The sequence below is a fragment of the Tubulanus polymorphus genome, chromosome 7 (genome assembly GCF_964204645.1).
Source record: "Tubulanus polymorphus chromosome 7, tnTubPoly1.2, whole genome shotgun sequence".
Lineage (NCBI taxonomy): Eukaryota > Metazoa > Nemertea > Palaeonemertea > Tubulaniformes > Tubulanidae > Tubulanus > Tubulanus polymorphus.
In genome coordinates, this window is record NC_134031.1 from 17,432,041 (window position 1) to 17,502,724 (window position 70,684).

General features: G+C 38.3%; 7 protein-coding genes across 11 annotated transcripts in view; 5 read left to right on the plus strand and 2 right to left on the minus strand.

Moving 5' to 3' along the window:
• The window catches only part of LOC141909223 (uncharacterized), a 13,140-nt gene extending 9,542 nt beyond the window's left edge, over positions 1–3,598 (plus strand). Inside the window, exon 2 of the mRNA XM_074799609.1 lies at positions 1–3,598. This exon is cut by the window's left edge and continues 7,595 nt beyond it. Within this exon, the coding sequence (XP_074655710.1) occupies positions 1–2,178 (2,178 nt within the window). The 3' untranslated portion in view covers positions 2,179–3,598.
• Positions 3,599–12,569: 8,971 nt separating this feature from the next.
• On the plus strand, positions 12,570–32,189 carry LOC141908013 (5'-3' exoribonuclease 1-like). 3 transcript variants are annotated; one of them, XM_074797780.1, is made up of 37 exons: positions 12,570–12,730; positions 12,924–13,055; positions 13,935–14,035; positions 14,141–14,238; positions 14,531–14,640; positions 14,845–14,955; positions 15,156–15,332; positions 16,618–16,854; positions 16,965–17,039; positions 17,328–17,427; positions 17,883–18,036; positions 18,130–18,219; positions 19,125–19,281; positions 19,355–19,474; positions 19,933–20,099; positions 20,626–20,752; positions 20,993–21,085; positions 21,178–21,281; positions 21,391–21,525; positions 21,615–21,777; positions 22,710–22,919; positions 23,523–23,699; positions 24,102–24,184; positions 24,827–25,046; positions 25,525–25,587; positions 25,677–25,809; positions 25,923–26,353; positions 26,974–27,045; positions 27,152–27,421; positions 27,776–28,038; positions 28,414–28,504; positions 28,605–28,721; positions 29,981–30,080; positions 30,155–30,222; positions 30,560–30,678; positions 30,940–31,035; positions 31,269–31,410. In XM_074797780.1, the coding sequence occupies exons 1-37, from the start codon at positions 12,656–12,658 to the stop codon at positions 31,270–31,272; spliced, it is 5,043 nt and encodes a 1,680-aa protein (XP_074653881.1). In that variant the 5' UTR covers positions 12,570–12,655; the 3' UTR covers positions 31,273–31,410. The 3 variants fall into 3 exon arrangements, with proteins under 3 accessions (XP_074653881.1, XP_074653879.1, XP_074653880.1); XM_074797778.1 differs by lacking the exon at positions 30,560–30,678 and having other exon boundaries at positions 31,269–32,189; XM_074797779.1 differs by lacking the exons at positions 26,974–27,045; positions 30,560–30,678 and having other exon boundaries at positions 31,269–32,189.
• On the minus strand, positions 32,165–34,669 carry LOC141908014 (phosphatidylinositol N-acetylglucosaminyltransferase subunit C-like). Its single transcript, XM_074797781.1, has 7 exons — positions 34,506–34,669; positions 34,303–34,372; positions 34,062–34,213; positions 33,559–33,727; positions 33,124–33,271; positions 32,460–32,626; positions 32,165–32,274 (listed from the first exon to the last, which is right to left on the minus strand). The coding sequence occupies exons 1-7, from the start codon at positions 34,594–34,596 to the stop codon at positions 32,232–32,234; spliced, it is 840 nt and encodes a 279-aa protein (XP_074653882.1). The 5' UTR covers positions 34,597–34,669; the 3' UTR covers positions 32,165–32,231.
• A 39-nt stretch (positions 34,670–34,708) lies between these two features.
• On the plus strand, positions 34,709–36,581 carry LOC141908751 (microtubule nucleation factor SSNA1-like). Its single transcript, XM_074798934.1, has 3 exons — positions 34,709–34,846; positions 35,003–35,202; positions 35,949–36,581. Exons 1-3 carry the CDS (start codon positions 34,795–34,797, stop codon positions 36,066–36,068), a joined length of 372 nt encoding a protein of 123 aa, XP_074655035.1. The 5' UTR covers positions 34,709–34,794; the 3' UTR covers positions 36,069–36,581.
• A 523-nt stretch (positions 36,582–37,104) lies between these two features.
• LOC141908862 (A-kinase anchor protein 7-like) lies at positions 37,105–39,377 on the plus strand. Of its 2 annotated transcripts, none has more exons than XM_074799096.1 (7): positions 37,105–37,230; positions 37,476–37,861; positions 37,965–38,039; positions 38,146–38,285; positions 38,369–38,529; positions 38,735–38,857; positions 39,001–39,377. In XM_074799096.1, the coding sequence occupies exons 2-7, from the start codon at positions 37,571–37,573 to the stop codon at positions 39,156–39,158; spliced, it is 948 nt and encodes a 315-aa protein (XP_074655197.1). In that variant the 5' UTR covers positions 37,105–37,230; positions 37,476–37,570; the 3' UTR covers positions 39,159–39,377. The 2 variants fall into 2 exon arrangements, with proteins under 2 accessions (XP_074655197.1, XP_074655198.1); XM_074799097.1 differs by lacking the exon at positions 37,105–37,230 and adding an exon at positions 37,264–37,393.
• A 461-nt stretch (positions 39,378–39,838) lies between these two features.
• Positions 39,839–42,276, plus strand: LOC141908726 (A-kinase anchor protein 7-like). Of its 2 annotated transcripts, none has more exons than XM_074798892.1 (7): positions 39,839–39,998; positions 40,249–40,309; positions 40,868–40,933; positions 41,035–41,174; positions 41,257–41,417; positions 41,699–41,821; positions 41,966–42,276. In XM_074798892.1, exons 2-7 carry the CDS (start codon positions 40,307–40,309, stop codon positions 42,136–42,138), a joined length of 666 nt encoding a protein of 221 aa, XP_074654993.1. In that variant the 5' UTR covers positions 39,839–39,998; positions 40,249–40,306; the 3' UTR covers positions 42,139–42,276. The 2 variants fall into 2 exon arrangements, with proteins under 2 accessions (XP_074654993.1, XP_074654994.1); XM_074798893.1 differs by having other exon boundaries at positions 41,714–41,821.
• A 701-nt stretch (positions 42,277–42,977) lies between these two features.
• On the minus strand, positions 42,978–49,361 carry LOC141909224 (uncharacterized). The gene is made up of 2 exons (XM_074799610.1): positions 49,243–49,361; positions 42,978–46,282 (listed from the first exon to the last, which is right to left on the minus strand). The coding sequence occupies exons 1-2, from the start codon at positions 49,312–49,314 to the stop codon at positions 43,628–43,630; spliced, it is 2,727 nt and encodes a 908-aa protein (XP_074655711.1). The 5' UTR covers positions 49,315–49,361; the 3' UTR covers positions 42,978–43,627.
• Positions 49,362–70,684: the final 21,323 nt, after the last annotated feature.

Here is a 70,684-nt window from a genome sequence, read left to right on the forward strand (position 1 = left end):
TACGAGCAGCTTCAGATGTCTCCTGGGGCACGGCGATCGTATAGATTGGGCAGAACAGGTTACCAATCTCCGATTCCAAGTCAACAAGCCTCATACGACACCCCAGCAGAAGGAACTCGTTTTAAATCTTCTACCAGCATAACCCCTCAGCCTCAAAATCGTGACAGACCGACTCCGCGTGTAAGAACAACTCCAGTTGCCCAACCGCGACGAAGTTTGACCACCCCAAATAAATCTTCAATCGAAACTGACATTGATGCTGACATCGTTGCTCCACCATATGATACCCGCAAACCTACAGCAACGGAGACTAATATAGACGGCCCAGCTGGTTACACAGAGAGATATGACGCCGAACCCAGACGATTTAGTCGAGGTAGAGGGGCTGAATTCAACAACAGGGCGTACCACAGACCGATTGAAACGAATGTAGACGATGACATACCAGTAAGTCTTAACAAACCTTCATATGTAGTTAAACCAGCCGTTCGTTCGTATGAAACAAACATCGATGATGTCATGACAAGTCAATATAGTCAAAGACCAACGCAGTCTTACGAAGTATCTTATAGCACGACTAGCCCGACTTTGATAAATGGAAGACGGTCTATGGAAACTATGATTGACGACGAATATGACTTTGACTCGCCCGCCAGTAGTATTCCTCCGACGCCAATTTTCTCATCAGGTCACGTTTATTCAACAAGCGATATCGACATGATCTACAGTACTTCACATAGTTCGGCTAATGGACCTACGCTATTGACCAGAAGTTGGAGTGACGACAAAGTGAACATAGAAACCGTAGATGACGAGGAGATTATAGTGACGAAAAAATACGATTTAACTGATGTCCAAAATCCAGATAAAATGGCTCAACAAATACACGACTTCTTTTCAATGGAATCTACCATACTAGACGATACGGACCATAATGCGAAGTCTATCGCTAACGGTCTGAACGAAAGTTCCAATAACTCAACCGATTATTGTAATGATACACCATTGGCAGAGGTTTTGGACGGTTTGTTGGCATTACCGAAGAGTCCAAGAAACGTATCGCCGAATTCTGATTCCGATGATGACAACGGCGATGAAAACGTCAGCTATGACAACCGATCCAGACGCGGAACTCTGATCAGCATTAACGAATCAAAAGAAGAGAAAGCAATCGAATCCGACGCGTTGGAAACTGGTGAACTGAGAGATTCATTCGGTGACGAACGCACTATTGACGAAGACAGAATTACGGTGAAATGTCGAAATTCGAAATGCGGTAAAACTGCGAAGTTGTCCGAAGCGAGAGAAACGTTTAAAACCTGTCATAATTGTTACACGTATTACTGCAGTAGAAACTGTCGAAAATCCCACTGGGAAAGGCATAAAAAACGGTGTTTATATTCGCGTGTGAACTCTGCATGTAAACATGCTATCCGCTACGTACACGATCATTCGGACATTTTACATTCAATATCCCGAACTGCAAAAACAGGATATCTATCGTTGGGTAGGGGCACTGTGTTGATTATGTTCGGCGACGCCAATAAGGCAGAACAATTTCTCAAAAATGGATTACTAACTTCCGATCAAGTGCCTAAGTACTGTTCGATCAAAGAGATAAACGATTCGGGCCTATTCGGTGATTATCGGAATACCGTGCTAGAGACATGTAAGGAGTATAACCCGTCTGTGAAATTTGTGCTCACCGTCGCTGTACTCGTTGGTACAGACACTCCGTCTAAACCACTACCGATTATTCACGCGGGTCCCACTATTCAAAGATGCGCCAAACTTCGTCTGTCTTCTACGAAACATTTTTCGCAACGGCATTATGATACTAGACAGGATAAGCCGGATACGTTAATTCTAACGGCCGTACCGGGCTCTTCTTCCGATGGCATGGACCCGAAACATGCCCGCGAACTGTGTTTTATGAACATTCAGCGAAAACTGCGCGATCGCGGGGTCGATCTCAAAAAACTGTACCCGTTCGTGTATCGACAGTTGATCGAATACGTGGACAGCGATAAGCATTTTAGTCCGATGACGATATACCCAGTCGATGTAAAAAACGGTAAAACATTCATGTGTTTGATAATGCCCGATTCCGATCCGGACATAGAATGGATTCAAAGCCCGGATCTCATACAAGAACTCGACCTAGCTGAGGAATATTGAAAGCTCAAAATGCTGATGTTACATTTAGGATTCAAAATTGGTTATAGATTTTGGATTTGCTACTTATTGGTTAACATATTTCGTTTCGACGTGGTATATTACATGTATAATAGCCGTACATGTAAATATAGAATATTGAGCTGATTCGGAATCATACAGATATACATATCATATTTCACATAACATTAAGCAGTATTATGTATAATCTTAAAACTGCTTTATACGCATATGTATATGTGTATGTATATATATTTTTTAGCCTGAATAATGTCGATGATAGATTTTAGTTGTAAATATTTATGATTTTGCCGGGGTGAACTGCTGAGGATTACAGCTTTGATGTTTTTTAAGCTCGATGAATATGAGAACGATATGTTGTTCCGATGTGTACTGCTGCATCCAGGGGCCAAAACGAGTGTATACATCTCCTTGAATTCGCTAGAAAACAATTTTGAAAACGTTTTTCGCGACCAATTGAATTTAATCTTGTACCCATAAAACCACTCAGGTTTTGCCCCTTGATATCAGTAAAAACAAACAGTTTAATCACTCTATAGAGTGCATGTATTTTTGCTTTTAAGAAACTGTACTTTTCATTGCATTTTGCTGAGCTGAATGATATGCATACACGAACGCGTAAAGCCTCAGAATATTTAATCTATTTTTATGAAACATCAATTTTGCAATTCCTAAAGCACTCCGCATATCATACTGTCCAGTCTCGCTACGAAGATTCTACATTCTAAATTTCACCGTGAAATAAACTGCTACGTGGAAAATGGGTTCTATATGTTTTATAGTTACATAAATGTTGATTATGTAGTGTCTTGTTTTTATATTTTGAATGATCCTTAACGATTTTTAACTAATTCTCTTTGGGAATGAGGGATTTTTTAATGATTATGTGATACTGAAAATTCGTCCAAATTTATCGTGGAATTCGTGATTTATTTTCATGGATCAAAAAGCTATTTCTTATATATCATATTTATAATGCTATTCCGCCCTTATTAATAAATACTTTTGAATCAATGCCAGTTGCCAGGTATAATTCGTGATCGATAATGACTTAATATATAATGTTGAAACATATGTTTAAAATCTCGGAGCTCAATGTCTAAAACAGATTTACGCTCGCATGTTGTTTACTTGCTGTTTCCGTTGTATGATGTTTTCAAATTTTCATTGTACGTATTCTATTCTAAAAACAAAAATTCGGGTTTTGGCTCTTCATAAAAGATCATACCGTACCGCCCTGCGTTTACCAAGATTAACGTACCGGGTATATAGGGTTATATTTATTTTTCGTCATACCTCATGTACCGAAAGATTACATTGAAATGAAAATGTGATAAAGCATGTACATACAATGCATATCTATAACCTTCATTGCATTAATGATAATACATACATACATACATACATACAGTGAAACATGTTTGTTAAACTTGTTCGTTCTTTTCTTGGCGAGGAATGCTCTTCGACATTCAAGGATAACCTATATATTCGATCATGCTCGCGAACCTTTCTTTTATCTCTATCGTACTTGCTTCGTTTTTATACGTGAACCGGTATACCGTACCGAGAACGGACGAGGTACTCTGTATGTACGTTTCCTCATTTTTACAACATTGTACATACATGTACAGACTTTCATTGCAGCGCCCAATACCCAGAGATGTTCCTTTTTTTCTAAATTGAATTGAAGTTTATTTAGACACAAAACATTACAGAGGAGAATACAAATGCATAAATTAAATCAGTTTCTAATGTACAAAAACGTGTCAAGGATTCGTCCAAAGCCAAACAAGGTTTTTCAAAAGTCTTGTAGGCAAAGTTAATCAATGGTAATTCATACTAATCCACGTACTGCGGGCCATATGGAAATCATCGATATCAAAAGATAATCGAGCGCCATCTTAAAAAATATCTGAGATTATAAGAGGTGATTTAGAAGACTGCATTTGTCATAATTTTCTTAATTGTATAACTGTAGAATTTGTACGGAAAGGACATTTTACTAATTTCAATCCTAAAACCCTGATGAATGATTGCATATGGCAATATACTGTTCTCTTGAAATATCGTATAACCATCTGGTGACGACGAAATAATGCTACCATAGAATGAATATACGAGCAATTATGAAATACATTTCTTACGCCTACTTAAATTCAAATAATTTCCATACGTGCATTTTGAACAACAATGAGTCATATTATATTTGATGGGCGTATATCTAAATGATTCAGAATATTTCACTAAATATACACATGCAAGAGGCAGCTGGAACATGAGCAAAGAACTCATTGAAATGATGTTACTCGACCGTGTCGGATTACAATTCCCAAAATGGGTGCAAGCGATGAGAGTCTTCCATTATTTACATAACATTGGTCGAAATGCGTAATGCAAAAACATGCGATAGTTCTAGAGTTATCAATATGATTGATAAACATGTCATCAAAATAAAAAGAAAATGTTGGAGTAAATTTGGACTGGTGACTGCCACCTGCTTGCATAGAGTGTGTCAAATTGATGTCTAAAAGCTCATCCTGGTTTGAATCTATTGATACGTTCATTGCGCTATTTCATATTTAAACGGTGCTTGTTTTCAGCATCGTGTTATTCATTGTACCATTCGTTTCAATAACGTCAACTCCGCGATCGCCCCCTTTCGGAAAATAGAATTTTCTCATTAATCCTTGACAGAGAGATCTCATCGCCACCGTACGGAATCATCTATGAACAATCATCACTTTTCAAATTCGATGACTGAAAATGATCCGTTATTTCGAGGTTTTTTACCGATTTTATTGCGTACAAAAGCGACTAGTCTCCCAAATGTTCCTTCGCCGAGTAGCGCCGCATCCAAACAGCGTAACAAATGAAATATCTCGGTGTAGTCAGACACGATATCGTAAGCATTCGCCATAGCGGCTATAAGAAAGTTTAACAGCAATATTTCGATTATTATTATAAACGCCGTGTAGAGAATGATAATCACATGCGGAAATTCGGATTGGTATGGTTCGATTCCGTTGATATTCAGCATTATGAGAAGCGCGCTGAAGAATCCTCTGGCGGTTGTTTGGAAACCGGTCTTTTTAGCGTAGGAATCTGACTCGCTGTGAATTACTGCCTTCAGAGTTAAAACGAATGAAGTGAAAATCACCATGGCCGTCACCATGAAACTCGCCATTTCGACTAACATGCGCTGGTAGCCGGTAACGAACACCCCGATTTTGGGTATGAATTGAAACACGCTCATTGCGCAAAATGCGCTCGAAGTCGCAGCGATGGCTAAACTGAGATAAAATGCAGACACCGTATCGTAGGTTTGTGTTATTCTTTGATCCGAAAATAACAATCCGATAATAAGGGTTATCATAATTGAAATACTTCTTATGCTGCACGTGATCGTGTAAAAATATTGCGACACGACCGTCTTTGAAGATCTTTTCGGCATGTTTAACGGGTATAATTTTGAATTTATAACCAGATACGAAACGATGACAACCAATTCAACGGAACATAATACAATCAGTATCACCATGAGTGAGTAGATAGGTGTAGGTAGCTTTTCACCTGGTTTAGCGGAATGTACTAGTGACACCGAGTACCAAAACAGGCAAGCAACGACTGCCTGGAAAATTGTCACCGGTGCGAAATGCATCCGATATCGTTTTATTTTACGATGGATCCATTTTCTGATAACCGGTTCTTTGTACAGTTCTTCAAAATCTGCCAATCGGTCATCGGTCACTTTGGTTAAAAACCGTAACGGTGATTTCCACGCTCGGGAATTGTCAGCACTGACGTCATACTCGTGCAGACGATAAGTGCTCTCTTGCATCGGGCCGTAATGGTCGCTTATGACGCGATAAGCGTCTTTAATTTGAAGAATCGCCTTCATCAGTTTGAACACACATAATTTGGCCGCTAGTTCTAATGGACGATAGCCGTGCACGTTTTCTTGCTTGAGCAGACGAATCAATGTGTCGATTGGCAACGCATTTTCAAGAAAGTCAATTATACTAAGATCAGTCACCTCTGAATCAGGGTTGAGGTGTGAATGGTGACAAAGTGCGTGTAAAATATTGTCACGACCGCGCGCACTTTGAACAAGAAAATCAAATCCTTGTAAATGAAAATAAGTCAAAACGCGCAGACTGCCGCAAGTAGCTGCTAACATGATTGGGTATCTGCATGCTTCTTGGAGTTGACAGACCTCTTTGCATTTTGTCGATTTGATCTCTACATCATCAAATCTGAAGAAAATGGTCTTGAACTGTGCAACTTGTTCGTCATCCAGTGAATTAAAAATGCCATTCAGAGCTTCTTCGTCGTCGGTTATGATCGCGTCATAATAGATGCTATTTTTGTTTAAATGTAATCCCGGTTGGTGAAGTCGGTATGCTGAGTTTACAGCCCTTGAAATATCAGATCGATGTGAAATATTATTGATCTGGATCGACGTAGTGGTGTCCATTACTTTATCTGAAATGACGTTATCTACTAATTTACACTATCAAAACATTTACTACATCAGAATGTATTGATGAATCATATCTTGGCAAGGCAGATTATACGATTGAAATTCAAATAATAACCTCCTTAAAACCCTTTCCGTGCTGACTAATTAATACCCTAAGTGCAAGAGAAAATGTGAAAATTTGGGAAAATTCCACCCTAGTGTGTTGATTAACGGGGATAGCACTATAATGCGTCTACACCGCGGCACAGTGTATCGTTAGGTACTAATATTTCACTATGTTTCACGGGTGCTGTCATCTTTGTATATAGATAAAAACTAAAGACTAATTACACCAATACACCGCAGTGCGGTGTACTAGCAAAATCCATCACCGATTCATACATCGCACTGCGGTGTAGACGCACTGAAAGGGTTTTAACAGGTTTCCTTTCACTTTGCAAACTGTTCACTTAACGCCAACATTTTTCAGAAAACAGATTTGCTCAATTTAACTCAAATTCGATGAAAATTCCATTCGTTATAACGCCAAATTATGTATAACCCCCGTGTCTTCATTGGTCTCAACGGTTGCGTTATAAAGGACTTTTACTGACACCAGAATTCATTAATCTATCTTATATTGAAAAGGCTGAGTACACGATTCAAATAGTAACCTCCTTACCAGGCTTCTTTTCACTTTGCAATCCCGCCAGCGAAATTTCCTCAGTCATTTGCTTATCAAACGTAAATCCAAAGTTTTGATTGTAAACCGTACGCTGTGCACACACATTTGAGTTTCAGGTTTCTAGTGACAGCTTGAGTTTGCTGGTTTTAATGATGTAAATACGTGATTTTTAAATGTAACAAAAGGATAATAAAATATATCAAAAAGGTGGTGAAATAGTTACCCCGATCATTTTAGAATTTGTAACAACTAAATCGCCTGTTTTGGTATAACAATACCCATCACTTCGATGCCAAAATCTTTCATTAGTAAATATTGAATGAGTAATTAGTAATCTACCGTCATCGGTTGTGCATTAGTAATATTTCATTGTCAACATTAATGATAGATAGATAGATAGACTACAACAAACAATCTATTCGCAAGAGACCTGTTATGAAAATTGAACTACGTAAATCATGCGGGTGATGATTTCAGGATATATTTCATGAAAACACAAGGGAGACCGACAAACGGAAGGCAGCCCCGGTGAACTTCGGTTATCGGAGTTAGTCGACTATAGTCGAACTACGAGTGAAATCGAATGTCAGTTAGACGGAACTCGAAATGGCTGACGACGGGATTGAGTACGGTGGCTGCAGTTCAGACCTATAGTCCCAAGATGGCCGAGAGTGTCGAATGCGTTACGACTGAACTACAGTGCGTTCGGACGTTATTAGTTCCGACTAACTAGTCGACTAGCTACGAAAAAATAAAGTTCGCCCACAATGTCACCAGCAACTGGTCATTTTGTATGCCCATCATGTGTAGCCATATGCGTGTCACGCATCGGCGCTGTCTGCTGCCTCATTTCGAAACGCACTGAACCTCAGCATACAACAACAACGTGTGGGACAGCTTGATTTTGCGGGTTATATGTTGTTTATTTTTCGATATTTCTCGTATAAGGAAAGATAAAACGGGTAAATCATAGTATCCAAAATGTTTCCCCAATTTTAGTGAATGAATATTGAATCAATGAATAGTATTTAGCGTCATTGGTTGCGCATTTCATATATTTCATTATCAACATCAATAATTGATAAATCATACAGCAAACGATCTATTCGCAAGAGACCTGTCTTAATTGGTACAAAAATACACGTGTAATGATAATAAATTCAGGCTGTAATTGACACGGATTTCATTCTATAAAACATTTCATATCAATACAATATGCGAATATATGGCAATCAGCATTGAATAAATCCCAAGGGATGAAACCAACAGTGAACATTTACTTTCACAGTTTCTCCGAGGGAGAAAGTGAACAAATTTCGATCTGTCGCGCTTAAGACGAAAATACACGGAAAACTACCAAAAAATATAAAAAATGGACAAAATGTTTATTTATTACCATTGATGTATTAAATAAGGCAGCCAACAAAATTAACCCCAATCAGCTGCTTACTGGTTAAGGCTGGTTGGAAGATATAGTTGAGTTAACCGTAACCGAACCAATTGTTTACTTCGATTTAACAAAAATTCTGTAAATTCGACCGCCGATTACACAACTATCTGTACTTCAATTTCCGATTTCTGAATCAAACCCCCTGCTTCGCTCCCGGCCGGTGTGGTGGGTTTGTAAGGGAAATAAAATCAAAACAAAAATCAAACGATATCTTATCAATTAAATAAATAGCAGGAAGAAAAGACGAAAATATGAACAAAGTATCTTCCAACCATGGACGAACGATTTTTCGCAAATGTGCGCTTGTATTTCAACGTTGCGCAAGACAATCTAAAAACTGATTAGGCCCTCTGACTGGAAAAGGACACCACAAATCAAAGTGCTGCGCTTGAAAGGTTGGATCAAAATAAAACTCTCACTATAGTGACATACGGAAGAAGTAAAAGTGCAGGTTGCACATTGAAATGCATAATTGAATAACAATGAAATTCATCTGGGTTTTTAATGCATTTTAATTATAGTAGTTATTCAGATTCTTAGAATTAATTTCCATGAATTAATATTCATGATGCATAATGAAATTCATAAGAATATCGACATATTTCGTTATAAATTGCGATTATATATACTGAAGCGTCTCAGGGATATCAAGAATAGCGTGTCGATGAATTACGAATGAATAATATACATATTTTTCATTTTTAAATACTAATCAGATTCGCTTTATGGATTAAGTAAAAATGGTTTTTGGTAGTTCAACCGATACGTCGAAAATAATTCAATTCATTCGTGATTGTGCGTGAAGTCAATGATAGATAAATCATGTTATTTCAAGAAGAGCTAAAGATTTTACCCAAAAACCAACATTTCGGTTCCTGATTAGTATCAAATCATAACTATACAGATATGTGCGTAACAGAAAAGCAGAATAACCTGTTGATGTATATACATTGAAGATAGATACACCTGCCCTATTTCATATGTAAGAACAATATTGAAACCACAGGACAATAAACTTCCTGGTCACCTTCCTTTGTGTCTAATCGACGAGAGCCCGTCACAGAAATTACTTATCAACGAGATTAGGGTTTTCGAATTCAGTTACTGTAAATGATCCGAAATTTCGAGGTTTGTGTCCGATTTTGTTACGAAAAATAACGGCCATTCTCCCGAAGGTTCGTTCGCCGAGTAACGCAGCATCCAGACAGCGTAGCGTGTGAAATATCTCGGAATAGTCAGATACGATATCGTAAGCATTTGACATGACTGCTATGAGAAAGTTTAACAGCAATATTTCGATGATTATTATAAACGCCGTGTAGAGCAAGATGATTACATGCGGAAATTTTGAATCATATGGTTCGATTCCGTTGATATTCAGCATTATGAGAAGTGCGCTGAAGAATCCTCTGGCGGTTGTTTGGAAACCAGTTTCTTTGGCGTAGGAGTCGGTTTCGCTGTGAATTGCAGCCTTCAGAGCTAAAACGAATGAAGTGAAAATCACCATGGCCGTCACCATGAAACTCGCCATTTCGACTAACATGCGCTGGTAGCCGATAACGAACACCCCGATTTTGGGTATGAATTGAAACACGCTCATTGCGCAAAATGCGCTGGAGGTCGTCGCGATGGCTAAACTGATGTAAAACAAAGATGCCGTATCGTAGGTTTGCTTGATTCTACCGTCCGAAATCAATAAGGCGATCATCAAAGTTATGATAATTGAAACACTTCTTATAATGCAAGTGATCGTGTAAAAATATTGCGACACGACCGTCTTCGAAGATCTTTTCGGCATATTTAACGGGTAGATCGCTGCATTGACGATCAAATACGTGATGATGATAACCAACTCACTAGTACACAATACGATCAGGACCATCATGATCGCGTACGTAGGTCTTGCTAATTTGTCTGTTTTACTGGCATTCACTAAAAATGGTACTTCAACTAGCGACACCGCGTACCAAAACAGACAAGCAACGACTGCCTGGAAGATTATCACCGGTGCAAAGTAAGGCTGGTATCGTTTCATTTTACGATGGATCCATTTTTTGATAACCGGTTCTTTGTACAGTTCTTCGAAATTTGCCAATCGGTCATCGGTCAGTTTAGTTAAAAACCGTAACGGTGATTTCCACGCTCGTGAATTATCAGCACTGACTTCGTACTCGTGCAGACGATAAGTGCTCTCTTGCATCGGACCGTAATGGCCGCTTATTACGCGATAAGCGTCTTTAATTTGAAGAATCGCCTTCATCAGTTTGAACACACATAATTTGGCCGCTAGTTCTAATGGACGATAGCCGTGCACGTTTTCTTGCTTGAGGAGAGGAATTAATGCATTGATTGGCAATGTATTTTCGAGAAAGTAAAGTATGCTAAGAGCAATCTCCTCTGAATCAGGGTTGAGTTGTGAATGGTGACAAAGTACGTGTAAAATATTGTCACGACCGCGCGCACTTTGAACAAGAAAATCAAATCCTTGTAAATGAAAATAAGTCAAAACGCGAAGACTGCCGCAAGTAGCGGCTAACATGATTGGATATCTGCATGCTTCTCGAAGCTGTATGGCATTTTTGCTTTCTGTCGAATCAACTTGTGTATCATCAAATATGAAGAAAATTGTTTTGAAATATGTCAATATCTGGTCGTCATCCAGTGAATTAAGAATGGACTTGACAGCCTCTTCGTCGTCGGTTGTGATCGCCTCGAAATATGTGCGAGCTTTGTCTAAATTCAATCCCGGTTGGTGAAGTCGGTAAGCCGAGTTTGTAGCTTCTATAATATCAGACCGATGTGAACTTTCATCGACCTGTATTGTAGTATCTGTATCCATTTTATCTGAAAAAAACAACGTATTATATATAAACCAGTAAATATAGCGAAAACTCTGTGAGCTGAATGGTGTTTATATTTCAGCAAAAAGGTCTCACCACTTATTTGTTCACAATTCAATCGTTTCAGCGAAATATCTTCAACCGTCGGCTCAAATTCCACATCCGATGAAGTCTTCATAGTTCTGAAGTTATGATAAATAATATGTGTCAGGTTCTAGAGCGATAACGGCGTCAGCTTGATTCTGAGATAATTGTGAAATCATGTAGATTTTTTATCAACAAAATGACGCTTAATGTGCATATATAACCTAAAATAAACATAAATAAATAAACATAAATAAGTAGTTGCCTTTTTGTCCCTTTTGCGTCTTTCAGTACCGTATTAGTATATTATGATCATCGATTTAGATACCTTCATTGATGATAGTTTAAACAAGAACAGCCATCTGTTCAAAAATCGAAATAAAAATGCAATATATAATTGATCATTGCACCATGTTCTAATGACGAAATAATAACCGCATTGGATCGAGGCGTTAACTGAATGGTGATAAAACAACTGAGGCATGAAATGTAACAAATACATAATGTATTAGCATTTATTTGAATATACATCGATATATACGTTACTTTGAAAATAATCTAAATACCAAATTTGAACTAAGTGCTTCCCTATTTACCAAGGAAATGTGACCATGAACGAAAACATTTCTAGTTACAAGGTGAAGTTCAGAATGGGATTTTAATATGGTATACATGGCATTCAAGTTATCGTTGCCATCATTTATTCAATCTAAAAAAATACACCGATAGAATTGATGTTTGGATAAATATATTTGAGTTGGATTTTATTGACTACGGTACAAATGGGATTCGAACCATTGTGCAGCGGAAGTATGACTACGGTCCATTGCAACGAACCATACATGTCACCATCCATCGAAATAAAATGGAATAAATTCAATAAAATTCATGAAAATCTTACATATTATTTTAATTTCTGCGAGCTAAACTAGGATAAAGAGATGGGTGTACCGAAGTTTTATCGATGGATGAGTGAGCGTTACCCGTGTCTTAGCGAGGTCGTCAAAGAACACCAGGTATGTGCCACAACAATTACAAAGTGAAAGTATTTCAGAAAAATGACAAATAAAATCGGCCCGATCGATGTCGATAATAAAAATTTTTTTCTTTGGGGAATGTTTCCCCTGCCATTGGACCTGGAATGACCTGGATGGATAAAACCTGATAGTGTTCACGAAATATGTTCTGCACTTGATTCTCTTTTTACAGTTACCAGAATTCGACAACCTATATCTGGATATGAACGGTATTGTTCACATATGCTCTCATCCCGAAGATGACAACCCGCATTTTCGAATCACTGAAGAGAAAATATTTGAAGATATATTTCACTATATCGAGGTAATATATGTCGTAGTAGCTGCAAAATTGATGGAAATTGAGAACTTTATTGACGTCTGGAAAATGTTGGTCCATTATGTCCCTGCCCTTTGGTTTTTGCCATATATGCCCCAAAACCTTTCTTCGGTCATCCTTATTACCGAGATGATGTATTTTACCGAGATCAACCGAGATCAACCGAGATGAAATTAAATATAACATATTTATTTATTCCATATCGATTTTAACCATTGAAATCATATCATATCAGTAATAAATGCCTGCTGGGTTCATATTTTACATATTTTGTCGGATATTTTTGGAAAAATAACTTTTAACTTTACCGAGATGAGATCGTCGATCAATCAAATTCAATGAAATTTTATTGCTAACCGAGTTTACGTTTTTGAAGTCAAAATTTTTTTAAATAAAAAAATATGTAAAATATGACTCAAGAAGGTATTTATTATTGATATAACATGATTTCAAGTGTTAAAATCGATAAGGAATAAATAAATATGTTATATTTAATTTCATCTCGGTTGATCTCGGTTCATCTCGGTAAAATACATCATCTCGGTAATAAGGATGACCCCCTTTCTTTTCCTTAAGTTTAGTAGTTCAGCAGTGATTCCATACCTCGGCCATTTTGAGCATAATCCAGGTTAGTTACTTAATCGTTGGTGGTAAGCTTTTTATAATCAGATGGGCTAATATACCAACATATATGTGGTTTATGAAAATATCCGATCGTGTAACTAAACCACAGACAGGTTACTGACTAAATCCAGGCGAGCTTGATGGAGTGGCAATCACTTTCACTCATAACTGGGCTAAATACATGTATTTTTGATAAGGGCGACATTTACGATAGCGAAATGAATGATTGTTTTCTTTCAGGTTCTGTTCCGAATGATCAAGCCGCAAAAGGTTTTCTTCATGGCTATAGATGGCGTTGCTCCACGAGCGAAAATGAACCAACAAAGAGGCCGACGTTTCAGGTAAAGCTGATGATGAATTAGCATTTGTTTTCTTAATTAATTGATATAATTTTTAGCTTATTTCTTAAATCGACTTGTTAAAATAATTTCTGCGTGGATTTTTAGATCAGCGAAGGAAGCCGACGATTTGATCAGAAAAGCTCTTCAAAAGGGCGAAGTTCTGCCGACATCGGAGAGATTTGATTCGAATTGTATCACTCCAGGTATTTCATTCATTTTTGTACCCTATCAAGGATTGGAGCAGTTCATTTGAAATGTGATAAATCCTAAAAGGATTTTAACTCAGTTTATGAGCAAAACCGCAGTCGATGATATAACAGTATATTCTGACAATACATTCATTTTCCTTTCTATGAAGTACTGAGAATAGTATCAGTCTACCAGTCATCCAGTGAATTTTCTCGGTTGGATTTTTTTAAATTTTGCCGATTTTGCAGAAATTTCATGTGCAAACAATGTAAATATTGATCCTCTATGTCATGTATTTTTGTATAGGTACGCCGTTCATGGTGCGATTGCAGGAACAATTGAAATACTTCGTCGTCAAAAAAGTCTCGACCGATCCATTGTGGCAGGGTCCGCGTATTTTCCTTTCCGGTCATCAGGTACGAATTATTTCAGGCGGAATTTGATTGAGCTTTTCCGATGCCGGTGAACCTTGCGTCCCGATTCACAAAAGTTTAATGCGGTTTATCAGGGAGAGAGCGAGAAGATTGTCTGACACGAAAAACTAATCCTAGTTTCATTTTACGCGAATGTATTTCAAAATATGAACGGTTTTCAATCGTTTGATATGTATTTTATTACAGACACCAGGCGAGGGTGAACACAAAATCATGGACTTCATCAGATACGAGAAATCTCAGCCGAATTATGATCCAAATACTCGTCACTGTCTATACGGTCTAGACGCCGATCTTGTAAGTTGTCTTCGTTTATAATGAATGGCTGAATGAATGAATTTTTTTTTCCATTTCAAAATTACATGATGTAATATAGAAATTTCTAAGGTTTCATGAAAAAATTTTTTAAAGAATTTTTTTATTTCAAATACTATTTATATCAAACGATTGTTGTATGAAAATCACCAGGAATAACCTAAAAATTCCCGTCTTTCCAGATCATGCTCGGTTTGACGAGTCACGAACCGCATTTTTCGCTGTTACGCGAAGAGGTTCGATTCGGCGGCAAAGAGAGTAAAAACAAACGATCAACTTGCCCGGAAGAGACGACGTTTCATCTGTTGCATTTATCGCTGTTTCGCGAATATCTAGATTTTGAATTCGGTCGATTAAAGGTAAAAACTTCACAAATGTTAATTGACCAGTTTCGAACCAATTCCTTTATTTTGAATATTGCTGAAAGGGATGTTGTAATTTTAATCTTCAGAGGTCATATTCAGTTTGATGTTGTGTACGCCCTGGTTGAGTGACCTATTTTTATCTCGATCTCAAACTAGCGCAATATTTGAAATACAGAAAATAACGCTGAGATATATATTGCAAATGCTCCATCAGGCCTTGAGAGATCTTGAAAATTGAATGATCAGATCAATCTTGAACTATTTAGGTACTTAAATCTCAAATATAATTAAAAAAACAATACCTCACCAAAACCTATGATAAAATCTTTTTGAACCAATTCCTTTAATTATCCGTGTAGATGGAAGTCCTTACCAAGAACTCGACGCCATAGAACCACCCTCTTCAACTAATCTATGTTATTCAAGTACCCGACATGTGGCAAAATTACCCGACACCCTCCGTAACGCAACTAGCATCTGCGCCACATTGCGCCACACATGTCCAAAAATAGTGTTTTTTGTTTTTCAAATTGTCATCTTTTGAATATTTCGACTACCAGTAATCAATTTTGTCATAGGTTCAAAAACCTGCGATGGAAAAGTTTTGAATACGGAGAAAGGATTAAGGCGATTAAAATGGCTTTCAACTGCATGAGCAGTATTACCAGTATGAAAAAAATATATTCAAAAACACCAGATGGCTCGTATATTATACGTTTAATCTCGTGTCAACATTTGCGCTTGGTATTTTTTTTTGTAACAATGTATTCGGCATTTATTTGAAGATTAAATCACCTATTGCGAACGAACTGGTGCAAAAATTTCAAATAAAAAATAACTGGTTAACTTTTTTCGTGGTTCTCTGGTTTCCATTATGAGAGCCTTATTTTCAAACTGTCTCTGCCTTTCTCTGCAGGTCTTTCAGCTACTTAGCTTCGTTAATAGTGGGTCGATCTTGATGAAACTTGGGTACAATGTTAGTATGGGGATTTGGTTGTGCAGTGCAAAGAATGGGCTCACTGCGCCGCGTAGGCAGAATTAGGCACTATTGTTTTTCAGCGACATGACCTTGAAGATAACCTGGTAACTGAGGAACGGGGTCAAAATTCAAGAAGTTGTCATGACAAAAATTAGCTCTTGGCCCTAGATACAACATACCGTGTCCAAAACGCAATGGGAACAAATGCATAGGAATTTCTGAGTTGCCTCAGTGAGTGACGGCAGATTCGAGTCTGAGCCGGTTGTCGCCTATAGCTTGTTTTTTTTGCATTCGTTTTAGAATAAACTGCCATTCGAATACAATATCGAAAATATAGTCGACGATTGGGTTTTGATGGGATTCATAGTCGGCAACGATTTCATTCCGCACGCTCCCGATATGCACATCAAAAACGATGCTCTGCCGATGATCTGGCAAACGTACGCGTCCGTATTACCGACGTTAGACGGCTATTTGAACGAAGGCGGCTCTTTGAATTTGCGACGATTTGAAAAGTTCCTCACCGTTCTGAGCGATGTGAGTACCGGCTGCTTAAAAAAAATCGACAGATTGTTTTTCGTATCGTTACGAACTGCATATTTTCAGCTGTCGTTGCGTTAAATACATGAATTTTTAATGATTTCCAGTTCGATGTTGATCAGTTCAATGAGCGTTACGCCGATTTAAAATGGTTCGCCGGCAAAACCGGCAATAAAAAAGGGGTAAGTTCACCTTGCCGATGGGGATTTATCTATTTTTTAATGAATTCCCTGTACAACGAGCTATCAAATTCCCACCAGCTGGTGGGCCTGCTAAATATGTTGCTTACATGGCTGGAAATTGGTTCATTTTGTATCACTGCTATCATTTCAATCTTTCACATGAAAATGAAAAAAGATTGGGGAGACCAACTCTCCTAGATCAACTTAGTTTTGATTTTTGGATTCTTATTTTAGCCATGAATTTACATTTTCCATACAATTACACATACATATATATCTATATTGTAGGCCAAGGGGAAAAAAGGGAAAACGAAATCATTCGCGGCAAACAAAGGTAGATTTGCCGCGTTAGACATCAGAGAAGAATACTCGGGTATACAGGATGAAGGTAAATATCTGTGAAAGGGGTTTCATAACAAATCAGGAAAAATCAGGGAATCTAGGATTTCGAATTCCGTGCAGGGAAAAAATCACTGCCATGTAGTGAAAAGCACATGTTTAAGCGCAGAAGTTGTCAATTTTGGAAATCATTTATTAAGAAGTTGTTTTCAACGACAATTATTTCCCCATGGTTCTTATAGTTCACAAAAACCATGAAACTTAATTTACTGCTGGGGAAATCAGGGAATTCTGACTCTTTTCTTGAATTTTAATTTTTGCGATCTTGTTCTTGTGTTGATGTGTGGCAAAAGAAACTAACTGAGAAGAAAAGCCTCGAACTGGGGATATCTTAATCGGGGGATTTTCAGTCAAGGTTCAGAGAACTATTGGGGAATTTCGGATTCTCGGATCCGTAAGAACCCCGTTTCCCGTAGTGATAACCGAAATTGTTTTCATCATCAGACGTTTTGTACGACGACGATGACGAAGATTTCGTCGTCGATAAAATCGTTACGGTCGAAGAAGAAAAAGACGCGAAGGAAATGTTTCAGATGGAATTTCGCCAGCACAAACGTAACTATTACATGGAGAAACTCGAATATCCCGAAGTCACTCCGTAAGTGAAATGAGCAACACCTAGAATAATATCATTCATTTGCGCATATTTTAGACAAAGAAAAAACTACGAATTTATGCATTGATTTTACAGAGAAGTTTTGCAAGAACAAGCTCACTGCTATGTTCTCGGTATTCAGTGGATATTGAACTACTACTACAACGGCGTTGTATCTTGGGGCTGGTAAGTGGTTTTCGAGTTCAATATTTTCTCCTGATGCAAGGCAATTACCGTGAAATTGTGAGTCGGCGTAATTCCGAATGTTGTGTGTCGGCTGCCGTGCTGAAGTGAATTATTAATGAATCATTTCCAATCTTTTTCGCCCTCTTCGAATAATTCATTTTGAAAAATAATATTTGTTTCATTTTGAATAATGATTCGAATATCGTTTCAGTAGATCTGCTGGTTGACCATTGATGAAACATTTTGTGACGATTATGTTGAAATCGTGCAATAACAATGAAAAAGAGAGTCCGAAAAAGTTTCCTTGAGCTTTATGTATTCCTGAAGATGATTTCTAGGATATAGTTGAAAGGTTGAAACATAATGATAGTTCAAGGAAACATTTCGGACTCTATTTCTAGCTCTGCTCTGTAGGGTTGGGTTAGCTGATATTAATCTATAAAAGAGCAGTTTAGTTCACATTTAACTTTGCACTTTTTTTTTTACTTAAAATAACCTAATTTGTGCTCAATGCCCTCTGAATTCATGTTTAACCATTGGTATCATCATCACTATTTTCATCATAACAGTGATCATTCAAATATGATCAAGATATAGCACAAATTCTTACCTTTAAACAGTGCAGTAATGAGGTATCCGACAAGGTAACACAACTACCAATATGAGCGTTAAACAGTATCAGCAGAGTTTCCCACTGAGATATGTCTCTTTAAGAGACATGCGTTATGCTGCATACTGATGTATGTACTGTACACATGAGGCAGGTCGTATATAATTTAACAAGGATAACTAAAACTTTGGGTCTTAAACAGAATAGTATTAACGAGGTTCAACTTAACCATTATTTTTACTCATTTCCGGTCAGAATTTCTTAGAAATCATTTAGAATCTAAATGATTTTTCAGGTATTATCCGCACCATTACGCTCCATTTCTCAGCGACGTCAGAAATTTCAGCCAAATGAGTTTCGAGTTCGAGTACGGAAAACCGTTCTTACCATTTCAACAATTGATGGCTGTACTGCCAGCTGCCAGTAAAAACCTATTACCCGAATGTTATCAGGTAAACGATTGATGCTAGAAATTAGATTCGTTGAAAAAGTGATATTTCATGTATTCATCATTGTTCTTTTCAGACATTGATGACCGATGAAATATCGCCAGTTATCGACTTCTATCCGGAAGCGTTCGACCAAGATTTGAACGGTAAACAACAAGCTTGGGAAGCGGTCGTTCTAATTCCGTTCATCGACGAGGTAAGATGGATGATCGCTTTGATTTTTTTCACAAAAAGGATAAGATAAGTAAATACTTGAGACAAATTGAATTTGTGAAGATATTTGATAGATTTTAGATAGCCCTGAACTCAAATTTCGACCCTTCCTGAAAATCTCTTAAAAAGCCCTGAGCTTGTTTGTGTGGTTCTAACTTCTCGAGTACGGTTCTATAAAGAGCTTAGACTGAATTTCCCAATTATCAACTTAAATTTACAAAAAATTCTGTAAACTCGACCATTGATCACACAACTATATCTGCACTTTGATTTCTGATTTCAAAATAAAACCCCCTGTTTCGCTCCCGGCAGGTGTGGTGAGTTTGTAAAGGACTCCAAATCGAAATATCAAACGAAGTCTACAAATCAAATAACAGGCCAATCCCTATTTTAAGATTAAAAAAGACCAATGTTACATATTTCTAATGACGATCTTCTTAGAATCGTTTGTTGGAAGCGATGGCGAGTGTGGAACATCGTTTAACGCCCGCCGAGCGTACACGCAATACGAACGGTTCTTGCATCATGTATCGTTTCACCGAACAGTCGCTTGGAACGTATAAATCGGCGAACCCTGCATTTCCTGATATACTCTTCAATCATGCGAAGTAAGTTTATAGATCCATTGCACCGTTCTAGTTAATCAGGGGCCGATCCAAGGGGAGGGTGTGCATCACCTTAAAATGTCCCTAAAATTTTACGGGAAAATGAAAAATATTAAACTGATACCTTAAATTTAAATTCATAAGCTTCTATGTATACCCAATGAATAGATGTTTTCCTGACAAGCTTTCTATTGGGGTATACTTGTATGATATGCCCTATTTTGAGGGTGGACCCCTTCCTTAATCAGACCCTAGATCCGCCTCTGTCAATGCGTATGTGGAGTAACCCTGGAATTTTGTGTGGTGGATACATTCAAGTCGAGACTAGACAAGCATCATACAAACATTATGTATGGCCATTGATGAATTATTAACATCTTCCCTGTCTCAACAAGCACACAATGGATTGATAAAAACGGTGTTGTAAACGTCAACCAGTGCAAAACCGCAATAGTGTTAATCTACTTGATTTACTGTTAGTGTTGCTGTTACTGTTGATATCGAGACATTTTTAAATCCTGAATTGTAGAGAAAGTGAGATCGGTGCCGAGCTTTACCGACTGAAACCGAAAGAAATCAAGAAGGGACTCTGCGAAGGTGTTAGGATGGATGTCTACTATCCCGGATTTCCGACTATGAAACATATCAAACATTCTGTGAGTACTGACAGGGCCGCCTTCGGTTATCTGAATTAGTCGACTATAGTCGAACTAAACGAAACCAAATGTCTGTTAGTCGGAACTATATGCCGGAAATCGTTCGAAAATCAAGCGCATTCGGTTATTAGTTCCGACCACTAGTCGACTAGATACGAAAACCGAATTTGGCCCTGACTGACAACACCCGATCCAGTCGACAAATGGTGATGATTGGAACCATTTTGAATTCAATTTCAGGCATACCTCGAGAAATGTAACGTGAAAGTATTTCAAATGAATAGTCGTAGCGAGAATATGATGTTGAAAATTGAAGACGGCAACAAAGATATGGTATTATTTAGTTAATCGCTGAAATACGCGAACAGGTCGCTAGTTCTTGATGTTCACGAGGGTTACCATTAAATTCTTCTTGTTTTGAATAGGATATTGATGAAGCAGCCCGCGAGCTGGTCGGCCGTTCGATGTTCGTTTCATGGCCTCACCTGATCGAAGCGAAAGTCGTGGCCATCTCGGACGGAACTATTAGGTAAGAAGTAATCGGTCTCGTTCATTTCAAGCTTAAATAAATAATTGTCGTAAAACGTTGAGAAATTTTAATTTCATTTATTTATTTTTCATTCATTTATCCGATTCAGGTACGATATCGTGGAATGTTCCTCGAAAGGCGGTAAAACGCGCGGTCGAACGAAGTGCGTCGAGATGAATAAAACCTGTTTGTCGCAAGAGGAGAGCAAACTCTGGTACAGCGAAGTCGGTCGTATCAGAGACACGTAAGCGTTATTTACAGATCGCAATACAAGAAACGAAATCGTTCGGGGGGTCGCGTCGTCATCTGAAACGGAATTTCGTTTTTTTGTAGTTATTACGAAAGAAAGGGAATCGTGATCGGTCAGACGAATATCGTCGTTTACGCGCGGCCTATGATGGGTCGTAAATACGTAAGCAGTTCGCAGGGCAGCGTCACGTTGGAGAAACAGTGGTCGACGTATGCTCTACCATTCGTCTTTCAAACCTCGGTTAAGGTAAGGGATAGTCATTTGCGTGTTCGGGGCAGACATGTTCAGAGACGGATACAGGATTTTCGGGAAGGGAGCGCTGTTTTCTTGTTAGAAAGTTGATAAGATTGTGACATCCTTGCGCAGGGTGACCACTTACCTGCAAGTCGGGTAATTTTCTTTTCTTAAAAGAAAGTCAGGAAATTTTGTAAGAAAAAAAAAGGCTAAAATTAGGCTAAACAAAAATGATACCTTGTTTCTCCGCAGCGGCCGGGTCATTTTTGTAAAATATGATAAAATTTATAAACTGTTCATTTCTATAGCGGCCGGGTCTGTTACGGTAAAATTGATCACGATTTTAAAAAAAGTAATGTATAGGGTAGATAGGCGGCCGGCCGGGTCACCATTTAAGCTCAGCAGAGCGGAGAAACAAGGAATCAATTTTTTTAGCCTTAGGGTTAGTCAGGTAGAATTCGTTGCGATTCCTAGATCGCGCATAAAAATCAACATTTTCCATCTATATTCTATGTATTTGACTGTTAATTGATTGTCAGAGAAAATTCAGGGAAAAAGTGGCCACCCTGATGCACATTAATTAAGGCCTGGGTGTTAAAAACGAGAAATGAGGTCATCCAGTCAGGAAGGTCCGATGACAGTTCAAAATAAGTGCCATATGGCATCGCTGCAACAGTCTGTTAGTATACTGCTAACGTTTACGTTCTGCACACAAAACGATATCAGAAAAATATCATCAGCAAAAAATAGGGACACCCCTTGAAACTGCCCCTGAGGTGAAATATGTCAGAGAATGTTGGTTTGAATTTGATGCTATTAAAAATGCACATCTGAAAATTCAAGCTCGCAGAAATGAGAATATTTTCCTAAGTTTTGCACTTGTATTATGAATGTTTTACAAACCTTACACGAAGCCCGATATTTATTTAATTTATCGTTTAAAGGATATAGCCTCGCACGATCCATCGTTTGCCCAGTTTAAGACGATCGACGAGCTTTTCCCGCTGAACAGCGATGTCTTTATGTTGGGTTACCCGCACTACGGATGTATGGGTAAAGTACTCGAACACGACACAAGTAACAGTGGCCGATTACGCATTGAACTTACCGTCAAAATGGAACCGAACATGATGGACGTTATCTCGAAGCAGCAGGTATTGCCAAATAATTTACAGCCCAAAATAATATCAAAACCTAGGGATTATGCTCGCTTTATAGTCAATAATTTATTGTATCCTTGGGTTAAATTGAAAGTTAAATCGATCTATGAAATAATCAATGATTAACCCCTTTCAATGCTGACTTACTGATACCCAAAAGAGATCATCTTTCCCAGAGATGTCCTTATCAATTCAAGAACATTGTATTGATTGTTCTGCCACATGCTAGTGACTCATGAGGAAAACCCATTACCATGTTTATCATCAAAATTGAACAGTGCACCATAATTTCATCCGTATCAGTTGTTAATATGTTATCCCAAATCCGAGAACAAATCGAGTTTTTGTGCTCATAAGTAAAATGTACTCGGTTGATCCAACTGGAACCATGGTCCTTGATATTTAGGATATCATGAATTATTATTTATCATAATCTTATTTATAGGCCTATGTGAAAAAAAATATAAAGTTATTAAAACCAGCCCTTGTAGACAACCTCTGGAATTTTATGATTCTCATGCATATCGAATATCTACCTGAACCTTGGAAGATGGAGTTTTGAGCGGTCAGTAATTCGCAGTTGATATTTTCTTTCAGAAATTATCATTGTCGTATATGCCGGGATATGTGGTCGCGAAACGGTTAGGGATCAGCGGTCACTTGCTGTCTCGTATCACGGGTACCGTGTTCATCGCCAAGGGCTCGAAAGACGAACCGCGAGACGGAAAGATAAACATCGGATTGAACCTGAAATTCAACAAACGCAATGAAGAGGTAAAAACTGATGATTTTGAGTGCAAAAGTCCAAAGAGGCTTCTTAACACATAAAGCAAAGTCTAAAATTCCACGTTGGAATCAAAATATTTTTCAATATGTTACACGTTTTATCATCATCGATGTCTATGTATAGATGCCGTACCTATTCGAAATTATTTTTTGGTGATTCATGCTGAAGATGCCTAGCAATCTTAAGATTCGTTTTAGTTTTAGTACTGAAATTAGCAATTCACATAGATTGTACTTCCTGTGGGAGTTATGAATTCTGAAATCTGTCGACTATTAAAACTTATGAAATCTGTTATAGTCGGCGTTTTACTATGGATGTTTTGTAGTAATGTAAATAGGTGTCATATGGTTAATGTAAACTCCTGGTAAGTTGAATATATATCATTGCAGGTACCTGGGTATACAAAGAAAACTGACGACGGCTGGCAATATTCAAATAAAGCACTGCAAGAAATCGGTTTATACATGGAAAGGTACATACACAAGACATATTAGATTAATTGCTTAAGGTTTCAATTATTTCTGGATTTCATCTTCCCAGGGTTTCAATAAATTGCGTAAAATTCATGATTTTCACTTGTAAATATTCCGCCTTCCTCAAAGCTGCCAGGGTTGTGATACCAGGCAAACGCAATGACAGTGAGGACGTATATGTCCAAAACACTCGGGTGATGGATGTTGACATGTATTCGAAATTCAGCTAATGTTACAAGACAATCATCCGAAATTCGTCTTGTTGAACCACTTTATCGAACAGAGATCTATGGTTCATGATCTTTTTCTGTCTCGTTTGTGGAATAATTTGCCAATACACATCCGTAACCTACCATCAGTGGAGTCCCTTAAACATGCTTTAAAAAAATTTTTATGCAAAGAGTTTTTAATGATTAGTAGTACCTGGTAACTGTTTAAGAAGAGGTACATATTTTGTGAAGAACTTCGAGATTGTTTTAATGTAAATTGCTTTTGAATAATAAATTATTATTATTATTATCATTATGGATGTACATAGACGTCCAAAATCCTATGAGAACCTGAATCCTGCAAGGGTTTAAGACTGTTAAATGAATTAGAAATTTAAAACATTAAGATATTCGGTGGATTTCTATACGCAGGTTTCCAGAACTGTGGGATTACCTCGTTAGTAACACGACTGAAGGCGATGTCTATTATGAAACTGATGTATACCCGGACGATACGTCCGAGCGTATCGGCGCGTTGGCTAAATTCTTGAAAGAGTTGCCGTGTCAGTCGGCGTCGCGTATGAAAATAGGATCCGATATACTCGACGAACCCGTCATCGAACTCGTCGAAAAAGAAGTCGATAAAGTCTCGGTAAGTCGTGTTACTTTTTGAATCCGCAGCCTGGATGCACCCCTCAGACATTTGACGTTTGATACACCATTGAAAAAACATTATAGGCCTATCCATGTTCAGATGATAATATGTAGAAATTCCCACAATGACGAAAAAAGTGATGATCCGAAAATGTTTCCTTTATCAATTACCTTATTCAACGGCGAATGAACTACTAGCTCAAGGAAACTTTTTTTGGGCTGTATATTATTTTTTCCTCATTATTGTGGGATTTTCTATGTATCGATCACCATTCTTTAGACTTGTCCTCACCGAAAAGTTTGGATTGAAAATGTTACAAATTGCCTACAAATACCAGACATTGAGACATTTTATCACCAAATTCAATTATTCATACAACAATGGTGAATGTCTGTGGGCGGACAGCTGGCGTAACTTTCATGATTGCTGTTAGCTGAATCGAAATTAGCTTCGAATTTCTTTTGACACAATACAGATAGAAAACAAGAAACGGAAACGTTGCGTTAAAGTTCAAGTGAGGCCTCACCTGCTCTACAAGGTATTGAAAATTGATATAATCATGCAACACGAAAAAAGACGAACAACTTCATCAAACTTCATCAAAATTTATGTTTCTTCCTTTTCTAGCCAATTACGCATCAGCTGAATTTGATACCCGACACAACTGCTCACTACCTTCTGTTCGATAGAGTGATCAACTGTCGTCTGGGTTATTCGACCCCGTTAGGTTTGAGAGGTACAGTCACTGGTATCTATTTAGGTATGTACATTCGAAGAAGATCACTGCAGCAAATTTCAAGTTAAAAACTCCAAAAGATGATATAGCTCCAATGTGTTTAAGCCCTATCTCATGTTATCGTATTTTTGTTTTAGGTGAAAAAGAGTTGGACACGATTTATGACGTCGTGTTTGACGAGCCGTTTCAAGGCGGAATTGCGTTGCGTTGTAAAGCCGGCTGTGGCTACAAACTGCCGCCGACCGCGCTGATCAACCTGTCGCACGGCGATCGCAAAGAGGAAGCGCGCAAACGCGGCGTACCGATCGACGTCATCGTGTCGGAATGGTCGACGCAAATCACGAATAAACCTCACTCGTCGTGCCGTAGCAACAACGATCAACAATCGCCTCACTCGTCGTGGCGTAGCAACAGCGATCAACAATCGCAGAACAACGGTCGAAATTATAGTTATAACTATAATCAACAGCAGCGGCAGCAGCAGTCCGGCGCGAACTCGATGAGATCGGCGAAGAATTCACCTCGTAGCGATAACGGCAAGAAGTACAACGCTCCAGACGGTTTTCAGGTAATCACTCATCAGTATTGTTGACTAGGATTACGGTATCAATTTCTTCATGGTCAACTTCAGCTAATTAACAATCTATAAGCCGCATTCACACTTTCGTTAGTTAGTGCGTCCCAATTTGGCCCGTACCTGAAATGGAACAATTTTGAACGGACGGAATAATGCCATGCATTCACACACGTTTGGATACAGCTGCTATCACTGGTCCTACGAGGCGCAACACTGATTAGGCAATCAAAGCTAAGATGAGTTTCTATTCACACGCAGAGTGAGGTTCTAAAATTCAGAACAAACCTCGATCGGTCTTTTTAGTTAGTCTGAGAACAGACTTTTTGCTAGAATGAGAGTTTGATCTTTTCTAAATCAGAACGGACTAAATCGGATTTAGAATGTTCTAAATAATGTAGTGTGAACGCGGTTATGATTATTACTGCCTGCCCATAGATAATTAACTCATGCCTGCCCATAGATAATTAACTCATTTTACGGTTACTTTTATATTCATCATCCTCTACGTTCTAATACTAAAATCTACATAAAATCTGAAGTAAGCATGGTTCGTCTAACATTTTGCACGATTCTAATATGAGGTTTTGGTTTTTAACGCATGTTCTTTTTAGAAATCCGGTGCTTATCAGTCAAATGGTGCTTATCAACACCAGAAACCAGTTAGAATAGCTCAGAGAGCTTCGGTTAGTTTTTTCTGTAGTAAATCGACCGTGTAACTCGTCCGTCCGATGAAGTCTGTCATCATTTTGAAAATGGGGAAATTCATCGAAGCGTTTTCGTTATTTTCAGGCGCGAAGCGGAGGGGATGAATTCGCGAACATGTGGAAAGAACTGAAAAGTGGCGGCAATGGTGCCACGGGCGGCAATCCGCAACCGGAGCAGCCGCGCGTTCTCGATTCGCGGCCGAAAATGCAAGAAAAACTGAGCATTATTAAACAGCCGGCCGAGAAACCGTTAGAAAACAGTGACAAACCACAGTCATCGTCAAACATAGACGACTTCATGGCAATGTTTCAATCGCTGTCACTGGTGGAAAATAAACAGCAGCAACCGAAACAGGTAGAAAAAATCAGAAAATAGTCCAGCAGACGCTACTAAATCAGGAAAATCACCGCAATCAGGATTGTTTTTAACCCAATTAGGCAGTTACCAGATTAGAAACCGAGTTTAGTAGTCTTAAGGTTAAAAGTTTGCTTACAAAACCAACGAATTACTGGTTTACATAAACAGTACCGATTTAGGAGGAGTCTTCTTAGGGGTGTAAAAGTGATGCGGATACTCCTCAGAATTAAACATTTTCTCCTTAAAAGCTCCTTATATCCGGGACGAAAGACTGATCTGTAGAGACCCTGTGTATATATATCCTCCTGTTCTAAGAGCAGTTGATTTATTGATTTACATGCGTAACTTCAGGAAGAATATCCTCAAAGCACGAACAAAAGCTACGGCCGTAAAGTGACAGTTGAAGAACTATTCAAAACAGCTGCCGAATCGACGCCACAACTTCAGACACCGAGCGATTTTAGCGCGCCTCCGCCTTCACATGCTCACCAGGTACCCGTCAGCGGACAGAAAAATACTCAAGATCACCTACAACAGCAAAGGCAAAAACAAAAGATTGGTCAGCCACCGCAACCACAGCAACAACAGCCACATTTCCAACACTATCACCCTAGGTAAACATCGTTTGACAATTATTGAAATACGGTTTGTGGATAGGGTCTTTAGAACGAAGAATCTAATGATAATTCTGTAAACCGATTAATAAGTCAATGACAGTAATCTTACTCCTGTAAATCTGAATGCTGCATAATAGTATTATGGATCTGTGGTTGTAAGTAGATTCAATGTTGTTTACTATTTCTGTACGAGAATGTAGTTCATCTCGTTTCCTATCGATGGTTCGAAACCTCGTTGGATTGAACGCATATAATCTATTCAACTTCGTTTCTGTAGTTCCCGTGTTGCATGTACCGATACCAGTATGTTATAATTATATCCAGATTTGACTTTAAAAACTAACATCATTTCTCCTTCATCGTTATTTCCAGCGGACACAGCGCACAGCAGGATCTACACAATTGGAGTCTTTCAGTTCGGCTCCAGTTGCCAAAATACGAACTTTATCAAGATATGAAAGGGGTAAGCATTATAGATTATTTTGATTTTCAAATAAATGTTTAACTTGTATGTTGTGCTGCACGTTTAACTCTAATCTTCTGCTTTATTGGTCGATTTTCAGCCCGGTTTTGTGGCTTACGTTACTTTGGGCAATGGATTGAAATTCAAGGGTTCGTTCACGCATACTGATGTTCAAGCAACAGAAAGTGCAGCGGCCATGGCAATGTTACATATAACAGTACGTATTTTTTCAACTTACGAACAATACTGGCTTGCGTTGAACTTGCGGACAAGAAGCCTCAAAATGAAAGTAATCGCGAGAAGCAGGTGGGCTCTGCTGTGCGTCCTTATACGTCCGATCTGTTGTGTCGATAACTTCACTTCATTCGATATAATCCAGAAGATAGTTAATAATAACTCTTGAGTCTACAATTGATGGACTTTCTCTTTTATTAGTACAATTAACGATTCGAGTTCGACTGTTAGACCGTCGATTCAAACTATGTGAAGCTAAAGTTGCTCCGAATTCGACCGTCGAGCCTAACTCCAACTAACTCTACCCCAAACTAAGCCCTCGAGATTTAACCCTATAATCACTATATTGATTTTCCTGAGATAAGAGGTCTATCTCAAATATGTCAGGACAGGTGTACAAATTGTGAACTCATTGCCAAATGTGATGTCACCTGTACAAACAGTCTTTAAAGATCACTCAACACCTGGCAGTGTTAAACAGATATTAAGTATGAATTATATAACACAGTAGACTCCACCTAAACCCTACACAGTTGGGACCTTCATTTTCTACCCAATTACGGGGTTACCAGTGTGAAGATTAATGAAAATGGATGGGAATTGTTGAGCCTAACCGTGGTCAAATGGCATTACTAATTTCTTTTTTTCATACAATCAGATTTGAACAAATCCCCGATGGCTTGGGTTCCTTATCGAACTAAAATATTTCTTTAGTTCTCTGATACATATGTGTCATATGTGATATATGTCATGTGTTTATAGGATTTGTTACTTCTGTTTCTGCCCATCCCACTTGATGATGTGTGTTAGTCAACAGCTGAAGCGTTGTGGTTTCGTTTTTATAGATTTTACCGTAAAAGATTCTATTGAAGGACTTTTTAATTCATCTACAGTTTTACACGGATTAGATTATGTCATTCGACTACTAACATGAAATGTCAACTCTATTGGACTTGCATTTGGTATATTATATCCAAACAATAATCATAGACCACTCAACAAAAGGCAGTGTCGGACAGATGTTAATAATGAATAATCAAACATGTCTCTCGGCAGCCCCCATAATTCAAGATACTCATTTCATAGCACTTGGGTTCATTTAGGCAAAAATATAAGATCCAAATATTTTTGAGTAACACATGTTGATAATCGTCATAATCAGAAATAGGTGCTATGAACGTCCATCTTGTGAAATATTGAGTACATTGTTTTATTCAGTGGAGACTCTCTTCTTAATTTCAGAATAACCAGCAACCGTGGATGAACCGAAATATTCCTCCAGTGTTCGGACCGCCGGGAGCGTTTGGCTCGACTAACTCGGCTTTCCGCCCTGTACATCCATGTAAGTTCGCTAACGTGTCGACTGCTACCTCGGTCAACTCATCTCGCCATTAAATGATTTCATTTTACTTTCAGTTATGGGTGCGCCGCCAAATATGGTACCTGAAGGACAATACCACTACAGTCAGAATAGACAGAATTCTGTGAGTAAATGCCAAAATCCAAATCATTTCTCCAGAAACATCAGAATTAATAAGGAAAAACCCACAGTTGATGATTAAACTATTTTCTCACAGTTTTGACTTACCGTAACTCCATCAAAGAAACCAAAATAACATAATGATATCTATATATTAATACGAAACTATGTACCAAATAGAGTCGCCGTGGAGAAGAATTGGGCCTTGAAATTTTGTGTGGTAGTCAATCATTGCATAAACTAATGCAACGGGTATAAACGAGTGTGAAAATATTTATAGGGGGGCCAAACGGAGGCAGACAAAATTTCAGCCAATCAGTAAGCAGGAATTCTAATTATAGACTCTTACTGCAACAAAACAATTCTACAGTGCTGTATCACTAAGCTGTTTCAATGGCCCAGTTAGTAGAGTACAAGACTGGCACCTGATGGGTCAGAAGTTCGAGTCCTGCGCATCACCGTACGTATTTTGTTTACCTCCGAGAGTTCCCCGGTCTCCACGGGTACTGGTCATCAAAGCTCATAGGGTCTCCACGGGCATGGACACATAGATTTTAAATGGCCCGACTTAATTCCATTGCGAATAAATTGAACAGTTCGAAGTTCTGGGCCGAAGGATATCACCCGTGGTTTCCACGGGTACTACTCTAGTACACAGTAATACAAGTATAACTTCAGAACTGCCAGATGTATTTATGTCTTTATTTTCTAATTTCTTCAGGGAAGAACGCGTTCAAATTCCCATAGAGAATCGGAATCATCAGAAAGTACATCACCGCGGAAACCTAGTACATCCAATCCTTTTATCCCACTTCAAGTAAGAGTTTTTCATTCAGATATCTACTGTATTAAGTTCATGTATTGTAAATTAGACTTTTTCACTGCGCAACTCGTTTGTACGATCTAAGTTGGAGAACAGATAGATCATCTAGCAAGACAAGGAATATATGAAATTCCATAGTCAAAGTATCAGGGTTTTATAATACATGTAATGTGGTTCAACTGCTTTCAGAGTTTGTAAGATTGATAAATGATAATTTCGTCTGGCAGGTAACTAAAAATCAGAAGACACCTCAAAAGCGGAAAGATAGCGAAACCGAAGCGTCTGCTGCCCCCGTAGTTCACGAGCAACCACACCACCTGCAGGCTAAAACTGACACTACAACTACACCACGTAAAACTTCCGCGGAAACGCCCAGAAAATCTGAGGGTGCAAAATCTCAGATAGAAGCGAAATCGACAGAATCTAGTCCAGCAGACGCTGCTAAATCAGGAAAATCACCGCGAAAACCGAGGAAAAAAACGCGATCTCGCTTGGCAGCGAATTTTGGTGACGGCACAAGTTGAACTACTTGACAACCACTCAAACTAGTAATGATGTGATGTTTGAAATGTGTGCAGCATATGATGCTGTTGTTTGTCATTTGTTGTTTCTAGCGCAGTATGGGTGAAATTGCCCTTTTGGCTTGGTTTAGACCCGACCCTGAAAAATCCTCACTGGCTACTAGTCTGATACCTTCCAGATTTGGGGTCCTGCTAAAGTACGAAATGATGAAATATAAAACGAGATTAAGAAATATGAAGCGAAATTATGAAACTACGAAATTATGATTTTCGTTTTGTATTTCGTAATTTCGTTTCATAGTTCGTAATTTCGTAGTTTCATACTTTAGAAGTTCCCCCAGATTTGATTGTTTTAGTCATCTTGTTGTCGAACATCATTTAAATCCGATCAGAGTTAAGAAATGTCATAATTAAAGAATCGCTATTCAACAAAAGGTCGCTTTTATTTCGATAAAATGAATAAGTAGAAAAATAGAAATATTACGAAAATGAAACGTCAGTGTAAATCTGTACGTGAAAATCCTGTAAATAAAAAGCAAAAAACAAATCATAGTGCAAGTTATTTTCATGCAATGTAGAAGAGGCTTTCATTTAGAGATCTTACCGTTATTTGGGGGATTGCCAAAAGCCCGATAGCAATAACTTGAGATGATATCATCATATCAGGATTCATTCTTTGATTACCGCCTCATCCCATGGACCGTGGATATTACTGAAATCATGATTCAATATGAGCTGTGTTATTGATATTCGCTTTAGTATACAGTAGATCTCTCCGCTCTGATACATTGAATTAAAATTTTCCTTTAGTAGCAAAAGCCTGAAATATTTTGCCAAAAAATCTCATTTAAACTATATTAAACAAGATTTGCTTTGCATAGTGGTTAAACGACTTACTTCTTGTAAGGCTGTAGTTTAATCAGCCAATATGGACAGATGAAAGTGATGAAAAGTACTGTTCCTAATAACAATATCGCACCCACTGGAGAAACACAGACCAGCATCGTACAAGTGACAATCACCATAACAAAAGTCATACCTAACAACCCGTGTGGTATCTTCAGCTATGAAAATGTATATATTAATGATATGATAAAGATGGTAGTGTATATTTGAATTAGTTAAGTAGACTACAGACACCTAAGACAGTCTGAATAGAACAAGTCCCTAAACAGAGAATACATGTACCCATTACTTAAAAAGGTTCCCACAGGATTTGGAAAGTATTGGAAAATGGGAAGCTATGGAATTTTGTTTTTTTTTCTCTATGGCTATAGAAAATCAGAAATCGGTCTCAAAATAAAATTGTTACTCTTTTCTGAATTTTTGGCTATATGTCTCAATAACTACACATTTGAAAATCTTAATGAAAACAAGTTGTTAATGGTATTGATAATTGGCACTTAATTACTTTGAATGAGCCTACATTGCCCGTTCTAGGTAGCCGATGTGTAACTTATGGAAAATGAAGTTGGGAAACCTGTAAGAACCCTGTTTTAAATCCTTCAGTATTTCTGGGCAAATCCGTAGGATTATTACCATTTCTCTGAACTGTGTTTACCTTGATTTTTCTACGCAGCTCCGGCCAAAGAGCGAAGATTTCCACGGCGAATGTAATCGTTGAGAAAGTATGCCACGTCGTATCAAATCGCGATGCCAAACAAACCGAGGCAAAGATGGCTGCATTGAATGAAAGTGCTCCGGACACGCTACAAGAAAATGATTGTTCATTAATTTGACTGTCGAACATTTTCCGGATTCTTTAAGATCAACATGACAGGGTGGCCACAATTATTCGACTTTATTTTCCCCTGACATACACATTGTTATTTCCCAGACTTTGATCTGCTAAGAATCCAATCGATTAACACAGTCAAATACCTAAGACATAGAGGAAAACTGTTTGGTTTTACGCGCGATCTAACAATCTCAAGAAACCCCCTAGATAAAGTTTCCAGGTATGTGGCCGCCCTGAATGATATACCATTTAACTTACACGGCAGCGGTGGCACCATAGTCATGGAAACAGATATTAGATAGCAGCATGAATGTGGTCATGGCGTATATCGTATCCGTGCTGATTGTTTCTGTTAGAGTCATTAGAATAGGTGATAAACCGAATCCAAAAACTACGAACATCACAGCCGATTTAACATCATCGTATCCTGAAAGAAATGAAACGCGGATGAGAAAGCGACCAGTGCATAGACAACAGAATAGAGCAAATTTAGATATTCCTAGTACTTTTTGGCTCATGACCATATGTATCCAAACAGGAGTACACTCAAAACAGCTTAATTTTTAAAATTCAAAATTTTAACAAGATTCAATGCCAGTCTACTATCAAAGGTATACAGGCACATACTGAAACTACAGACACAAAACTAATGAATTATCAAGCCAAAAAAAGTTGAACTCAAATTTTTGGTTTGGTTGCTGTTAGTTACTTCATGCTTTCGAGCTTTAAACTTGTCCATGAAACTGGACCCGTTAACTTACGAGTTCGGTTGTCCACACGTGGTGTAGAACTCGTCATCTGATCATAGCAAATGTAACCAATCACTGATAGAAGAGATGATGCGATGAATACTGTCCGCGGATCCAACCAATCATTGCTCATGTAGAGAAAAACGGCCACGAAAATGCATACACTGAAAAACTTGGACAAATTATAAATAAACAAACCGCCTCTCTAATAGTGAAATTAAGCTCATGCCTTAAATTAAGATTAATGTATAACCTGCAGATTTGCTGGGTGACAACACCGGATTGTAAAACCACTGTCCAATAATCGTAGGTATGAGAATTAACTGTAATTTAAAAAAAAAAGAAAAAGTACATGTATGAAGAACCCGTCGTCATCGAGCCCGATAACGAACACAATTTTGCACGTACATATCGCGGTAATTAGCACGTCAAAACTGTCACAACTGCTCGACTTACGGTTGTTTTTCATTTGATCCAGAAAACTGTCATCCACATAATTATCAGGTACATTCTGTCGGATGTATAATACCTTCTTCCAACCACTCATTGTAATCAGTTCGTCGTAGATAAAGAATGAAATGATGTTTTCTAAAAAAAATCTTTTTACTTCCTGGTTCAAGTTAGCGACCGCTTCTCAAGATTGAATTGAATTGATTTTAATAATTTTCCGTTGCTATCATCGCTCACTAAATAAACATATTTTTGCGATTCTCTCTCAAAAGGGTTCAGTCACATCTACAACATAATGTCTCAACAAGGAGCTGCTCTTCAAAGCTACAACAACGAATTGGTGAAATGTAAGTTTCAGCCGAAATATTCTGCAGTGTGTCGAATTTTAAAATAAGATTTGTCGAGAGTCCTATTTTCAATTAAAATCTTTTAAAAAAGATGAAGTCTGTCCGCTATGTCATGTGTATTTATGATTCACCCAATATTGCTGATTTTTTCACCAGGTATAGAAGATCTTTGCGCCAAACGCGATGAACTCAATCGACAGATTTTAACCGAAGAGGAGGAAAAACAGAAATTACAAAACGATATTCGAATTTTAACGGAAAAACTCGCGAAAGTCAACGAAAGTCTCAGCAAGAAATTAGCGTCGCGCAATGAATTCGATAAGACAATCGCAGAAACAGAAGCTGCCTATATGAAGGTACAGAACATTTTTACGTCCAAACATTTTACCTCGCTTAACTCGGACAAATTGATCCAAACTGCTGGCATGCCTCAGTCCAAGTTTAGGATAGGAAATACTTTAGAAGATCAGGGTCCAGTTCCACAGTTCTGAGTTAAGATTTGACCCTGGGTTAAAACATTGAAAATGAACAGGACGCAGTTCCACAGTTGTGAGTTAGAGTTAACTCTGAGTTAAAGTTAGTTCATTTTCAATGATTTAACTCGGAGTTAAATCTTAACTCGGAACTGTGGAACTGGGCCCTGACTTTAACTCAAGAGTTAACTAACTCACAACTGTGAATGATTTTTGAAGATGATGTTATCCATATCCAAGCTGAGCAAGGCAAGGTGTTTTGAACTTAACATCGATCAATTTGCCATAATTGACCAATTATTAAATTAAATCAGACATCAATTTATTTAAATACAGGGCAGATCTTAATTGTTTCAAATTCTCGCAATAAACTTAAATAACGTGCCCAGTTCCACAGTTGTGAGTTAATATTTGACTCTTGAGTTAAAACTGAAAATGAACTGACTTTAACTCGGGAGTTAATTAACTCACAACTGTGGAACAGGGTCCATGACTGATTGTCAAAAAACAAATAAATCAAAATATCTGTGCACCAAAACTATAATGATTACAATTATTGATGAAAGATCATCACTGACTGGTCAAACGCCGAAGATAATGATTATTGATGACGCATTTTCTCGTTTTAGATTTTGGAAAGTTCACAGACACTTTTGAACGTTTTGAAGCGAGAATCCCAGACATTACGCGACCAAGCTCCAGGAAGACACGGTGCCCTGCCGACTGGATCGAAAATGGAAAAGGCATGAAATTAGTGAAAACCAAAAAAGACTGTTCCAAAATCAAACACTTAAAAAGAACAAAAGATTTATACTCATTTCTCTTTACATTCATGCATGTGCTTAATGTTTTTCCGTTTTTAAGTTTTTATTGGAGGAAAAAGGATTTGTGTGACAGTGTAATGGTGATATTTCAGGGAGATTTTATGGAATTGTGATAAAGTCAAAGTATTTTTTGCGGTAATTGCCTGTATGAGAAACGAGGAACTTGCCTCTAGAATTATTGATGTAGGCCTAAAAGGAACAAATACGTTGTAATATGCGTGTAAATCAAATTGGAAGTAATGTTAGTAAAAAATAGTTTCTGCTGGCAGAAGCGAACTTTGTGTGGAAATTACTTTCAAAACAAGGATTGTTGTATTTTCTTGGCATCAGTGTATTACACAAAATATGACTATTGATAAATGATAAAGTACTAAAAGTAAAGTACTTTAACTCTATTGACTTATCCTTTTATAAAACATGAATAAAAATAAAGTTAGGTAAGGTGAAAAGAAACAGTTCGTTTTATTTTTGATGAGTTCAAATCAGGAATGAAATTGGAGAGGTTGGTTGGTCCTATGACAGTTTTGGTCGATCAAGTTTGCTGAGCTTTCGTTCCCTTTAAACCAAGACCGAAAAGGCAGATTCTGCGACCCATTGATTACTTGATTGTATTTTGAATTACGCGGGGTGTGACGAGTAATTGACACAGCCAATCATTGAACCCCATTTTCATTCCGTTTAGATCAACTTGGTGGCAGCACCATACGATCACCAAGCGGGATTTCTGTGAACTAATGCAGTACCTCGGGCTAGTGCGCCGGGTAGAAACACAAATTTCGAGATGCCCTAGTCTATAACCGTCAATGTCAATTTAAAATCATGGACATTGCTCCATTTGACTTTTAGCTCATTTGACTTCCATTTTAGTACTCAATCGAGAGCGCCCGTGTAGTCGTAGAAATTGAAATGAAATTGAAGAAATCCCACGTACGGTGCTGCCACCACGGTCGTTGAATGTCAAGCCTCAACCGTCCAATTTTCGGCCCCAATTTTCAAGGTCGTTGCCGGAGTGTTTACATTTGGTGAAAATATTTTTTTTTCTTTTATATTTCTATTCAACAATGTTCTCGCCTTCAATTCCAAAAACGTAAGTCGTCGGGTGGTGCAGAAATCTATAGTACAGTGATTTACATGCATACAATTCGATGACAACACTTATATCTCCCCATTATCGTAGTTTTTAATACCTTAGAAAGTGAAAGTGAATGACTGACTAACAACAGATACTAATAGTACTGTATACGAATTAGGTACTGTAGTTAATAATAAGAGGCATACGGTAGCCTTTTTGATTTAAAGTTTCTTATCCTCACATTTTTTCTCTTTTTCCAGGTCAAGAGTATAAATGGTTGGCTGATCTCTCAACTGTCTACAAACATTCATACGTCAGTTTTATTGCAAGTGATTGTTCTTTGTCACTCAATGATATGGTGTTTCCAAAACCAGCTACATTACCAAAGAATTTGTTAGAATTTGTCAGAACATCAGTACAAAAACTTTTACAAACAAAGGCGAACTTTCTGTCTGAATTAGCTACAGCTAATTACGACATTAATACAATGGAATTGGCCCCACGAGTAGGAAAAGTGTTTGATATATGTTTCGAACCTCGAAATGAATTGCGCTGGATCGATTTGAGGGAAAATTTACGCAGTTCTGAAGAAGATATTTGTCATTGTGCTCTTTGTCGAGATGGCACATTTCTATCTGCAAGTTGGGTAACTGATCTTAAGTTGTTATATTGAATTATGGGCGTGGAAATGAATATTCTCATGGCTTAAATGTTCAATTTTTCGAAGAATCTTTTCACTTGAATTTTAGTCAAGTCAGCTAAGGAAAAGAAAGCCAAGCATCCGCCCAAACTATTTTGTAGCTTTGCAAGTCACCAACCCCCGGGTAAGTAAGGGTTAAGTTCCCTATTATCCGTGTATAATTTGTTACCGTATCAGTTTCAAAAGCGTATACTGTTACTATATGTACATTGTATTTCTGTATTCTATAGATCCACACAGCATTGTCTGATGTACAGGCGCAGATTTTAGCGAAATGTCCTGAAATCAAAGAAGCCATGGTCGACATCAAAACTCTCCATGTTACAGTTATGGTGCTTTTTGTTGAGAAATCCGAAGAAAGCCTTAACCGGTTAGGAAGATCATTACAGTTTAAATTTCATTTACATTTTAATCATGCTTTGCTCATTTTGAGAATTATTTTGCTTTTTGCAGGTTAAAAACAGCAATGGACAATTGTCAATCGAGAATAGACCAGGAGCTTGGAGGCCAATCTTTGGAAATTACATTCAAAGGTCTCGGTAATTTCAAACATAATGTGCTGTTCGCGTCTCCCGTAGAAAATGAAAACCTTCTTCGATTAACAAAAACAGCAGGTACTTACCAGAACTGGGCCTTCTCTTTAAATCAAATATTTCGTTGTCCTGATAAGCTTCAGTTCAACCAGTTATGAGTTTAAGCTGTATTCAATACCACAGTTAGATATTCAATTGGAAATGAACAAATTTTGATTCCAAGACACTCAAGAAACTAGATCCTGGCCTCTCAATGTTCTGTGTAATTTACACTTCGATTTTTCAGAATGTATAATCGCAGAATTCGAAGCACAGAATATTCATAGTACAGATGGAGATCGTAAAGATTTCAAACCACATTTAACAATTCTGAAACTGTCCAAGTCGCTGGCAAAGTTGAAAAAGAAAGGTGAGAATTTCAGAATAATTATGGATTGATTTAATTGATAACAAAATGATCCGGATTAAACTGCTTTACTGTATCTAGAAAACATTTCATCTGATTCACTTCTTCCTTCCATTAATCAATGATTATTGCGTTAATGCTACCAGGTATAAAAAGAATTGAACCCGAATTGTACGCGGAGTTTGTCGATGCTGATTTCGGTGAAGACGTTTTCAAAAGTATCCAGCTGTGTGAAATGAAGAGAGATGATGAGACCGGTTACTACAGAATCGCTTACGAAGTTACTTTGAATAAAACTAAATGAATAATCCAAACTCTGATAAGTATCATCCAAGTTTCGATAACGATAGTAATTTCATTGAAATTAATTGAAACAGATGTTTATTCTTTTTGTTGAATGTAGAATTATCTAATGTTTTCTAGATCTGCCTTTTTTATATTGCATTGTTCGAATCGCAGAAATGCTTGTTTATTGCATTGAATTCTATTTTATATACGTATATATTTGTAAATAAAAACGCGTGCTTGGTTATAAAGGTGTTCATGTTTATTTCTATATAGCGTCATTCTCTTTACAGACTCGTAACGCTTTACATAATACAGAATAAGAAATAAGATGATCCAGAGTCAAAACTCGTTCTTTCACGACCAGTCTTAGACCACTCTTGGACTGATTTCACGACGGTGCAACTAATTCCGGCTGCTCCAAGGAGAGTCCGGGTTAATAGGCCATAAATTGATACCTTGTTTCTCATATCGGCTGAGCTTACAAGTGGACTCAGCCGGTTGCCTATACACCCTGTACATTAATTTTTTAAATCATGATAAAAATAACGGCGCAAAAACGAAAAATCATTGAGCAACATCGAAAGTTCGTTTTTGCTAGGGTGCAAAGTCGAGGTCATGTAAAAGATAATGCACGTGGCCCTTATCAGCCACGATATTTATCTTTTTATCGGCCAGATCAAACCGGTGGACCTGAATTTTGAATCGCAAACCGGCGACCATGCAAGTCAATATTCAAGTCTGTATACATATTTTGTATTTATCTGTGTGGTGGGAACGTTTATAGGATCTTAGAGCGACGGAAATCACTACTATGGAAACAACCACTTCCAGGACTTGGGCGTGAACCTTCCAGCAGGTACGTAGGCCTACGTAGCTCGACCCCACGTTTTATATCGCACTTTCGTTTGGTGAACATTTTTTTCTTTTTAACCGATTCCTATTTAACAATGTATAATGCAGAATCCAAGTCGATGAAAACACTTCTAAATCTTCCATAATCGTAATTTCTAACTATACCAAAGTGATAGAGAACGACCGCTGACCGTAAAAACCTGAGGCAATAATGATCAGTTTCATACCGCCTCAAACTGTTTCACTTTTTCCAGGTCATAAACATAAATGGTGGGCTGAATCCTGTTGACAAACTTCCATACATCGGCAATCATGGTAAATATTGCAAGCGATTCTTATTTTCACTTAATCTCTAGTGACCACTTGAATGTAACCTTCAATGGATGCGTAAGTAAATGACAAATTCAACCGTTTTGAAGAGTTGTGAAGTGAATCAAAAGATGGAAATGGTGGCCGCAGTGGCGCCCACCCTGTAACCCTTACAAGAAACGAACGAGACAATTGGTCAATGCATGCTTAAAGACAAGGAATGACTGTGTACTGAATTGTATTACAAAATTCTTGGTAATGAAATATATTCTTTCCAGTCAGGATTTACGGAAATTTGTTAAAAAAGCTCTGGCACGTACCAATTAACCACCAAGATATATTTTAAATGACAAATTACGATTTGTAATGGGAAAATACATGTAACTTTCAACATTCCGAGTTTTGGAGAAAATATTTGTCATTGTGCTTTTTGTAGAGTTCGGACGCCTTTTTATTCCACCTCAGCAATTCGTTATAATGATGTTGAATCATATGTTTAAAAGCAAAAGTTTATGACCCAGATTTTCGGTTCTTCAAAGCATCTTTTTACTTAAATCATTTTAGTCAAGTCAACATATAAAGAGAATCCGTCCAAACTATTTTGTAGCTTTGCAAGTCACCAACCCTCAGGTAAATAAAATTCAAGTACATGTACAGTGTACCCTATAATTTTTGCTCGTATCGGTTTCGAAAGTGTATGCTGTAACGGTATATGTATCTTGATTTTCTAGATCCATTCAGCATTGTCTGATGTACAGGCACAGATTTTGGCGAAATGTCCTGAAATCGAAGAAGCCATGGTCGATATTAAGACTTTGCATGTTACAGTTATGGTGCTTCATGTGGAGAAGTGTGAAGAGAGCTTCAACAGGCGAGGAAAATCCTTACAAATATTTAGATCATAATATTTGGAGCTTGAATCATGTCGAGAATGAATTTTCCTTTTTTTCCAGGTTAAAAATGGCAATGGACAATTGTCAATCGAGAATAGACCAGGAGCTTGGAGGCCAATCTTTGGAAATTACATTCAAAGGTCTTGGTCATTTCAAACATAATGTGCTGTTCGCATCTCCCGTAGAAAATGAAAACCTTCTTCGATTAAGGAAAACAGCAGGTACGTGCGTAACCAGAACTAGGCCTTCTCTTTAAATCATGTGTTCTGCTGTCCTGATAAGCTTCAGTTCAACAGTTATTGGTCTGAACTGTATTCTATACTTACCAGAACTGGGCCTGCTCTTTAAATCAAATATTTTATTGTCCTGATAAGCTTCAGTTCAACCAGTTTCGGGTTTAAGCTGTGTTCAATGCCAGCAGTTAGATTCAATTGGAAGTAAGCAAGATTTTTATTCCAAGACACAACCAATCCTGGCCTCTCGTACTGTATGATTTTTTCAGAATGTGTTAATGCAGAATTCAAAGCACAAAATATTTCTAGTACAGATAGAGATGGTAAAGTTTTCAGACCACATTTAACAATTCTTAAACTGTCCGATTTGTCGCCAAAGTTGAGAAAAAAAGGTGAGGATTTCAGAATGATTTGTTTTTGATTTCATCGATGCCATATGAACCGGGTTTACTGGTTTTGCTGTATCTAAAAAAAAAATTTCATCTGCTTCACTTCTTCCTTCCATTGATCAATAATCATTGTGTTTATGTTACCAGGTATAAAAAGAATTGAACCCGAATTGTACGCGGAGTTTGTCGGTGTTGAATTCGGTGAAGACGTTTTCAAAAGTATCCAGCTGTGTGAAATGAAGAGAGATGAAGAGACCGGTTACTACAGAATCGCTTACGAAGTTACTTTGAATAAAACTAATGAGAAATCTAAACGCTGATAAATACCGTCCTCCAAGTTTTGATGATTATTGAAAGTAATTTAATCATAATATAATTGATACAGATGTTTTTTCTCTTTGTTGAATGTAGAATTATTTAATATGAATGAAAATATATATGAAAATAAAGACGCATGGATGACTATATAGGTTTCCAGTTCTGTATTGATATACCATGATCCAGAAGTCCAAACTCATTCTTTCGAGTCCATAAGTCTAATGACAACCTTTGGACACGACTGTGCAACCGGTTCCAGCTGCTCTGTGATATGGGTACGGAGAAACCGGACAGAGCCCAACGCACGGAAACAAACCCGTTTGATCTCGGAAACTATGGCCGAAACCACGTTTCTCGTAAACGCACAAGGAAACGCTCGGTAACACGATTCTGTCTCTTGTTTTTGTGTCTCTCTACGTCGTGTCCATTGGGCTTAACAGAATTACGTAGGCCTTCTATCAAAAGCTGATGAGGAAGAATGGAAGAAGGCAAATGTTACGTCTTTGTGATTATATCATATAACGTGTGCTGGTATTTGAAAACACCAGGTGTATCCATAGGGATACCCAGTTATCGGCCCTAGCTATACTGATATACACTGTACTATGATAATATATAACCAATTGAAAATGAATTTGGTTCAATCATGTTATCGTATGTGGTATTCCGAATTGCACGAAAGTACGTTGACGAAATTTGGACATGAATTAAAATCGGGACGTTGAGGTGCTCCACTTAATAAATTATCCTTTGTCCGGATCTTTCTTCCTGTCAGTCGAGTTTCTGCTGCTTGAGGAATTTAGGTAATAAAAAGACACTATTCTTCAACAACGGGCACATAGTTTATTCATAAAATCAAAAAATAAATTAGTTTTCATTTTTACAACCGGTTTATTCTATCTTTAATGAAGGGTCTCTCTTGACGAAGAACGTGGTCATCCACGACACCAATAGACTAACAATTCAACAGTACGCGCTATATGTAACCACTAATCATGCATATTCGTACGTATAAACGAACTTAATGCACATTAATATTCTCCAGTTTCTATCGTCCGTCAGTTTCAATATAGGCTATAACACGATAGTTCTTATGCGTCCCAGACAACATTCAGTTCGTTCGCAGAAAGAAAACCACACGGTATCCCCCACCGTCAGTTGCCGATCCCCCTGTGCAGAGCTGACCAAGAGTAGCGTATTATATCACAAATAAAAACTTATCATAACGAAAACTATGTAATGCCAGGTTCAACAACACGAAGGTAATTAATACCACCCAGACCGTGTATTGTCCTGTGGTACAATAATATAACAGCGTACACATGTACGTAGGCTAATGCCAGGGTTTGCTAATATTATTTGATTTGTCATAATAGCTGGTTTATCATTTGATTTCAAAAATGGGCAAGTTGTCGATTTTTCCGTGATGTTTTTCTTCGAAAATGTTTTTTCTCTTGTGATGAGATTCGTATTGCTTTCAGCGCGTACCCATCAAGCCGCTGCGGGTTCAGAGTCTTTACCGTCGTTGGCGGTTGCACTACCGGCCGGTCCAGCATGGCGCTTTCCTTTCTGGGCAAAACTCAGAGCCGAGCCCAGGTGACGTTTCACCGTTGTATCGCTTTGTTTCTCGTCGTTTTCTGAACGTTTTCCCGATCGCCAAGCCATCAGTGAACCGAGGTTTCGCTTTTCGTCTTCATTGTCTCGTTTACTACTTCGCCACGACATCGCCGCGCCCATATGCCGCTTGCCGCTACGCCAAGCCGAAGCTGATCCTATGTGTCTTTTCTCAAAATCGCCTTCATCGTCGCGCTTACCGGTTCTCCACGCCACGAATGAACCCATGTGTCGTTTATACTCTTCGCCCGATTCTCTTTTTCCACCTCTCCATCTCATCATCGATCCCATGTGTCGTTTAATCTCGTCTCCTAGCTCCTCATTATCTCCGACAGCGTCGAATCTAGACGCTATTTGTCCAACGTCATGGTCATACAACTCCCGCTTCCCAACAAATCTCATGGTTGCTCCGATATGTCGTTTATCATCAATTATATCATCGAACTCTCTTTTCCCCGCGAAATTTCTTGCAGAACCTAAATTTCTTTTTCCAGCGAAATTTCTGGCTGAACCTAAATTTCTTTTGCCGTCTTCAAATTCCCTTTTTCCAGCGAAATTTCTTGCTGAACCTAAATTTCTTTTGTCGTCTTCAAATTCCCTTTTTCCAGCGAAATTTCTTGCTGAACCTAAATTTCTTTTTTCATCACCGAATTCTCTTTTTCCAGCAAAATTTCTGGCTGAACCTAAATTTCTTTTGTCGTCTTCAAATTCCCTTTTTCCAGCGAAATTTCTTGCTGAACCTAAATTTCTTTTTTCATCACCGAATTCTCTTTTTCCAGCAAAATTTCTGGCTGAACCTAAATTTCTTTTTTCGTCTTCAAATTCTCTTTTTCCAGCGAAATTTCTGGCTGAACCTAAATTTCTTTTTTCGTCTTCAAATTCCCTTTTGCCAGCGAAATTTCTTGCTGAACCTAAATTTCTTTTTTCGTCTTCAAATTCCCTTTTTCCAGCGAAATTTCTTGCTGAACCTAAATTTCTTTTGTCGTCTCCGAATTCCCTTTTTCCAGCGAAATTTCTCGCTGAACCTAAATTTCTTTTTTCGTCTTCGAATTCTCTTTTTCCAGCGAAATTTCTCGCTGAACCTAAATTTCTTTTTTCGTCTTCGAATTCTCTTTTTCCAGCGAAATTTCTCGCTGAACCTAAATTTCTTTTTTCGTCTTCGAATTCTCTTTTTCCAGCGAAATTTCTCGCTGAACCTAAATTTCTTTTTTCGTCTTCGAATTCTCTTTTTCCAGCGAAATTTCTTGCTGATCCTAAATTTCTTTTGCCCGCAAAATTACGTGTTGAACCGAGATGGCGCTTCTCATTTTCGATATCTTCCGATTCCCTTTTTCCCGCAAAATTTCGAGCAGAACCGATGTTTCTTTTTTCATTTTCCGCCGAGTCTCGTTTTCCAGTAAATCTCATAGTTGCCCCCAGGTGTCGCTTATCCATTTCGTCAGCTCCGTTCCTTTTACCGGCCGCAAAGTTTCGCACGGAGCCTAGATGCCGTTTCTCTTCCGCAGAGTCTCGTTTTCCTGCAAAGTTCCTCGCCGAACCAAGATGTCGTTTTTCACCCTCGATATCGTCAGATTCTCGCTTTCCAGCAGCAAAATTACGCGCGGAACCTAAATTCCGTTTTTCATTTTCCGCAGAGTCTCGTTTCCCGCTAAATCTCATAGTTGCCCCTAGGTGTCGCTTATCCATTTCGTCAGCTTCCTCCCTTTTACCGGCCGCGAAGTTTCGCACGGATCCTAAATGCCGTTTTTCTTCGTCGATATCAAATTCTCGCTTCCCGGCAAAATTCCTTGCAGCGCCTAAATTTCTTTTTTCGGCGTCGTCATCGAATTCGCGCTTTCCGACGAATCTCATCGTTGCGCCTAAATGCCGCTTCACACTTTCCATATCTTCCCTTTTGCCGGCGAAGTTTCTCGCTGCGCCTAAGTTTCGTTTTGCCTCTTGTTCCTCTTCGTCTCTCTTACCTCTGTGGTGGAAACCCCAGTTTTTCGCTGAGCCGATGTTTCTTTTATCCTCCAGGTAATCGCGTTTTCCCCATCGGAATGCCGCTCCCAGATGTCGTTTATCTGCGGGATCGTTGAATAGATTATCGTATCTCTTGCCCCACATATAAGCAGATGCTAAATGACGCTTGGACGTGTCGCGTTTACGTCTGCTGGGAAACCGCGCCGATCTCGACAGCCATTGCGGGTAATTCGACTGGCCCCATTCTTCCGTTTCGTAATCATCGTCGACGTCTTCGTCGCGTCTGTCGTGATCAGGCGACTGGGCATTTTCGACCAAACGACTGAAATACGGTTCGTACTTGTACGAATTCTCGCGAGACCTGTCGGAGGTTTTCCACCAAGGTCGTCCGTCGTCGGCTCTCGTACGAACCAACGAGCTCAGGAATCTACGATCGCGGTAGTTCAAGTCATCGTAGAACGGAGGCGAATAGCCGACACCCGCGCTCTCTCCTCTGAATGGATAATATCTCATCGCTGGTTTCGGAATCCAGTTGTGTCGGGCCAGTGACGCGATGTGCCGCTTTGAAATCTGAAAATACACAGAAACATTGTTTTAAGTAAATACAATAATCTATCATCTATTTCACTTATCTCGTCAAAATCTGAATAACGTTGACTTTGAATAGTTGTAATGTGTCTTGAGATATTTGTCCATTGCATATTCATCCTCGCATCAACGTTCTTGATGTTTACATAGAAAAATATTTTCCCCATCGCGTTCACAGAATCGAGGCATTTTTGATATGGCATTCACATTATATATTAAATTCTTTCGCACATCGTATTATATTAATCAGTTACTGGTCGAATGTTTATAACACGTCGCTAAGTGATATCTATGTAGTATCTTCAACGAATTCGTGATAACGGGTGGAAATTCCTAAATATTACTTGGCGAGCATGAATTATGCATGTTGACAAAAGAACTCATTTGAATTGTTAATCCTCTAACTAAAACATCAGACAAAACTGGGTGACGGCCAATTTTTCTTCAAATCTCAGCTTCGACACGCAGTCCATCAGTAAACGCTGTCGTTGGTAAATGTAAGAATAACGACCAGATTGTTTTCACAACCTTTTCATGTCGGCTCGTTTTCCTTTTTACGTTCGCGTGTGTTGTACCTGATAATTTGCCAATACGACTGCTCGGACGCGGAGTTTTCGACAATGTTTACCCGGAGATCTCATTTCGCGCGGACAGAACACATTCGGTAAATAAGACATCAAGCGACTTTGTCTACAAGTCTTAAGCCAACGCATCGGGTTTCAATATCATTAAAACTCCCCCGTGGCTGAGTAAGACGTATGGAATGATGTTTTCTAGACTGCGTTCGTCTTATGGTTCCGATCCTTAGCTAAACTTACCAAAATTCAATCGTTCTACGTAGGCCTTACTTTGAAATTTTGCCGAATTCCTTTTTTTTTGGGTATTTTTCAATACACCCTTAGGACTTCTGCTGTTGTCCTTAACGGAATATCACCCGACAACAGCTAACTAGGAGATGCATGATGGCATATAAATGAAGTAACATCTCTCACCGGCCTGGGGTTAAGTACAATGGGCAGGATTGTCGCGAAGGAACATGTACGAATCTTTCCCTAATTACTTATTTAGTGATATTGCGTGGGTCTGTTTCGTTTTTATTTTCTTCCATCGGAATCAATAATAGACGTAATAACGGAAAGGTTCGCCGAAAGGAGGCAATGTGTGCTTGCATCCACTTCCTGTCATATTAGCCGTCATTCAGGTAGAAATTACGAGGGATTTTTAGTCGCTGACATTTATACTGTTAAGAATTATGAACGCAAGTCAAGCCGGAACTTCCACTTGAATAAAGGGCGTTCGCACTCCCTCCGCCTTGCTCGTGATACCTATGGTAAACCACTAAAATCCATTTCTTAAAAAGTCAATTTCTTAGAAAGCCTTCCATTTGATTCTCGACTAAGGTATCACGTCAACCTGGTCCCAACGCTTCGAGTAGGACAAGGTTACTGCCCTCCGTCAGCTGATGGTTCACGCGAACCAGAAACGAAATTTCCAATTCTTTACTTCGATTTAAACAAAAGTTTATGTAAATTCAACCGACCATTCAATTTAACATTTTCTAATTCGAATTTCAAGATTAAACGATGGACTCGATGGAGAGTTTTAGAGTCCATGATTAAACCCACTGTCTCGTTCCCGGCAGGTAGGAAGGGACACGATAGATAAACAGACAGATTAAGAAAAGCAAGATTAATTCGAAGCAGACAACTTATCATCGTTTACGTATACACTTCACTCCCTGTTTCTTTCACGGTCGTGAAGGCGACCAAGAGGATAAAACAACATTGCATATCCTTGTAGATTTTGTAATAGTGATTAGGCTATTTATGGACCTCACTGCGCCGAAAATAACCACAACACGCTCGATACGGTATTACTATTATCGAACTGATCAAGCGAATATACGTCTTTATTATATAAGACGGATTACTATTGTGAGGACAAAAAAAACAATGTAAGACCTACTGAAGCACCAAATCATTAATATCCATCATTTCTACGTCACCGCGTTAAAGTCGAATGCGAATGAACAGATTCTGAACATGACCTAACTAGATTGGTATCCACATTTCTTCGTAAACGAATAAGCTATAATCAAAAATACACGATTTCTTAATTCGCAGTGTAGCCAATTAACTGGATTGACGTGATCCTATTATTCGTAGATTCTTATTCAACCTAAAGAAAAATTTGTATTCTGACTATCTATATACGTATGTATGGTAAATATATTGACCATAATTTCCACGTTTTCAATGTAAGGACATTTCAACTGGACAACTCTGTTCGAATTTTACTTTATTGTTCGTACGTTCAGAAATGTGGACATTCTAACGAAAACACGACACCCCGGGCGTACGTAGCTACAAACGTATCATTCCTCATAAATGTCGAAGGAACTAATGGTTCTTTTTATTCGCTAAGAAACAGCGGTATCATGAAGGGGTACTTCGCCGAAAATATATATGTATTTATCAACTACAACGTCTTGTTTCAAGCGCTGTGGACGACGTACGACTATACATTTTCATTAACGTCGATGTCTTGTATGACGAAGAATAAGATTCCCGTAGGAGACGAACTTATCAAATGTCCATCTAGACACTTCACTATGTAACGAATGGCCCCACTCTGTGCGCGGCTTTGTAACCCGAAGCAGCTCTCGTGATAACTGACAACGGAGATAGCATATTAACCGATATTGACGGGCTTTGATTTGTCGCCCACAGGTCGGACGCCGTGATCTCGATATTTGTCAGCCCATCGGGCAGAAAGGCATAATTAATATCAGATGTTTTTCATCTTTGTTTCGGCCCCGCCGTTGGGAATAGGATATAGTTAATGTCTATAGAAGCCTGCGCAGTTTATACTGTCCTTTGAGGGAAAGGGCAAATGAAAAGCAGTATTTACTTGAAACTAATAAGAAATCATGTTATACGTACCGTTTTTCCTCGTATGTCAGTAATGCAGACGATTAGAATCGCCATTATCAATAGAGCTAGCGTAGTCCCCATGCTACGTATTTTAAGAAGGCGGTTCTATAGAGAAATGTTTAGTTTAAAATGCCACTTCTTACACACGTTCGGCAACAGGCGACTCACATTGTCTGCCAGAACCTGGAAAATAAGACAACGATACAATTCTTCAGTAATTATTGAAAGATGTCATTGCACATTTTGGATACAAAAATGAATAGGGGTTGTTATCTCTAAGAATCACGTAACGCGTATGAGGGAGTTCGGGCAAAAAGTTTGTTTCAGATTGTTAGAGGGGAAATGGGTGTCTCGAAACCTCTGTTACATTTTGCTAAGTAATATCGCAAGGGTCTGATTTGTTAGATATTGTTACAAGGGAAAGGTAGTTAAAAACTTCCCCAAAAAATGTGTTACGTAAAACAGCCCTATATTATCCCTGGGTTTATTTACCCAATGACCAATATGTCGATAATATTTATAGAATACTTCTTGAATTTCAAGTTTTGAAAACACCTAAAAAGTCAACGTGGATTAAGCCTCGAGCTTTCGAACGATAGTGTCAAATTCAGATGCAGTCAAATAATTGGTGTAATTTTTAGTTTCCGAATTATAACGGTCCAATCATCGGGTATGTTTACCAACATCGAAAAAACTAATCGGTGAAAATGTTTCGAAATCTTGTAGGTCTGCGTCACAGAGTAATCATCTTATAGATGAATGAAGCCGTAGAGGTCCACACGCGATTTGGATGCTCACTGATGTCAGACTAGCTAATCTGATCTGTCTGAATAGTTCACGGGAGCGCATCAACTTCTGCACATTCCTAGAGCTAAGTTCTATAGTGTGGTTGAAAAAATTGTCGTTCCACAGTTGCCATGTTACCACGGTTGTTTACTGATTACTGGTTTCGAGTTGCAGGTAGGAGAAGAGACCAGCGGCGATTCGCCGCCGGTTCCTGTCAAATCGAGCAGTTCCGACTGAAAGGGCGGCTCATAATTTGTTAGACGCTTCGGCCGTATTCCCTTGAATAACTCGCAGGCACAGGCTGACATCGGATTCTTACGAACTGACATGGCTAATAATATCAAATAAGTTTGTATAAGCCTGATTTACTGCGTCTTTCGCGAGCGCTCAGTCATTTTAATACTGTAAATTTCCACCGTTTGGCGGTTACGTCGGCGCCAACGGTGACAACAGCAATTAACGTATATTTCTAATTAAATTTCTAAGACCTGATGTGATCCTGTCGCCAAATAACACGTAGCGCATCTATCATCCGTAGCTTCACCGACGTAAAACGCGATACCGCGCAGTCCAAGGCCGCGACGTGCCCCGAAAACAAAGAACTGTACGCTGTTACGTTTCACAGAACCGTCCAAGACCTCCCTGATCAAACCAATTAACGTCCCTCTGATGTTCAGTCACATTTTCTCTAATTAAAACGCTTGTAATGACAACTCATCATCATGCAGTGTTTAATTGTAAAGGAGAACCTCTCCCGGAGGCCAGACTTGCTGCAAGTCGAGATTGAAGTGAAAATCCTTATGATGTTGATTCTTTTAAAAAAAACCGTTGTGCAATACGGGTGAAGGTGGCCATAGAAAAAAAACCCAACCTTAATTCTGAGTAAAACTATGATAGTATATTGTTATAGATCAAGCTATATGATGGCTATATGACACTTGTTCATTTTTAAATCACGTTGTAGTAGTGTAAAACCCTTCACGTTTTCAGCAGAAGTTGTGGTTGTAGTCGAATGGTGACGTTTATCCGTTTTAAAAGTGACAATTCGGCACGGCGATAGCTGACGACAAGTCCGTCGGTTTAAAAACTAACACGCATTATCAATAATTCACGATGAAACTATTACGCAGCGATGTGTCGCTGTCACTTTGTCAATAAATTGCCGCGAGTTTTTGTCGGAGCCAATACGATCACCTCTACTGATAAAAGTTTTACCAGCACTCTTTGCTGTGTTAACTTTGTGTAGGACAGAAAAAAAAGAACTATTACTAACGAAATTGACTTGAAAATAATCAGGATCCCGTTTCCGACTTAAATGATTCATATCCGATTAGCTATTGTTTTGATAGACGATAAGTGTATAGTCGAAACGTTGAACAAACAATACTCTAGATAAAGAATAAGATTTTTGGACTTTTTCGTCTTTACAGTGAGATTCTTGTAATAACAATTCACTATATATTTCCGACATCATTTGCTGAAGTCTAAAACGCCAATATCCAACAGCAGAATCCACCGCTCTCCGATTTTGTAGCACATTCAGGCCCCGATAGAACACTTTGCTATGGCTCGTGCTTCCGTCGATTCCGTGGGAACATAACCATTACGATCAATCACTAAACATATGAAAATATCAAAGCCACTATTAAATCCTTTTTCTCTTAACATGTATTTTATTAACAGGAAACGCAGAATGCACTATGGTCGATACTGTTGCTGTTTATGTTCACACAATAGTAAATTGCCTATACCACCCAGTCAACCGAGATAAAAAAATGCGCCATACATATTCGTTCTAACCGTTAGAGAACCATTAGAAAAAGTACAACAAAACACCGCATCACTCCCCCATCGCTAAAAAATCGTGCGGCTTCGTCTCCCGAATTGCGACGCAGGATTTTATCTTACATCGATCCACAGACTTTGAGAAAGAGTCCGCGGATTGATCCGAATGGAGAACAGTCTGCGTAGCCGGAAATCAAAGATGAAAACAGGTTGCCGTCTGCCGGAAGTTATCTGTCACAACGTTCGTTAACAAACCCTTCAATGGTAAACCATACTTGAGAAGTTGGAGATGAGAGATTTTTCTCGCGTTTAATTGAAACCTGCCCCGGGTTCCTTTTTACCTACAACTCTACGTATTTCAATACTTTATGTCGATTCTTTCTTATTCATATTTTGTATTTTATGACCAATATCGTTACTGAATTCAATACCATCCTATGAAGGACTGTTGCTAAGTGGACTCGAAAGGTTTTTGGGACTGCTTGCGAGAAGCCTCTTGTGGCCGGATTCTTTTTTGTTTGAACGTACATTAAATATTCAAGGATTCGCTTGGATCACCGTGACTAGCCTAAAAGCATCAAAGGTGGTAGTATTTGTGGACATGATGAATCAAAGTGTCTCTATTTCACTTCATTTATAATCAAGAATCATCGCTGCATTCTGATCGACGAAAGCTAGAGGAACTTCGTGACTTCAATGCGGAAAGAAAATCCAGAAGGGTTTATGTATGCATGAAGTAATGATTCCGCCTTTTTTGTCAATACTGAAAAAAATCGCCATTAACTTCCAACGGAATAAACATTATTGCAACCTTTTCATTTTTTTCATTAATCGCAATTAATGGGATATTTCATTTTTGTGATTCCATTGATAAAACCGAAAACCGCAACCGTCAACCACCACGATGACTGCAGCAGACCCGCGTGAGATCAATTTACCTACTAATACGAGATGGTAAAATGTACTGTTTGCCTTCGAATTGTATCGCCTTATTGCAGAACCATGCGTTCATTATTAAAGACGTGATGAATCGTAATAATTCGCTGATTTTATTGCAACCTGAGTCAACGAAAAGTGTAATAATTTGTTTAAACACGCGAGGAAGTAAATAAAGTAACTGTTGAGATAAACTACTCTGAATCAATCTACCGATTTCGCTATGAACTCGAATGTTTTCTCAGAAACCCATAACCAGTTTTCACTAGTAAAATTACTCTCGATATTTTTAACGGAACAGCTTAAAACTAACGATATGTATAACGATTGTCAGTCAAATCACGTTTAAATGCTGAATCTCGACAATCCTCGCGAGAGCCTGCAATCGGTTTTACCGCAGTACGAGCACGCTCGATTGAATTCACGGTGTTACAAAAGACCATAGGACCGACTGGGGGAAAAACAGCTCGAATGATTTTCACTACACAATAGAAACACTTAGCAGATTAGCTTTCTGTCTCTTCTGTCGCGTTCGATTACCAGGCTTCCAGAAAAATTTGATTTTCACACGAAAAGTTTTGTAATTATTACCAAAAGCAAATCAATGGACCTTAATAGCTTTAGTCTTTGTACCGTAACGGCAATTTCTGGCGCGTGTATCGACTTATAACATTTTTCGACCCTTGACTCGAAAAAAGTACAGTAGGAATTGTATGTAAAACGAAAAATACATAAAACCTAAATCATTATTCTAAAGTTTGATATACGTTTTACCAAAAATACATTCCTCTTTATGTATTTATGTTAATAAGTAAATCAGACTAAGAATGCCCCTAAACATTATAGAATACGAAACCATCAAATATGACCTGTTGACGGCCTGGGTGTGTCAAAGCCACATATTAAATACTTAATCAAATCATATAGTCCTGTCTTGAAAATACCCTGAGGTAATGTATTGTTTTTAACGATGACAAAGCACATGCATAAAATCGGTTCATATGTTTTTGTACGTTGGTGAATTTCATGTGCGTTATTTCATCAAAACCTTCGATGCATTTTAAATAGTATTTGCGACAAGGAATTTCGTAAAGGGTTAAAGAACAAAAAATGTCAATAAGTCAACATTTGCATTATAACTATTGTGGTGTGAGTGATCAAATGACTCATTTGTCACTACATGCACTGAAATGCATGCCGCAATGATGACATATTGGCTGCTCTCTGCGGTCGTGACATGTTCAGCATAAAATTATATAATTTCTATATTACGAAGCTAAGCAAAGAAAACGCAAAAATTAAACCAAATTAAATATTAAAACCTACAAGCTATTTAGCTATGAATTATACAGGCAGTAATAAAACTTTATTATCACGAAAAAAAACTGCATGCGAAAGATTAAAATCCCACTTGATAACGACCTCTCATATTTACTTGAATGAACAAGATTCAAATCTTAAATTTATTGAGAAGTGTTTGCGTTTCGTCTACTTCGGAGTGTTTTCGATTATCGTCTTGTGTTTGTTGATCATGACGGCGGTTTGTGTGATGATGTCGTCTGGTGGATGTCTTCCGAAGGTTCCTTATTAGTCGAGTTCAAAATCAGTTCCGACCAACCTGCGATAGGTCCTAACTCGGGTCGGCTTGGTCTTTACATGGACTAAGTCCATAGTCGTTACTAGCGTATGCTTAGTATCGACTATCGGCCAAAGTGCATCATTTACCATTTTGATTTTTTTCCGATCACACATAAACATTAATCAAATCTGGACGTACCAGCTTTCCGGTCCATTTATCGTGTCAAAAGCATATATTCGTATTCTTAGTTATATAGTTATTCTTAATAGTCGTATATAAGAAATAGGCGCAGAAAATTGGTTATTCTTGGTCGCAGATTCGGTGCGACTGAATGTTCTTTTTCAGAAAATGAAGTATCGGTTATTTGTAATAGATAGATAAAGATATAGTTGTTGTAAGTCACAAGACACCTCTCCATGGCGTAGCGACGTTATCTTTGATATCGTTTTTAACCGATATGATGGTACTATAAATGCAGCGCCAGTAATAAAAGGTTACTTACTGAGCCTCGTGGGAGCAGGTCAGATGTGTCGATTTATTGCGATATGACAGCGCTGTCAATATCATTGGGCCTGGGAATGAACGTCCTACCAAACCTACTGTACGTTACAACTAACGTATGTTGCATTTCTGATGAGTATTTCGCAACCAGCAGTTCTACAATAGGATTTCAGCCAAATTCTCTCTCTAAGTAATTGAACGACGACTTCGAAAGATACAGATATGGTTGGAAGCATTGCCAGTCATTTCCTGTATAAGCTAATTAATATCTTAAGCCTTAGAAGCTCTATCGAGAAAAATCGAAAGCAATTAAAGGTTGGATTTTAAAGTGAATCTAAAAATAAGGTTTATATTCGCTCATCAAAATCGGAATTTAAAAATGCGAAATCTTCTTAAGAGGGAATTGACTGTCGATAAATGAGTTCCCGGTATTCCTAATCGTCGGTGATCTTAATTAGATTTTCTTCGTACAAGATTAGAGGACGAGTTTTGTTGTACAGAAGTTTATAATGCCAGTAGAAACTTCGAATTATCAGAGGAGTCAACAGGATCGGTGTCGCGTGCACTGAGTTAGATACGATGTCAGTTGCATTTACTACCATGATTTTAAGTGGGATATGTCCATTTAGTAAGTACTTAACGATACAAAATTAACCCGGAAACTAAGCCGCAATGCGTGATACGAGAAGCCCCGGACGCTTCGCAGCCATAAAAAAGTCCGTCAATCCGCTGTGTAACCCTATCACGTAATAGATTGAAACGAAACGGCCGCCCGAAAAATCAAGTCCTAATGATTTCGTGGAGAGATCATCGCGAGATGACACGATATGTTTTATTAAGCGAATAATACTTCAATGTCGGCCGGGGAAACTGGATATCATATTCGATATGTTGGAAATTCTGCAGTAACATTTACGTTCCATCGCGCGCCTCGATACTCAACCTGATTTATGTATTAATTGCTACTAATACTCGAGTACAACATGTAACCGCAAAGTTCACTGAAAAATCTCTCCCGTATCCGTTGGATTTTGAGTTCGCGAGATCAATCATTTGATATGTGAAGAAAATGCAATCAGTATGGAATTCTGATTTGTGTACTATCTTATTTTGGGGCCAATCAATGATATGAGGGACCAATTGCACCCCGGGAAATCGGAATGCTTTTCATTTTAGTTCCCCATATGATCTGATGATCATCGTTACACGTACGTTCGGTCCTCCCAACGAGTTTCGGCATCGATTTCCGATCAGATATTTTTATGCTGTCTTTGATCGATGAATTGAAGACACTGCGATTAGCGCGCCGCCTAGGGGTGATGATTTTTGTAATAAAAATGGAGTCGTATTACGAAGACGTTGTTGATATAACGCTTAGGTCGGATTTCGGGTTCAGAAACTGTTACAAGCTCATCTATAACGAGATTGCACACAGCCGCTAGACATTTCAGCGCTCGATTGGGTAAATTAGTTCGATTGGGCGAAAGTAAACAGAACCGTGATCGATTCTGTGGCACAATCAGTCGACCTAAGCACCTAAACTGTACGACCGAGTCACATCTCTGCGACCAGTCAATCGCAATTGATCAGAGATAGGTTTGGATATCGGTGATATTATGATGCGCCGTTTAGCACAGAACGTTTCGATAAGCAACGCTTTTATACGTGCGTCACGTCCGTTGCAGCAGACGACTCTAGTTCGGTGAAACGATAAACTAGAAACTAGGAAGACCGATCAAACTGAAGGTATCGGGAATGAGATAGATACCTGTGAAAAGCAAATTAGTTGTATCCGAACCTAAACCTATTAAAACGCAATCTTACTCGAGATAATCTATATGAACGAAACCGCGTTTCTAACATGATACGAGCGTTAATTTAATCGGCCCTCCAATTCGCCGGTACAACCGTCAACTTTTCCGACAATTAACCAGATTTCCGTAGGTCTCAGTAAAGTAATTAACGAACGAAGATCGGGGTTATTGCTAGAAGCGAGCTGACTTAATCGATGCAATTGACTGCAAGTTTAAGTATACACGTATAGTTGTTCCTCCGTTTCACTGTTTGAAATTAATGTCCGCATATTCCTAGAGTCGTCGATGGACGATTCTTGACGAAATAGCCAGTGCCATATTGATAATGTATATACGAAATATAATATATAATCCTTTAATGGATACACGATATGGTTGGAATATGTTTTGAAAGTATTCCTGCTCTTGGGATATTGATGATGACGTAGTTGTCTAATGCCTCATCATCTGAATTTTTCTCCTGCGCGACAACCAACATAAGTGCTGACATGCCCATTTTCAGCGTTTCCTTTAACCGGTTATGCTAACATTCACCTCACCCGAATTATTGTCATCGATATCATTTTGTCAGTCGCAGGATATCGGTGTTTCAATTATCATCTCGCGAACGCATTTGCTGCCATTTTCGTTTCAATCCAATTTTGCCGTTTGGACATGTACTTAGCCTCGTTTGAACTAAATACGGGTCTCGTCGACGATAAGTGACTTCCGGCTTCTGTCAGCGTTCACTTCCGGTTTCTGTCAGCCTCGTCCCGTCTGTCATTTCGTTTTGTAAAACGTAATACATGGTCCATGTTTGATATAAAATTACCCGTATATACAAGTGAATTGTAAATAAAGATATAGGTTTGAACATATACCTTCCCAAACTTTCTAGAATAGGCCTACGTCACGAACGAGTGATATCTTTTTTTTTGTTATATACATTGAAACGTCTCAGCTAAGTAGAGAAATAAAGGTGCCTTTCTTATTCTTATTCTTGTTCTTTTCTATGACGGATATCGTTAATATCGATGAAGAATGGACGTGTCCTGTTGTACCGGCTTTGGAACTATTGATGATCCCGTTGCCTTAAGAAATGAAAAATTACATTGTCGTGTTTGAGGCTCTCCGCGGCCGAGCAACTTTTCTCGTAGATTACATAGATATGCAATTATCAAAGCGTCATTTAATCACTATACTGTCCAGCGCGATTTCCACCTTTGAGCGGGAGGACAATGCCCTGAAAAGTACGGAGAAGAAAGGAACGGGAAGGGGAAATCGATGGATTAGTAATTCTCCGGTTGATCCGGATTAGCGTTTCCTACCTCTCAGTCGGACTGTAATTCAAAGATTTACGTGCGTTTCGGGAGACACTAATTACACCGGGAGTTACTGTAAGACCGTACGTAACGTAAATACCAACTGACGTTCTGATGTTTAGTAGCAGCTTTCTATAGTGGGCTTCTGACAATAATTCAGGATACCTGTCTCGCCGAATAGATAGTTCGGATACGAAACTAAAGGCATAGGTCGTGTTGACTGTTTTTTGTTCGAAAAGCAAAGATATGTGACTGGTTGCATACGGCATTTTCTGCGACTAGAAATGAAAGATTTATTTAAGCATGGTCTAAGTCCATGATTTAAGTTACCGTACAGCGGCGCCTTTGTTCTATAATTTACCACCAACGCATCATAGCCACTTTTTCTGATCTTTCGTTCGGATCGCAACAGCATAACAAATGTTACTCACCCACCATATCGCTTAATTTGCTTCCATTTGAGTTCGATCGCTTTGTGATTCCATTTTGAAGTGGGCGCAATATCCTAATTTTTGCTTATTAGCAACGTTCAGTTTATTCGTTGTCATGGTAACCATTGGCCATGGTAACGAGTATTTCAGCATTGTAAATATTACGTATATATTTGCATTCTAATAATAAACGTCAAGCCGCTGCGGCACTTTGCCATTTTCAATCTCAATTGCCTTATCTTTCTTTTTTGTTGCAAAAAATTCTCATGTGTTCATGTGGTATACATAAGAGTAACCTGTAATTGCTTTTGGCACTGCTCACATGTTCACGTGAAGTACCAGTTCCAAAGCTAGACAAACCCAGGAAGTACATACACATCGACACTTCAAAAACACGTCAAAGTTTCCACAGATTTTTAAACTATTTGATAAAGCATTTTTTTCGACGAATTCATATTTTCAGCGCCTATTTCATCCTAGAATCTTTCGAATCAACACATTACCTAGAGATGCGCAATCAACTATTGCAAGAAGTTCCCATTATTCTTTATGCGAAGATTGATGCTATTTTGTTGTTTATTGTCATTAATCACATTTCACATGAAGAGTTGTTTGTTTAGGGGTCGGGGAATTGTTTTCCTAGATGCATTGTACAGTTTTTCCTCATTCAAACTTCCCGATAGAATTTGTAAGGCACCACGCGTTTTTAGCTTAGCATAAGCAACATAAATGATACACATCGTCTATGCAGTAATACTATAGGGTATTAAATTAAGGAAGAATTCAAGAAAAAGATTAGATTGGTATCTCTTTTAAGAAAAACTATCCAGTGTGTCATTGCTCCAAATGATCTTACTTTTCAATCGCAAGTTGATCAGTTTATCCTTTGTCCAATTCACTATTTGCGACAAATCTCGATAAAATTCATCTATAAATCAAAAATCCAATTCGGTGCTGAGCAACGACCAGAATATGGGTTCGAATTGTGGAAAATGGCTACATGATTTCTATCTTGACTTCGAAAGCGAATGATTCACTTTACATTGAACAAACCCATCCAATGACGTCAATATAATGACGGTAAAACGGAAATAACAATTCAAATATCGGTACCGATTAAAAGTTCGCGTTTTACCCCTACGCATGTAATTCAGTTGGAATTGAAATAATTAGTTGAGAAGATAAATCAATAAATTGCTCATGACTGGACTTTTGAATATGCATATCGTGTGTTTATAAGAACGTGCCTTAAACCTACATTTTGGAAATCCGATTTTTTTAGGTATTATATAAACAAAATGAGCATGCTAAAGTTATCTGTCAATAAACCATCGGGTTACTGGGCACTAAACCTTCTTGTATTCTCGATAACCTCATCATCTGAACAAATTGACTTGATTGTCAAACATCGTTCGGTCAGTTCCGCTAATTTCCGGTGATTTCCGCCTTGTAATGAGGTAGTCAATAAACAGTCAACTCCACGACAATCGACGGTAAACACATATTCGTGGGCTCGCCTCTAAACTGATTTTGTTTATATTGTTTGTGGCCCTTTGATAAAACACCGACAATCGCACTCGTATATGAGTCTCCATTTGACTCTTTGATGCTACGTGAAAGCAGGAATTTCCAGTCTTTTAAAGAAACATTTTTTAGATAATTGATATGATTTCTTATAGCACTTCAGTCCAAAGAAGTCCACCATTTCATGAAGCGAAGGAGATCACAAAGCAAAGCGCATTAAATTCACGTCGCTATTAGGTAACTCATAAAAAAACTAATACTTAGCTTGGAAACCATATCAACGTTGCGAGTATTCATACAAAGCAAGTACCCCTTTCGTGAAATTACCGCTTGTAGATCTCTTTTGGTGTGTTGTGTAAGCCGGTATTGATCAAGATGGAGACTGTTTGAATAGCTACTAATTGCAATCAGATTACCAACGTGTTTTCTGTAAGGACCGCCCTGATGACATTTTTCTAGACTAATTCTCTTACGTAAACTGGTGTCTTTGGAGGGTTTCTATTCTTAATTAGCGAACCAGTCGAATTAATACTGAACAAAGCTGGCACGGTAAAAGTTACCGGCGGCAAAGAAAAATAACCGAGAGAGAAAGTCGTCTATACTCGACATAATTGATTTTTATCTGAAGAAGATTTTTCGAACTAATCTAAGTTTCTCTTAAAACGATACCGCGATGCTATCTGTGACCTTTCGTTCAGTACAATCCTATCATGTTCTATCGTCGAGTAATTCTAAACGAGCGATATTTTCTTTAACATAATGGATAAAGATGTCGTAGAATAGCTCATCACACGCGACGTAACTAACAACTTTTCGAATACTGAATTAGTTCTACATAAATTGCGAATACTTTCGGTTAGGTCCCCTATCGGGTATAAAAGTAGAAAGCTCATTTGATTACTCGTTGTAATCAGTCTTCTGTACTGTAATCCAATATCAATCCAAACTTTTGTGCTAATTACTCTTTCGAGGATTATGCAACGATCATCGTTCGAACATTTCTTTCGCAATTTAGAAGCCGCTTAATTTGTCTGCTACGTTACTTAGGAAGGAAATTTGCTTTCAGGAAACTACGATACAGTTTCCTATACTTGAATGTTGAATTTTTCTGAATTCCCACGTGACGTATGTTTGAATAGGCGCGCTATTTCGTGGAATAACGGTCGCAAATTTATCAGTTCCCCCGAATTGGAGCTCGGTTTTGTTTGCTTGATAGTCGCGTATCACAATAGGATACCTTTTTGGTAAACACGCTTGACGAGTTGATATTGGAAACTGTTATTGCGGCGCTTGAAAAACCCGTGTTTCGTTCTTGCATCTGTTTTTGCGGAGGCATTTTATTGGGTTGTCGTACGCGTAGTTGAACGACGACAAAAGGCGATGACTGCGTTCACTAATAAACGCCGATAACATATTCGCCACCGAAAATTATTATTTCCTTCCTTTCATTAACAAACGCGTCGAAGTTACTATTTCTATCTTTCAGAATTGATCGAAGAATCAATTGTTTTAGTGAATATGATATTTTATTCGAGGAAATTTTCCTGGTTAACTTGTTTTATTAGTGTATCACTGTTGATGCTTGGTCTGTGGACTGTGTAAATGCCCTTAAAATAGGTAATTGTCCGACTTATTTATTTGATTTTGATTTGGTTTCGTTTGGTATCCCTTACAGGCCCCTCACAGCTGCCAGGAGCGGAAATCGGAAATCGAGGTATAGAAGAAATGTTAGTTTTCACGAGCCGTTTCCAGCTAGCTTTTTTCTGCTATACGCGACAGGACCTTAAATCATTCCATAGAAATTCTCAACTGCAATTAAACGTCTTAAATATGTTAAAATCCCGTCGTTTGATGGCCCATGAATTCGTAATAACAATTGACAACCATTGTGCCGGAACTACCGCGACGACAGGTGAAATATTTATCGCTGTATTCATTCCGTAACATATTGGAGACTGAATTGGAGACCTTTAGAAATGGCGAACAAACGGCCGCGTTAGGACAGCGTGAGAAGTTGAGCGCCCGCCTTCGACATCAACCTAAAACCTTAGATCTTATCTGAAGGGCAAGTAAGGGCTGCGTTATAGTGTATGTCGAAATCAGTTCATTGACAATTGATTGAATAATGATTTGAGGAATCGAAATTGATTTTGCTACCACCCCCTGCCAAATGTCATTCGCCTTCAGACATTCCACCTTCGCCTACGCGCTTTTTCTCGGAATAGCAACACTAATCCGTGCATGCGAATATCGTTTCAAGAGATTGATAGAATAAATTACTTCCACTATTATGATAGTAACAATATTACGTGTACTATTACTTCAAACTTAATATCGATTTTGATTCTTGATACTGTGGATCTTGCTTTATTCATTTTAGCTGTGATATAATTTCATGATACGCGTTCGATATGTAAGTGATGACTTGTTGACAGATTTCAGATGCTGCGTCTCTCGCGCTCATCCACCGACGTCACGATGATAGTCATCGGAGACGTATAGTGTCAATAGATGTATCAGTAAATTCCGACGAGCCCCCGTCGTGAAATCAACCCTCCTTACTGAACCCTCCTATGCTCTTCAAGATGATTTCAAATCATTTGTCTATATTCTAATTAGGCTGATTGAAAGCTTAACGAATATTTTCCCTTTGTTAGATCGATATCCATCAACGTATTTATTCAAGAAGTCAATATCTTCACGATATAAAACAACCCCCAAAAATGATCGAAAATCAAAGTATCAGTCGATTCCGATGTGTTCCTCGGATTATGGCTATCGGGAGTGCCCTCATTAACGTCATTCCCAGTTTAATTTCGCAGTTTCAATTCAGCATAACGCACATATATATACTTAATGCCACATTGTCGAGTTCGATCTTACTTACATACGATTTATTCCCGATGAAGGATACGGTATCTTCACGCCATATTTGTTTTCAAATCGACGCCCTCCGAATTTTTAGATGCTCAGGACCCAGTTCCACAGTTGTGAGTTAAGAATCGACTCAGAGTTAACTCTGAGTCGAATGATAATTTTAACTCAGAGTTAACTCTAACTCAGAACACTGTGGAGATCCTGTATCGTTGAATTTAAGTTCGTTATTTTGGTGAAATACGTTAACTATCTGAGCATGTGTATAGCTTCATCGAGCCGTTGTATCAGTTTTTAACGGCTATAAGTCTGTTCATAAAAATCAGCTTAAACCTAGACTATTTGAATAAAATGTGTATAGGGTGAAATAAAGAAAATTGTTTAAAATGTTTAGAGGATTAGCGATTGTAACAATTTTTTGACGCTGTAAATACCGTTAAAATGATGTTTATATGACATTGATACCTGCGTAGTATGTGCCATTTAAAGGGGTTCTGTGTAAGTCGACGTGCACCACGTCATCAATATTGGCATTTCGAAATAACAATTACAATCACGAATTTTGGCGTTTATTTCTTACTCAATATGATTCACAACTTTTATTCTATTTTTGATAAATTCCAATAATTATTTGACAATGTCAATATATTGGGGCTAGACTGGTTTCCGGTCAATTCAATTCAATTCAATTACCGACATATTTAAATCCAAAATAACTTTATTGATCCTTAGTATATAATTTATGTAATATCATTTGTTGTCGATAATACTACGCGATTTATGTTTGATTTTTCGAAGCGTCAATAAACTTTCAACTTCGAAACTCTCTATGAATATATGTTGAGAAAATGCAGACTGATGCATAGAATATTACGATATTTCACATAAATCAAGGGTTTGTCGGAAATGCGCCATTTTATATCCGACACGAAATATTCTATCAGCGCTCGATAACACGGAATCAATGTTGAAGTCTGCACGGTACATTCTAATCAACAAACAAACTCCTGTGGGACAAAAATAGCGCTTTTCATATCGAAAAAAAAACTTATCAGTGTTTTCTTATTAAATACACTACCACAGTATTGCCAAAATTGGAATTAGGATTTTGACGGATATGACGTTATGTATTATGAATGGCGAAAATATTGTCTTTTTCATTATAGAGTTCTGACTATACAATTACATGCAGTATATGAATTCAGCTATTTCATTTCTCGAGTGAATTCGTAACTGTCTGACCAGAGGCAATGACTTCCTACTAATAGCAACATGGTTGAAGAAAAACCAAATTGGAATTGCGTAAACCTGATAACTTGGTTTTTTTCTTATCGGCGTTGATTAAAATATCACGGTTTGCTTTGGTTGAACAAGCTTTTCACGCTTGAGTAAATCGACTACGCAAAACACAATCGCGTTAGGTTTTCCGTTGCGTAGTTTCGCCACAACAACAGGTGCTACGCCATAAGGCGGAAAAATTTCGGCGTAAACGAATTGGTTAACAGATTTAGACGTTCAACTGATCATCTTTTTTTAAGTCCATTCCGTTCTAAATAAACTGCAACATTTCAACTGTACGTATATGCATTATGTCGCTGAGTACTTGTTCATTATTTGGTTGGCCTTTTAACAATGCATCAGTCCGTATCATAATCTCTCTCTTGAAGAATACGGAACTTCATTAAGCCGACGGTTATTGGAAATACACGATCAAAATAACCAGGTTATTGCTGGCACCGCCTACTACTATTCAGAAATATGATATTCAGAATGCCGACAACATCAACTGATTTGATCATGTAGAACGTATTTTATTACGAATCGTGATTATTTCTTTACGAGAGACTCCATGGCTGTTACGGTGCTGATTTAACGCGTCAGTTGAAACGATTAATGCCCGGTTATCATCGTCCATCCCCCGGTCAAACCGACGATTAACGCCGATCGACAAGATCATAAAATTCAACATTCTTTATTCGCCTTCGTTGGCAGAAGTCCATCGTGATTCAGAACAACCGCTACCGGGCTTAATTCACTATCGATATCTTTATTTTTGCGTTAACTCCACAACCCTGAGATACAACTATGAATGGATCATATTTCAAAAGAATGCGCGAGATGAAATATATTGTGGCAAAAAATCAAGCCACAAAATAGAATATCCAATAAATGCTAAGGGTTTTATTACCAGAACAATGGCTAAATGAAAAATGATCTTGCGCATGTAACAACTAAACTTCGGAATTAAACTATATTATATAAAATCAATCACGCATTCATTTTTCAAATTAAAAACATGTGAAACTATTTTCGTTTCTGTGTAAACCTGATATCATTCAAACAGAATGTGCTGAATTAATTAATCATCGAAGTTGATTCTACGTGATATTAACTTTAATGATATAATGAATCTAGAAATGGGAATGGTACACGTAAAAACAGATGCAAATGTATAGAAATATAAACGAGTTTGCGACGGGGAATCATTAAACTTTTCAAGTCTTTTTTTTTCAGATGAAAAGGCTTTGTTAGAAACAAATAGTCATTATTCACTTACCGGTTATGAGGGTGTCGTTAAAGTTTCGCCAACTGGTTTTAGTTGTTTCGCTTTTGTAAAAATCCGAAATCGGATATTTCTCTGTAACTTGTATCGGCGGAGTTGACAAATCAGATGTTGTAAGTTGTTGTGATGTTGTTCGGTGCTTTCAATGCGTTTGATGAGTGAGTGAATGCGTGGTGTATGACTGATGGTGATGCGAGTTGGTTCGATAAGTCCGCGTGAAACCAGCCATTCGCTTCTAACTATTAGTGAGAGAGATAGAGAGTCAACGCGCAACAACTCCTGATATTGAATTATTAACTTTTTACTTTTATTTGAAGAAACCTGTAGGCGCGTGTTCTAACTTATCATTAATGATCAAATTCTGTCCGTATAACGTAGGATAACTTGTAGGCGGGGAACATACGTTTATTCTCTCTCTATATATATATATATAAGTAATAGACCAATTTCTTCTGTCATCGTCTTAATGTTTCTATTCGCCGTATATATATATGCCTTGGCTAATTTAACGCGTGAGACATAAAAGAGACGATCATATGAATTCTCCGTGAAAATGCGTTCGACGTAAATTTACAACGATAAACGGATATAAAAGATAAAACATTTCATACACGTTTTAAAACATCAAATGGTTTTCGCTGATGATTCTCTTTGTTCGTTCTATTCATGATGTGTTTGATTATTTGGTCTATAACGCGGCTGCCAAAAAGATGAAATATATACGAAAACGATTCGTTGAAAATCTACCGAAACGTTAACTGACGAAATTAACAACGGCGGAAGAGAATTTAGTAATCGGCTCATGTAATCAAGGTTCAACGAAAGGCCAATACTTAACGACATTATAGCCTTATGTCCTTGATACGGTAAGAATTAAACATTTTAAGCCAATGCCGAAATTAGATATCTACGTATCGTGCGCCCGATAGGAACAAGCTTTTAACCATCAATGAACGCAATAGAAAATAAACAATAAACTTTTCTGTCTCGGCATGGTGTTATTTTTACCAGTGTCCTTTTTGTAGAATGAACCGGAAAATCTAACTCATCCACAGGGCCTGCCAGATGCTGGGACCTTACTCAGCCCAAAGCCAACAAGCCAATGAGCTTCGCACCTGTCCTTCAGACTAGCCTTTATTCTTTACATTTATAAGACGCGGAGAAGTCGATTTTGGCAAAGTAAAAAATCATGTTTTCTACGTACATCATCTATCGATATACGCTTATTGAACGTTATAATAATTTAGAATATATCCGTATATCATTTCAGGAAATCGATTTCGGATCTCTGCTGGTTTGAAGAAACGATCAATAGACGATTTCTAATGAAATCGCCGAGGTCAATGTGAACTGACACTCGTCGGCGAAACATATTGCTTCGATTTATTTACTTTTGCCGAAATTTGACAGCGAACGGCAAGTGAACGCTATACCGGCGATGAGTCTGAGTGTCATCCATAAATAATGTCCGGTTTTGTAATTATACGCGCACAACTAACGAACAAATGGCGCATACGTTGATGGCATTCCATCGTTACGCTTGCCGGAAATAATATTCCGACGTGATTTCGTGTTGGCGTCCGTATCTTAGTGATCCTTTATTTACCGATACGCGAATGACTATCTGTGATAGAACCATTGTATTCGGACGCGGTTTTTGTTGCTCCGTTGATATTTTCCTTGCATATTTTTCACCATATACGGCCGTTAACATCCATCATTCACGACGTGGTTCGGTGACGCATCTCCTATAGGAGTATTAATTGTGCAGATGAGTTTCCTTTCACAGTTGATTTGTTGAAGTACTGCTCAATAAGTTGCGTTACTGGGGAGCAGTAGCACAAAACTTTAGCATCAACATAAATCAGACATTGGTTCATCACCTGAGACCATCGGTTGATAATGGGGGGGGGGGCAAGGCACCAGTCACCCCATGGGCAATGAATTAAACACCAATCCTTGATGTACCGTCATTTTTAGAATTACGATATATGCACAAACCATATGATTTATCACACGGTCGAGATAATAAAACAATCCACAAAACAATAAACTGGTGCGATGCCATGTCCTGTAACGGACATTTTGGTCGCTTAATCGGTCAGAAGAGCTTTCCGTTATGTCGTATAATACGGGTTTACGATAATAGATAACATAATCTAGGTATGAAATCCCTCGGTTATTGCTACTAAATGAATCAATAATGTGACCATTTCCATTAACTTTCTGGTTTATTTAAAATGTGTAATAACAGTAATAAGTTTTTTCACGAAATATATACCGTAAACATACTACATTTTTTACCCGAAATACTCCGTAAAAAAAACTTACGAATGTCTCGTATCATGTGAGGTGAAAAACAATGTGTCAAACCTTTCAGGTCTGCGCTAATTGAGCGTTTCAGATCACATTAGCTCTACCCGGCAATCAGGTATGGTATTCATACTTACCTAGGACTAATTCAATAAATTCGCGTTGACTTTCGGCTTCGTCGAGAAATTCACTGCAAATTCAATTTTCTACCGTATATAAGTGTAAACCATTACTTTAATCTTAATTCTAAAATCGAGAATATTTTCCAAACTGAAACAACAGTTCGATTGAATGGATATAAAATTCCATCGTACCGGGGGCACCAGGAGCGCATCCGGAACCATTATCAACTGTATTCCGGATTTTAGAAGGGCACTTCATAGCACAGGGCATCTTTTCACGGCTACTGCCTATCTAACAGATCCCCGTGTAGCATTATATAAGGCCCCCCTACACAAATATCGCCTGGACTGTTATTCGTTAAGGTAGAAATCATTTTTAAAATCATCTATTGATAGAATATGCCAGAAAATACATTTTCTGGGGGAAGGGCATTATTTTTATTCACCACTGTATTCCGGAATACGGTCTGGGTACCGCGCCTATGCGTACTTGAGTTATTCATCTTAACCGAACAAAATGACATTTAACTTAGCGCGTGTATTCTCCACAGGTTCATTATATTCGCTTTAATTGATCGAAAGGACAATTCTAGAGGGAAACAAATGATAAAACGGCACTTAAAGATGACTAGCGGTTTGAAATGGGAAACGCAGCGCCAAGAGAGATAGGGAAATAGAGGAAGCTGTTGATTAAAGATCCGAACGGAGAACTCATAAAAGTGTTAAATACATCGCTGAAAGTGAGTTCACTGCGGCAATTAACAGATAATTTCCTTCTTATGAGTCGAGAGACAACTTCATCGAATCGACCAGATGCTTTCGAGGAAGATTTCTAAGGCGCTCTCGTTAGATGCGCCGCGGTGAAATTTCTCCACTTTGAACTTGGAAAAAAAAAATAAAACATCTCCATACTTCAAAGTTGATTTAAACATTTCTGCGATAACAGCCGAGTTGATTGAGGACGTTTCGAACCTTCAATCTGTGATCACGGTGATCACACAGAGTGATCGCGTCGTGTATTCAACTCATTTTATCTAGTGACCCGAAATAAAGAAAAAACGATTAAAAAGTTTTCGAGGGTGAGAGGAGATGATTGTAACGACTTATGTCTGAAATATATAGAGAAAAGGTTGACTACCCCTTTGTCCGGGACATTTTTAGTCTTGCTTGGTTTGTCCTAAATATTATCTAAATCACTTCTTTACAAGCGGCGAATGTACAAAATTGGCAATAAGATCTTCAACAATCCTATGATATATTTTTTTTTTTCCAAATTTCGAAGTCTGTTTAATTAGGCAGACAACAAAAATTAACCCCAATCAGTCGCTTGCCGGTTCAGAGATTGTTTGAATGAACCAGAACCGAAATTATGTACTTCGATTTAAACAATTCTTTTCGTTCCCGGCAGGACGAAAGTGGTGGGTTTGTAAGAGAAACATAACCAATAGAATCAAATACATAAACAGGGACAAGATCAAAAGATTGGATGTTGAATATAACAATAGACCCCAACTCAGTTTTTTTCTCGTCTTGTGAGCAACAGATTAAAAAATGGACCGAATCAGAAAAATTTACGGAGTGAACACGTAAAAAACATCATCATTTACAAGAAGTGTTTAACAACAGAAGATCGCTCGCTCGCTCGCTCGTATCAGTCATCGTTTTACGCGACGTTCGCCGAAGATAGCCGATCAGTCATTGTTACACGGAGAAAGTCTGAGTGTCTCGGGCTGATAACGAAAGTAATTTCTCGTCGAATCATCGAACCGAACAGATGCAGTATCGTCGAATCGAGTCAAAGGACACGGCACGCATAGTCCCCGGATAGTCGTTCATCTCTTAGAGCAGTTCCATGATGATAAGTATCGAAGACGTGTCGACACTGAATGGATGTACTCCCGACACGAGTGGTTGATATTGGCGATCGAACCACTCGACCTAGTACTCACTCAATCTGTAATCAACTCTCGTTCTCTGATTTCCCGGATAGTTTCCCGTCTCGTTATTTTGTCCGGCTCTTTTTGTATGCCCGTTTTCCTAGGTACCTTTTCATCAATGAAGTTGGCGAGTGGCATGCTGACTTGGAAAGTCGATGTACACAAACTCTCTAGTTCTTATCCGTTAATGCTTCTATTATGCAATGATTATGTTTCATTTTATCAATAATTCAACAATGGACTAAAAAATTCAACGGCAATATCCGTAGATTGACTTCCATGATTTAAGCCTGCTAAACGCCATCAGCGCATAATAGAATGACATAAAACAACGCCGTCGTAATTTATTTGCGCGCAATATCGCATTTTTAAGCGGCGGAGTTGAGTCGGCATGCGGTTGCTTTTAACGAACCTTGCCGGTACGATTTTCAGTGTCGCTACCGCTGATATTTATTTTCCTAGTGAGCAATAACCCGTAAGATAATTCGCGCCCCCTGCTGGCAACTTCATTAACTCCATCGTGTTTCTGCAAATATATTTTGTTGCGTGTAACAGGTTAGCCGGTACGGAACAGAATCAGTCAAATCCACGAATCTCTAGCTTTCCATGTGATATTTCAATGAATATCCGCCCCGTAGCTCTAAAAGAATAAGCGCAACTCCCATCGATCAATTGGTTTTTAAATTATGAATATTTTGACCATAGTTGATACCGTTATTCCGCTGTCGTCTGACAAGATAGATGAGTCGCATTCATATTGGCAAAAGATAAATATCTATTAGACGACGACGATGCTGGATGTTGGTTGTCAGGTGTGATTATTGCGGTATCATTTCCGGCGAGCACTTAATAAAAATTTGACACAGTCAACTGCCGCGGAAACTATCAATATTTTACCACAAAGTCTTACGCTAATCATCACCATCGGTCTTTCCAAAACAAGGTGAAAAGTTCAAGCGAGAAAAACTTTGATAATTTCGCACGA

What these genes read in the sequence shown, in the direction of transcription:
- LOC141908013 (XM_074797778.1), top strand. Translation starts at nt 12,656, where the DNA reads ATGGGTGTACCGAAGTTTTATCGATGGATGAGTGAGCGTTACCCGTGT. An exon ending in TTGAATTCGGTCGATTAAAG is followed by an intron (nt 15,333 to 16,617) that starts GTAAAAACTTCA and finishes CATTCGTTTTAG; the next exon opens with AATAAACTGCCATTCGAATA. An exon ending in ATCTCGGACGGAACTATTAG is followed by an intron (nt 21,282 to 21,390) that starts GTAAGAAGTAAT and finishes TATCCGATTCAG; the next exon opens with GTACGATATCGTGGAATGTT.
- LOC141908014 (XM_074797781.1), bottom strand. Translation starts at nt 34,596, where the DNA reads ATGAGTGGTTGGAAGAAGGTATTATACATCCGACAGAATGTACCTGAT. An exon ending in GTCACCCAGCAAATCTGCAG is followed by an intron (nt 34,214 to 34,302) that starts GTTATACATTAA and finishes CAAGTTTTTCAG; the next exon opens with TGTATGCATTTTCGTGGCCG. An exon ending in TATGGTGCCACCGCTGCCGT is followed by an intron (nt 33,272 to 33,558) that starts GTAAGTTAAATG and finishes ATTTTCTTGTAG; the next exon opens with CGTGTCCGGAGCACTTTCAT.
- LOC141908751 (XM_074798934.1), top strand. Translation starts at nt 34,795, where the DNA reads ATGTCTCAACAAGGAGCTGCTCTTCAAAGCTACAACAACGAATTGGTG. An exon ending in CAACAACGAATTGGTGAAAT is followed by an intron (nt 34,847 to 35,002) that starts GTAAGTTTCAGC and finishes TTTTTTCACCAG; the next exon opens with GTATAGAAGATCTTTGCGCC. An exon ending in CAGAAGCTGCCTATATGAAG is followed by an intron (nt 35,203 to 35,948) that starts GTACAGAACATT and finishes TTCTCGTTTTAG; the next exon opens with ATTTTGGAAAGTTCACAGAC.
- LOC141908862 (XM_074799096.1), top strand. Translation starts at nt 37,571, where the DNA reads ATGGTGTTTCCAAAACCAGCTACATTACCAAAGAATTTGTTAGAATTT. An exon ending in CATTTCTATCTGCAAGTTGG is followed by an intron (nt 37,862 to 37,964) that starts GTAACTGATCTT and finishes CTTGAATTTTAG; the next exon opens with TCAAGTCAGCTAAGGAAAAG. An exon ending in TCGATTAACAAAAACAGCAG is followed by an intron (nt 38,530 to 38,734) that starts GTACTTACCAGA and finishes TCGATTTTTCAG; the next exon opens with AATGTATAATCGCAGAATTC.
- LOC141908726 (XM_074798892.1), top strand. An exon ending in TGCAAGTCACCAACCCTCAG is followed by an intron (nt 40,934 to 41,034) that starts GTAAATAAAATT and finishes TTGATTTTCTAG; the next exon opens with ATCCATTCAGCATTGTCTGA. An exon ending in TGTGAAGAGAGCTTCAACAG is followed by an intron (nt 41,175 to 41,256) that starts GCGAGGAAAATC and finishes CTTTTTTTCCAG; the next exon opens with GTTAAAAATGGCAATGGACA.
- LOC141909224 (XM_074799610.1), bottom strand. Translation starts at nt 49,314, where the DNA reads ATGGGGACTACGCTAGCTCTATTGATAATGGCGATTCTAATCGTCTGC. An exon ending in CTGACATACGAGGAAAAACG is followed by an intron (nt 46,283 to 49,242) that starts GTACGTATAACA and finishes GTGTATTTTCAG; the next exon opens with ATTTCAAAGCGGCACATCGC.